The 58,558-nt window shown below is 43.9% G+C and overlaps 2 protein-coding genes across 2 annotated transcripts; one reads left to right on the forward strand and one right to left on the reverse strand.

The window, feature by feature from the left end:
• The first annotated feature begins 7,533 nt into the window (after nucleotides 1-7,533).
• On the forward strand, nucleotides 7,534-25,213 carry SMIM3 (small integral membrane protein 3). Its single transcript, XM_087816929.1, has 2 exons — nucleotides 7,534-7,624; nucleotides 24,245-25,213. The coding sequence occupies exon 2, from the start codon at nucleotides 24,253-24,255 to the stop codon at nucleotides 24,433-24,435; it is 183 nt and encodes a 60-aa protein (XP_087673055.1). The 5' UTR covers nucleotides 7,534-7,624; nucleotides 24,245-24,252; the 3' UTR covers nucleotides 24,436-25,213.
• Nucleotides 25,214-32,633: 7,420 nt separating this feature from the next.
• On the reverse strand, nucleotides 32,634-56,338 carry ZNF300 (zinc finger protein 300). The gene is given in 11 exon segments (XM_016213966.2): nucleotides 32,634-34,942; nucleotides 36,081-36,176; nucleotides 36,416-36,542; nucleotides 41,245-41,288; nucleotides 42,674-42,724; nucleotides 42,904-43,066; nucleotides 51,029-51,078; nucleotides 51,152-51,493; nucleotides 51,496-51,656; nucleotides 51,658-51,838; nucleotides 56,317-56,338. Coding segments are annotated over 11 exon segments (2,832 nt in total). The 3' UTR covers nucleotides 32,634-33,347.
• Between the last annotated feature and the right edge of the window lie 2,220 nt (nucleotides 56,339-58,558).

Here is a 58,558-nt window from a genome sequence, read left to right on the forward strand (position 1 = left end):
ATCCTTTTGCATGTCTGCCCATTCGCCCCAGGGATTCACAGCCGACTCAAGAGACCCCAGCTCTCAGTGAAATGCGGGTAAAATCATGAAACAGTAGAGCCAGAAGTAACCTTAGAGATTTACTAGTCCACTCCGTTTATTTTAAAGATGGACAACTGCCGCTCAGAAAAGGGAAGGGAGTCTCCCAAGGCCACTGAGAACTGAGGTGAAGCTAGGGTTAAAACGCAGGCCTTCGTTTCACGTTTACTGTCTTCACTAACTTGGCTGGATCTCCATCTTGACACAATTCACCACCCAACCCAAAGGCTTGCTCCTAGGAGACCACCAGGGTAATGCTTGTTGAATTGTATAAAATAGAACTGAAGATTGAATTTCTGCCTAACTCAGTGCCTGACACAGAGCAGGCACTCAGTAAGTATCTGTTGAATGGATGAATGCCATCTTCAACTATCTGAAACTTGCTGGAAGATGGAAGATGGTAACTAATTTTTTTTTCTTTTGATTTTTAAAGAAAATATGTTTTTCTTGATTTCAGAGAGAGGAAGGGAGAGGGAGAGAGAGATAGAAACATCAACGATGAGAGAGAATCATCCATTGGCTGCCTCCTGCACGCCCCCTACTGGGGATCGAGCCCACAACTAGGGCATGTGCCCTGACCGGGAATCAAACCCTGATCTCCTGGTTCATTGGTAGACACTCAACCACTGAGCCACACCGGCCGGTCTTTTCTTTTGATTTTTAAGCAGTACCTTCTTTTAGAAGGTAAAGGAAGAAATAAGGGAAGGGAGGTAAATCACAATTTTAAATAGGGTGGTCAGGGTAGGCCCTGTGAGAAGGTAAGATTTGAGTAAAGGTTTGAAGGAGGTAGAGAGTGGGCCTAGTGGATATGTGGGGGCAGAGGCTGAGAAAAGTCTCTAAGGCCTAAGTGAGGAACAGCAAGGAGTCGGTGGGGCCATGAACCAGGAATTCTGACTATATTTTGAAGGTAAAGCCTGATGCCCAATTCTGGGAGGTCATGTATAAAGAATAAACTGCCATGTGAAGGGTAGTTTGGAGTCACAGAGACCCTTTTTAGGTCAGGGAATAATCCATTTCATGGTTTGGCCAAATTCAGCTACTGGGAGTTTATTTGCTCAGAAATTATCAAGGCTATCTGTTTCTTCTCCCTGGGGTCAAAATAAAAACATCATGGAAAGAAGGACATCAAGCTAACTTGCTGAGTCTCTAGTTTACTTTGTTCCAAATCACAAAGCCTTGATTACCACACAGGAAAGCATATTTCACAAGAGGCTCAGAGAAAAAGCCAGTCCATTGCTGAACACATTAATCGCATGGTTAGAGCTTCAGCATGGTCTGAGAAGGAGGAACTGATGTGGGGCAGAGCCCAGCCCATGCGGAATGGAGCCAAGGCCTCTTACAAATAAGCTTGACCCGTTGCTGTGAAGGCAAATGAGTTAATAAAAGTTAAAGTGGGTAGAGCATGGAACATCATAAACCGCTATGTAAGTATTTTTTAGGCCACAGAGTTTAGTCCGATCTCCTCATTTACAAGTGGGGAAAACAGGCTCACAGAGAGGAAGTTACACGCTGGATCTCCAGCTTACTTCATGAGCACTAAATTGTTTTCTTTTATTATGTTTGGATGATCGGGATTTCCAGTCTTTCCCACGTTCCCATCATGGGTGCATGCCCCTCACAGTTCATTTCTGGGACGCTCCTTTAGACTTAGAACTGTGGGTGCTCATCTGAGAATCTGTCTGCCCTCCCAGGGAAGGGAGTGCAGCGGGATGTTTTGTTACTCTAGGGCACCTGTGGAAGGAAGCCAGCCTCCAGCTTGGCCCTCCGTGGTATTCATACCCTTGTGTACTCTCCCACATTGCACCAGGGCTGTGGCCGACAGCGTACAACAGAAGTCGTGGTATGACACTTCTGAGACGAGACTATAAAAGTCTGTGGTTTCTGGGTCGGGTGCTTTCTTGGATCGCTTATTTGGGAAAAGCAAGCTGCCAGTTTGTGAGCAGCCCTATGGTCACGTGGCAGGGAACTAAAGCCTCCAGCCAACAGCCGGTGAGGACTGAGGTCTGCCAACAACTAGCACATGAGCTTGGAAGTGGATTCTCCAGCTCCAAGCTCAAATATTGAGATGACCCACAGCCCCAGCCGGCAGCCTGACTGCAATCTCATGAGAGACCCTGAGCCAGGACCACCTAGCTAAGCAGCTCCTAGACTCCTGATCCCTGGAAACTGTGAGACGGATAATATTTGTCTTAAACTGTTAAATTTTAAGATACTTTGCTGCATAGCAATAGCTGTGTAATATCCTCACCTTCCCTTACCAATGAGCCTCTGTTGCACTGAGCTCTTGTCTCTCCATCTCTGCTCCTTCCACCACTCTCGCCATTGCCTTGTTCATTCCCCATGTGCCCTCATCTCCAACTCTCGGAGGCCAAATCCAGAAGTCACCAAATCTGCTGAATCACTGGTGATACCAGTGGGAGCAGATGGGGGCTAACATCAGAATTTGAAAAAGGCTTAATAAAGAGATTATTTGCAAAATTGTAAGTGGGGTGGCAGGTAATCACAAGGACGCTGCAGTGCCCCAGGGCTAGTGAAGGTGGGGTGCTGTTTATGGCCTGAAAGGGTAGAGGGAGGGAGCACTTCCTGGAACCAGGAGACAGAGCTGTGTGAAGAGGGCCCCCTGACAGGAGCTGGACCTTTGGGTCCAGGACAGAGCCAGGCATTGGCAGCCCCTGGGGTGGAAGGTAGAAATGCAGCATGTCTCAGCTCTTTCTGGCACTTCCCTCTTAGCTTAACCCAACAGGAAGCCAGACATCAGAGAAGCCTACTTTAGTTCAGGTTCCCTCAGAGCAGACTATGGGATAAGGGTTTAAGTGAAAGTCTATTTAAGTGAAAAATTATTTGAGAGGTTCAGGGTGCACCCATAGAGTGAGGGAATGAGCGATAAAGGGAAGGGAAGGCGGCCAAGAAGATTGTGTTACTAAGCCAACTATAATAGGGGTTTAGTTTCACAGAGAAACTCTGGGAAACAATGTAAACACATGCCCCAGAATTATTCCACCAAAGGGGAGGTGGGCGGAGTTGGGGCATTTATGCCCCTAGAGCCTGGTTGAGGGCTGCTCCCGGGATTGGAGTATTTCTTGGGTACTTTTGGATAGCCAGACTGGCAGACTGGCCTTCTTGTGGGTCTGGGGACAGCCCTCAGACACAAAGATGCAGATCCTGGCAGTTGGAAGTCTGGGGAGAGCTGAAGTGGGTGAGGTCCGAGGAATGTGGGCAGGGCATTGACAGTGCCCGCTACAGGGCTCATTGGTGGCGGCTAGATGTGGTACCACCCCCTGCACAAAGCGGGATGGAGAAGTGTGTGGAAGGTGAATCTGGAAGGACAAATCAAATTTACATACATATTTAAAGTAAATAAGTAATATTTACTAACACTAAAATTTAATATCACTGTTTAGGTGTCAAAACAATTTTTCCTCTTGATTCTCACAGTCATTGTCCTCTACCATCTGTCACAGCCATACATCTAATAGTCGGCTTGTGCTTCTGTATTTTGCATTGTGCACTAGCTAGGGCCGGAATCACTCCATTTCACAGAGTAGAAGACAGAGGCACAGAGAGGACTTGGTTCAGCAAGAGTCAGCTAGGTGTAGAACATTCAGAATCGTTCTGCCACTTAGTGGCGAGCTAATCTCAGACAAGTGAACTGATCTTCGTTGGGCCTCTGTGTTCTCTTGTGTAAAATTGTTGCAAGGACTAAATGGTATGATGTATGTAAAATACTTGCTATAATGTAAGAGCTCAAGAAGTGTTCTTAAAATAAATAATCTCTTTTTCTAAAAAAAAGGCAAAGGCTTTTATTATACAGGGTGGGGTAAAGTAAGTTTACCATTGTGAGTACATGAAACACGGTTTATTCTTGTATTATTATTTATTAATTATTATTTTTCTGTAAGAACAACTGTAAACCTACTTTCCCCCCACCCTGTATATATTTTTTTGAGACCACATTTACTTCAAAAATTAGACTGGCTGGACTGAAGGTGTCTGCCAGTAATAGGCATTCTTTTGTCTCTCAGCTACATGACTGTGTAATAATTGAACACTTTGGAATTAAGCCATGAGAATTGATTCAAATAATTATAACTATACCAACGAGACCACATGACTATCGCTCCACTTTAAAGCTACAAAATGCAACCCTTCCATTTCCTTTTCTTTCTTCCTGTCTGCTCAGTTTGTTTTATCTCAAATTCCACAGGTTTGGAAAATTCCATCACTATACCTCCTTGCCTAATCATTAGCTCAATGAGGACTTTCAGCTATAATTTTAAAAGTTGTAATTAAAATTAAAACTGCTGCATTCATTTTCAGGCTAAAAGCATATTTCTTTTGAGAATTAACAAGCAAGTGGGGCTTCCCCAAAGAATAGAGGCATGTTGCCCAAGGATCTGTAGAGCAAAAGGAACCTTGGGCATTTTTCCAGGGGCAAAGAGGAAGGGGGGGAAAGAGAAAGGGGGAGGCTCAGGAGTCCTGGTACCCAGTGCCCGACTTCTTGGGAAGGACTGAGCTGTCTAGGGAGGGAGCTGACATCTCAGCCAGGGAAGGTCCATCAGTGGAACAAGATGGATCACCCCACACAGATATGATTTTAACTCAAAACTGTAATAATCGTAAGGTCTTTGATCCTTAGCTTTGAAAAGTGCAAATGACTTCAGAGAATAGCTAATTCAACTCCCTTCTTTTCACTTTTGGGGTCAAAAGACCTAGGGAGGGGAATGTCACATCATGACAAACTAGTGATAGAGCCAGGACAAGAAGCCACAGCTTAGTGCCAGCTTAGGGCCCTTTACATTGTCCTGTGGTGCACCCACTTCCCTCTGTCTCCGCAGACCTCCACCTTCCCCAAAGAATCACATGCTTGTATACCTCCAGTGTCAGGGAGCTCATGACATCCAAGCCCATTCTCTTCCATTTCAGGCAGCTCTCTTAACAAATTTTTAGAGTGAGCTAAGATCTGCCTCTTCTCAACTAGCACTCTTTGGTTCTAGGTTGGCCTTCAGCTAGGCTCCCTCTGCCCCAGGACATACCTCAGAGGTTTGAGTAGAGTCCCCACAGCTACTACTAGTCCCCCCATCTCTAAACCAAACAACTTGGTTTCTTGCAATTCTGTCTTTTTCAGTCTGTTTTAGAAGCTGAGAGGATTTTTATTATCTAGACAAGCAGTTACCTAGTTAAGGTTTCCTTCAGACTGTGGTGGCCAAGAAGGAACACAAATATGATGGTTAATCTTATATGTGAACTTGGCTGGGCCGTGGTACCCAGATACTTGGTCAAACATATCTTGGTGTTGCCGTGAAGGTGTTTTTCTGTTTTTTTTAGATAAGGTTGACATTTTAATAAGTAGACTTTGAGTAAAGCAGATTACTCTCTATAAAGTCGGTAGGCCTCATCCCATCAGTTGAAGGCCTTAAGAAAAAAGACTCCCCCTGAGGAAAAGGGAATCCTGCCAGCAGATGGCCTTTGGACTCAAGCTGCAACATCAGCTCTTCCCAGATCTTCTGCCTGCTGGCCTGTTTTGCAGATTTTGGAGTTGTCATTCCTCTACAACCATGTGAGCCAATTCCTTAAAATCAATCGATCTCTCTCTCAATCTCTCTTTACACACACACACACACACACACACACACACACACACACACAGTTGGTTCTGTTTCTTTGAGAACAATGACTAATACAATAAGTTTTCAAGCATGCAACTGTCTTTAGGCACAATCCAAGAACTAGAAAGAAAAGCTTTGGCTGACTTTTCATCTTCCCTTGAGCATTCATTCATTCAACAAATGCAGCATTTGTTCTGCACCAGATGCCAGTGATAGAAAGGAACGTATTGCAACCAGAGTTCTGAACTTAGGGCCTTGAGAAAACCAGGCCCTGTCCCAAATTGTTAGTGCAGAGAGGCACAGAATTTAGGCCCTGTAATCAGACAGTCCTATTCTGGCTTTGATAATTGCCAGCTGGTGACCTTGGAAAGTCAACCTTCCTGAGCCTCAGTTTAGTTTTTCCATCTATAAAAGGAGGCATTTGGATGAGATGATCTTTAATCTTCCCTTGTATTTTGAACATGCTCAAGGCCTGAGCTCCTGCTTTTCAGAAGAGTAAGAATGAAGAACTCTGGACTACTGAATTATAATTTGTGGCTACCTAGATAGGACCTGCAGCCCTGGTCACTGGGTGGATCACGGAAGTGGGCGGAAGATCACAGAGTTGGCTTTGTCCTGTGTGGAAGCTGGGCGGGGACTGGTAGGGCATGGCAGGCTTCTCTGAGGCTAGACTCTAATGGGCCGTTGATCACCTTGGATTGGGCTGTTTCACTGTTATCAGAAAATAAACAGGGTGCTTGAAGATATGTTACAGCAGACAACCAACCAGCTTCACACCAGTCCTCTAAGTCAGCAATTTTCAACAGGTGTGCAGCAAGAAATTTTTTTAAATCGTCACCCAAGGATATTTTTTCCATTGCTTTTCAGAGAGAGTGGAAGGAGGAGAGAGAGATCAAAGTGAGAGAGACTCATCTATTGGTTGCCTCCCCAACGCACCCAGACCCCAGCCCGGGATTGAGTCTACAATTGAGGTACATGCCCTTGGCTGGAATCGAACCCGGGACCCTTCAGTCCACCGGCCTACACTCTAACCGCTGAGCCAAACTGTCTAGGGCCATAGCAAGAATTTTTAAAACGTGCAACACCTGACTATTTATTCAGGGTCACCGACCTCTTTTCCCTTAGATTGTCAAATTTAAAAAATGATAACAGCGGACATCGCAACAGCCGTCCGGTGTGAAGGAGTCCAAATTATACTTATTTATTTTGTCAGGTCGACAGAAACCATAACATATTTTCCAGTGTGCCGCCGAATTTTAGTAACGAGTGTAGGTGTGCCCTGAGATGCACAAGGCTGAAAACCGCTGCTCTAAGTCCGTGCCCGCAGCGGGGCTGGGCGCAGGTGTCCGCGGCCTCGCTTTGCAGAGAACGCACGTCCGCGGGCGCGTTCCGCGGGAGGATCCTGCGCTCCGGTGGTGAGGCCTCGCCCTGCGCGGACCGGGGAGGCTCTCGGCCGACACGTTCGGGGTGAGCCCTCTGGGCTCAGGGTGCAGAGCGCGGAGCCCCGACGGCCGAAGTGCCTGTCCGGGGACCGTTGAGGGCTTTCCGGCGAGGGCGTGGCGAGGCTGCGAGGGGAGCCCGAGACGCCGGGGTCCCTCGCCTCCCTCGCCGGCCCCTTTCGCAGCCGCAGCCCGCGGGGAGCCGGGGGAGGAGCCGAGCGGGGGGGGGGGGGCTGGGGCCCAGGCTTTCCGGGGGCGGTCCCTGGCGGCGCCGATTCCCGAGCCGCGCGGCCGGAGCCCGGTGCCCAGCCGCGCGCCCCGCCGCCGCCGCGCGCTCCCCGCGGGGCTCGCAGGAGCCGGGCAGGGTCTGGGCCGGGAGATCCCGGGGCCGGGCCGCCTCCCGCTGCGGGCCCGGGGAAGAGCCGACGCCGTCTGTGTCCCGGGACCTGGCCGCAGACCTGGCGCGACCGGGCGTTTTGAAAGCAGCTGCGCGGCTCCGCGGTGAGTGGGGCCGTCGGGTGTCGCGCGTGGGGCCGCGGTCCTCGTGCTGGCCCCTACCCCCCTGCCCTCCCAACTCTCCCCTTTTACCCCCGCTTCTCCCGCGCCCCCTCCCCCCCATCACTTTTGCATTTCCTCTTTTCCCTTCCCGCAGCCCTTCAAGTTCCAGCCGCCTCTGTACGCGGTCTTGGGCCTCGGGGGAGGCCGGGGCTCGGGTGGGTGAGCCCCATTCGCACAAGAGAGGCTTCTGTCCGGTTTGTCTCGGAGCCTCAAAGCCGGCGAGGAAGGCGCCAGGAGTTTGCAGTCAGGGGCGGTGGGTGGCAGCCCTGGTCTGTCCCTGCCCCCCCCCCACCCCCCCATGCAGTGAGCCTTCTTTGTTCATCTGTGACATGGAGAAAATCGCCTTTGCATACAGAAGTCAGATGAGAAAGGGTGCGCAAAGTATCTGGGAGGGAACCCTTCCTTCCAGGCTCCCTCCTCTGCCTCTTCGGAGCGAGGACTTGGTTGTTTCCGTTGCCTGTTCTCTTGCACACCAGTCGCTTCCACAAATTCCTTGAGGGCAGGGACTGTCTCTCTAGGCTCATCTCTGAGGCATCCTCAGCACCCGGCCTGGGGCCTGGCACCTGGCACATAGGTGCTCAGTACTGTTTACTGAGTGAAAGAGTGAGAGCCGAGACCCATGCAAACCTGTACCACACTCAGAGGCTCTTACTTTGAGTGGCCAGGCTGGGCTCTCACTCCTGTAGCTCCACTTGTTTCTTCCTGACAGCCCTGGTCCTGTTGGCCCCTGGGGCTCACGCACCCCCCCCCCCTTTGTCTATAGATCCCCCAAAACTCTAGGCTCTAGTTCTGAAAAGTTGCTCAGTCATTCAAGAAGCAAAGATTATGTGCACACCTGCTGTGATCTGTGCCACCACCGGCAATGTGTAAGTAGTGGAGAAGGGTTGTGAATGCCAGAATGGGGTCAAGGGCGGGGGTGGAGGTGGAAAGAGCAGTTCCCTGGGAACCAGCAGACACTGAGTTACCTTGATGGGGCATTTCCACTATCTGCACCTCGCCTTCCCATCTGTAAAATGAGCAAGTGGGGGGTTAAACAGATGGGCGGCTGTGGTTGAGCCCCATGTGCTCTGTGGGCTATGTAGGCCATCCAACAATCCTCTGAGCACATTCGAGACAGCCCAGCTGAGCTCAGGACATGGCGCATGCTGGCAGTAACAACTGAAAAAGCGAAGGAGAAGCGCTTCTCTGCTCTAGCAGGGACCTCCTGTTTCCAGCTGTCCCAGGGTTATGAGTCATGCTGTGGAGGTTTCAAGTCATGCTCCATCAAATCTTCCAAACACTGACCTGACCTCTCAGGACGTCAGGACTGTGGGCTCCGTTGTATAAAAGGTCTGGGGAATTCCCCCTTTCTGGCATAGCCTGAGAATCACTGAGCTGTGTGTTTGAGACATAAAACAAATTAGAGACTGGGGTTGGCAGGGGGAATGGGTCTGATGTGGTCGGTTGCATCCTGAGCCCAAGGGTGACAGACCCAGGGGTAAAGTGGCGGTCACAGCCTCAGAGGTTTTCCCAGCCATGTTCTGATCCTTCTTTAAAAGATGCACTTCTGTTTCTTCTCCATGGATTAAACATACACAGGAAACATCTCCAAGGAAAGAGGGTCTTTATCTGAGCAGATCTTACACTGCCACTATTGGCTGTGGTATCGAAGATAGACACATGTATTCATGCTTACAGTTTATAGGAGTAAATGTTGGTATTACCACACCCCGCAGACCCCTTCCCTGATTGGCTAGGTAAGATGAATGATGTAAACATAATCATACTTGACATATATTGAGCGCTATGAGCCAGACATTACTCTAAGCATTTTACATGTATTAATTAATTTAGTCTACCTCAATCCTATGAGGTAGGGACTATCAGCACATCCATTTTATAGATAGGAAACTGAGGTCCAGAGAGAAAGTGACTCACCCATGGGCACTCAGGAAGTAAATGGTGGAGCTGTACTTTGAACCCAGGCAGTGTGGCTCCAGGGCCTATGTTCTGAATTTCATTGGAATTGGAGGTTCAGGGTCCAGATCTTGCCTCTCTCACTCACTTGCAGGGTTACCTAGGGGGAGTTAAATGAGAATTTGACAGCCACTGTCAAATTACTAGTGAATTACTAAGGACCCTAGTACCCTTCCAGCTCACTGGGGAAACAGGCAATGAACCTCAAGCGAGAATAGTATATTTCCAGAAGTTAGGTGGCCAGGAAGGGGAACTGCTTGACACATTAAACAACAGCAAGCCAGATTTAGAATGAAACTGTCTAAATTGCTTAATTGTGTATAGATACAGCCTCCTTATTTTACTGATTTAGACTTTGGTTGACTGGGCATGTGAATTGCTGGTGACCCGCTACCTAGGAATAGGGGAAATGAAACGGAAGAGAGAGGAGGAAAGACAGAGAAAATTAAACTGTGTTTCAATTAATGATGACACATATCTGACACACATGGCCCTACTCCCACATCCCATGCCCCAGGCAGACACCGATAATCAGGACCTTGCACGGAACCTCCGCAAGGCCAGGAAATCCTTCTCAGCTCAGGGCTCTGACAGCCTCCACCAGCTGACTGTGAAGCTTTTATCTTCTCTCCCAGACTTCCCACTCCATCCCCTTGGAGTACGGTCAAGGAAATGCCCAGTGACAAAACAGGAGACCTTTCTTTCTGAGTGCCTTGGTGGCATCTTAGGAGACACCTTGGAGTTTTTTATTTAATTTATTTATTTTGCTAGTCCTCCCCCGAGGGTATTTTGTCCACTGATTTTTAGACAGAGGAAAAGGGGGGGGGAGGAGAGAAACATCTATGTGAGAGAGACACATAGCTTGGTTGCCTCCCACACGCCCCAACTGGGGCCCCCATGAACCTGAAACCCAGATACGTGCCCTTGACCGGGAGTGGAACCCAAAACCCTTTGGTGCATGGGCTGAAACTCTAACCACTGTGCACACTGGCCAGGGCCTTGGGGCTTTTTAAAGATTATTCTTCTCTCCCCCTCACTCCTTTCTATTTTTTCTTTAATGGTTTTCAAAGGAAGACCGTCCTGGCCCCGGGGCAGGGTTCAAGGGGAGGTGGGATGTCAGGAGAGCAGAGGCTGTCTTTAAGAGCCGGCCATACCCTTCGAGATAGATAGCTCTGTCCATCCTTTCCAACTGACTGACAGGAACCTGAGGCCCAGTTTGAAAGAAGGAATTATTCAGGATCACACAGTGTATTGGTTTTCTAATGCTGTCACAAATTACCACAAATTCAACGCTCTAAAAAAATCAAGTGTAGTAATATATTACAGTTCTGTAGCTCATTAGGCTGTGTTTCTTTCCGGGCTCTTTAAGGGAGAATTGGTTCCCTACTCATCTGAGCTGTTGACAGAATTCAGTTTCTGTGGTTGTACGACCAAGGTCACTGTTTTCCTGCTGGCTGTAAGCTGAAGGCCATTCTCTGCTTCCAGAGGCCACTGCATTCCTTGGCTCCCAAGCGCCTGCCAGCATCTTCCAGGCAAGCAGGGGAGAGGCACATCTTTCTCGTGGTGAATCGTCCGCCTTCCTCTTCACTCGTGAGGCCTCGTGATTAGATCGGGCTCACCTGAATAATCCACAGCCCTCTTCCCATGCCATAGTCCTCAACTTCAGTCACATCCCCAGAGTCCCCTTGCCTCCGTCCTCATGGCTCCGCCCTCCGAGTCACGTTTCCTTTTTCATAGTCAGGGTTCTGGGGGACCAGGCATGGACACCTTTGAGGGCCATTATTCCGCCTGCCATACACAGTGAGGCGGGGAATTGGCGCCACCCCAGCCCCCCGGCAGCCCACCTCATGGACAGTCTCCTCTGTCAGGCCAGCACGCAGCAGGCACTTAGTCAGGGACTAGTCACAATGATGGATGGTAGAGCTGAAACAGGATGCTGTGGATTTGGCCTGGGTTTCTCCCCTGCTGGCTCCCGGTTGTTTTCTAAGACGCCGTGATTGGCTGGGTCGGATGTACGTGCAGTCTTGAGCAGCTCTGGCTGCTTTCTGGTCTCTTTGAAGTATCCTGGTGTTTTTCCATTTTCCAGCCACAGAGGAACAGATAGAAACTCAGAGAATTAGTCTTTAGACTGTTAAGAATTTTGGAGGAGACAGAAGCCAAATGGGATAAAATGAGAACAAACAGAGTGCTCCTCAGGGATGTCGGGTCACTGGAGAAATGCCTCTGATTTGATTCATTTCACATTTTGATAGTTGTGTGTCCTGCCCATCTCTTCCTCTGGCCCCTTTCTATGGAACAAAAGTCCCTGGTGAAATGGACTCTGCTGGGTTGGCACATGCTTGAGACTAACTCTTACATGCTGGGAGGGGAACTATTTCCAAGAGTAAATGTGAGCTAGGATGGCCTTTTCACACTGAGCTTGGCATGGGAAATCTCCTCCCCTTCTATCAGCCTCCCTGATCTCTACTTTTTTTTTTTTAAAAAAAAAAAAAGGTTTTTATTGATTTTCAGAGAGAGAGGAGGGGGGGGCAGAGAGAAAAAACCATCAGTGAGAGAAACATCGATCCGATTGGCAGCCTCCTGAACGCCGCCTACCAGGGATCAAGCCTGTAACCTGGGCATGTGCCCTGACCAGGAATCGAACCTGCGGCCTCTTGGTGCATGAGACAATGCTCAGCCAACTGACCCACACCAGCCAGGGCTCCCTGTCCTCTTCTAAGAACAGAGAAAGAAAGGTTTAGGCCCTGGGCAGCAACTCCTACACCCCTACACCCACCTCAATGCCCAGCTCCTGAGCACAGGGAATCAAAACTCAGATATGAACTCACCAGCCCCAGCAAATCAGCAAGAGCGGATCCTAGAGGATGTTATTCTGAAAGTCCAGTCCTCCTCTGCCTGGTATGTACAGGGTGGGCTGGGAAAGAGAAGTCCTCGTAATCCTTCCTGGATGTACAGAGAGCGCATTAAATGACCAAATCAGAGGATGTCATTTATTTTAGAGATAGAGTTCTGACCTTTAGGGCCACTGGACTTTCTGCAAGGGTGAGGATCCTCTCTGGACCTCCACCAGAAGTCCAGAGAATTGAACTCAAATCTGAAATTAGCTCAGATTCATTCCTTCACCAGTCTCGAATTTATTGGGCACTTACTGTGCCAGGGCCAGCCATAGGTGCCGAGGGTACAGCAGTGAACAGGAGCTGAGGCTTCTGCTCTCCTTGGACTTACATTGGAGCAGGCAGAGATGGCCGTAAGAACAAATAAACAAACAAGCTAATTTTAGATTGTGAAAAGTATATGAAGAAAACAAAACAAGGTCTGAGACAGAGAATGGCTGGTGGATGAGGGTGGGTCTGGAAAGATTTTTTTTTCTAAAGAGGTGACATTTAAGTTGAGATCATGGACATTGAGACACTGGATGTTGCAAAGGAAGATATGGGGGGAAAAGCATTCTAAGAAGAGGGAACAGTAAGAACAAAGGTCTCAAAGTGGGACCAGCATTTGGAACACGGGTCATTAGGTTACTCAGGGTACTAGGTGGCCTGTGGGGCCCCTTCTTGGGACTTGAGTTGTCTTCTCTGTCTGGTCTCAGTGCTCCATTCTTCTCTGACAACCTCACCAGCTCCTGCGTGTAGACCTTTGCAGGGGTCCCATAACCTGTGTGATGCTGGTAAACTCCCAGGTCTACTGCCCTGGGACCCATCGGCCTCCTTGTTCACATTCTGCAAGGTGCTTGAAGAGATGTCCCAGCATCAGTGACTCAGAGCTGCTTCCAGCGGCCTCCTCTCTGGCCCCTGTGTCTGGTGTGAATGAAGCAGCAGCGGCACTGTCTGTGAGTTCTGGCGGTGACACCTGCAGGAAGCCACCTCCCTCTATCTGCCTTTTCTCCCACTTTGGGATAATTAAGCTTGCCTGCCAGCAGGAAGTCATTTCTTTTATTGCCTTCTTCCTCAGTGAGCTCCTTGCTGATAAAACTGGTCGGATAACCATTCGCAATCTCTCAAAAGTTAACTGTTAGCAGCAGTTTGAGGTGGAGGGTGTGCATTTCTGGTGGAAGGTCAAAGCTAGGACAGGCTATCAAAGGCTATTTGCTTATAAACTATCACTGTGGTTTCTTAGACCAGATTCAGAGCAGTCACGGCGCCCAGACGAAGGGTGGAGCCCCTGAACGCTTTGCATTTAGGAGCTATGCTGTGTTCACTAGCTCAGCTGAACGAATCTGAAGCTTACTGTGTACCAGGCATTGTCCTGAGTGCTTTATGTGCATTAGCTTGTTCCACTTCCCTGGCATCCCATTGAAGTAGTTACTACCAATAGTTATTATACCATTTACACGTGAAACTGAAGCTTAGAGGGGTAAGCCCCTTGCCAAAGCCACAAGGACTGCGTATGCTCCCAACTCGCCACGTAGCTCATCACCTCTGGGCTTTGTTGCTGTTGCCTCGTCTGCTTATCCTGCCTTTCCTTTTATTTCTTCCTTCTGAACTCCTACTTATCTTCAGAGCCCATAGCCAAAGGCCCCCTTCTTTGTAAGGCCTTCCGTTTTACTTAGACCAAAGCAAAGCACTGAGGATTAATATTTTTTGAGTATCTGTTATGTTCCAGGACTCTACATATTTTGCCTCGCTTTATCCTCACGATGGGATGGCGCAATGTAGCGCTTTTAGTGTTCCTAGTTCACAGATCAGAAGATTGAGGTTTGGAGATTTTAAATAGCTCGTCCAAAGTCACATCTCCAATAAGGGTAGAAAGCAGGATTCAAATTAAGAGCCTCTTAATCCGGAGTCCATGCTCTTTCTGCTTCTTTCCTCTTCTCAGTGGCACGTGGTTTGTGCCTTCAGGGTAGCGCTTCTTTGCCTTGTATTGCAATTAGCGATCGATCGCAATGAATGTCTTTTTTCCTCCCTAGGAAAGTGTACTTCTTAAGGACAAACACTATTTTATTTATCTCTGTCTCTGTGCCACTCCTTGATCCCCAGTGTTAATCACAGTGCTGTGAATGTTTCTTGAATTAGATTGAATCCTTACTCCGCCAATTTCATACTTGAACTGGGGGGATAGGTCAGGTAAATCAAGCATGCTGCTGGCTGATTAAAAAAACCATTAATATAGATTAATCGTCTATCATCTTTGTGGATATAGACATGGTCCAAGTTAAGGATTCTAGCAAACTAGCTGAAGGGAAGGGGAATATTTGCCTAGGTCGGTGAGTCCCTATGTAAGGCCAGGAATTATTCGTCACAGAACGAACATTCGTAGGGCGCTTAATGTAAGTGTCGCAACACTGCTAAGTGCTATGTGTGATTATCCCACGGAATTCTCCGAACTCTATGCCACAGATACTGTTATTTCCCCACCTTTGTTTTTGTTTTCAGCTGAGGAAATGAAAGCATTAGGAAGTTTAAGTAAGCCGTTGAAGGTTGGTCCGCTAGGAAGTGGTGGAACCAGATTTAAGCCACCGGGCCTCCAAGCGGCCGCTTACCGCTGCTCTGTAGTGTGAGCTGCTCTGTAGTGTGAGCGTCAGTGTAAAGGGAAGGCTTCCTGCCGCTTCCCAGGGTCCCTTCCACCCAGGAGAGCATCCACCGCCCTCCCAGAACCCAGGAGCTTGGGGATCTGTGCATGTCGGAGTTGTCTGTTCAGTACCTACCTATACCACTGAGAAGAGAGGGAAGGCATTCGGGGAGGAGAAGGGGGCTGGGTTGGGTGAAGTCAGCGGGGGGGCAGAGTGGAACCCAGACAAAGTTATCCGTTTCTTCCCCAGTCCTTCATTCCATGTGCATGTGAGCTTTTCTTACTGTTTGGTGGAATCTCCCGCTACAAGTAGGATTCCAGTGTCTCTCCCTCTCTTCTCTGATGTTCTTATCCAGAGTGAGGAACAAAGAAGTTATAAGGCTTGGCCATTACCTTCCTCAGTAGATATAATTGCATTTAGGCCTTAAGTCAAAGGGATGGAAGGCAAAGGGTGAGACTGATTCTGATAGGACATGTATTTTTTTTACATGTGTGTGTGTGCATGTGTGTGTGTGTGTGTTTTCTTGGAAAACCATCTCACCTGCTTCACCAGTGGGGAAGCTACTTAGGGCTCTGGGCCTCAGGTTTTCTCCATAACCTCTTACAAGTAAAAAGGTATAATCAAGAGGCCTGACCGGCTCTCACTGTTTACATCAGTGTATTTTCTGCCCCTGTTTTCTCCAACCTGACTCCCTACTTTCTTCTCCCACCTCCTGTCTCAACCAGGATAGTGATGGAATTGAAAAGAGCATGCACATTAGGAGGCCTGAGTTCTCGCCTGCCATTAACTTGCTACATGACCTTGGGCAAGCTGTTGCCTTCAATCTGTAAAGTGGAGGGTGGGTTATGTGGTTTAAACTAGGTAGTGTCTAAATTCTGTGTCGATTTCTAGAATTCCATTAGTTTGTGGAAGTTTCATCAGCACAGGACAAACCCAGCAGGATATTTTCATTTGCACGGAACAAACCCAGTATTGCAATATTTGTTTTCTGCTGTTGCCATTACAAATTAACACAAACTTAGTGGCTTAAAACACACATTCATGATCTCACAGTTTCCATTGTTTCTATTACTATATTTTCCAGTTCTAGAATTTCTGTTTGGTTCTTTTAAAAATATCTGTTGTATTCTTTCTTGTAGTTTTCAGTTCTCTGTTAAAATTCTCAGTCTTAGATTTTTATTTTATTTTTTCTCCTTGAACATGGTAGGCAAGGCTATTTAAAGCCTGACGATCTTTTTCTATGATCTGTTGTTTCTGATGGTTCTGTTCATGTCATCTTGCCTTTTTTCATTCCTGCTTATTTTTGGTTATGTATTGAACATTATGTTTGAATTAAAAAAACTGAAGCCTACTGTGATGTTATCTCCTCAAGAGAGGGTAAAGGTTGACTGCTGCTGGGCACCTGGCAATCTGGAACAGCCTTAATTCAATTCCAGGGACGGTGGTGATTCAAAGCTGCTTGTAGTCTCTGGGATTAGTATACTTCTAGCTCACTCTGAGCACTAAAAGTTCTCATTGAAGTCATCCTCAAAATGCAAGGGTTTGCCTGGCCGGTGTGGCTCAGCAGTTGAGCATCGACCTAGGATCCAGGAGATCACGGCTCGATTCCCGATCAGGGCACATCACGAGGTTGCGGGCTCCATCCCCAGTCAGGGGCGTGCAGGAGGCAGCCGATCAATGACTCTCTCATCATTGATGTTTCTATCCCTCTCTCCCTCTCCCTCTCTCTGAAATCAATAAAGATATATATATTTTTTTAATGCAAGGGTTTAATTCTCCCTGTCTCAGCAGGCTTGAACTCCTGTCTGTCAGAAACACTGTTAATCTCCATCCGCTTCAAATGCCACTAGTGGAAATGCCGCTTCAAATGCCAGGCTCATTGCCCTGGATTTGTCTTCTCCCCAGTCGTAGCCTGGTAATTCATTATTTTGTGATTTCTTAGTGCCTTCAAGCATATTCTTTTGGTTCAGTTTTGCAGCTTGGTCAAAATGGTTTAGTTTTGGCATTTGGTCTAGTACTGGAAATAAAAGTCCTAAACTTTGTAGATTGCATGTCTCTCCTTAAGTCTCTAAATCTAGAATGGCTTTTAGCCAGAAGCAGTAAGAATCTGACCTGGACTTAGAAGGGAGCTGTGGATCGGCCATACCCCATGCCCACACGCCTGGGTCTGTGTGACTGCTTTGGGGTAGCTGGAGGTGGTGGTGAAGACAGGGTCAGGAGACCTGCATGTGAATCCCATTCACTTAGCTCTATGCTCACTGGCCAGTTAACCTCTCAGCTTTAGTTTCCACATCTGTAAAATAATATATCCTGCACAGGATTATTGCGAAGGTTAAATAAGTTAATGTATGGGACAAGGCCGGGCACAGGGCTTAGCACTTGGTATTTGTAAAAGAAATGCTGGCTTGTGGGATTCTGTGTTTGAGGAAATAAGGAGAGGGGTACTTCACTTCTCTGTGCTTCTTCGAAGTAAAAGAGCTGTGTCTTCTGAGTAAATAATGGTAATTCCTAAAAGAGTATTTTGTATATAACAAGTACATGATGAATGAATGAACGAATGTTCTGGGCAGAGTTACTTGCTCTGATAGTGCCCAACCAAAAACAATACTGCTCTGTCAGAGGTCAAAGTTGCTGCTGGGGAATGAGCCTCATAATTGAAAGGTGGGTAGATAGCACAGATTAGTCACCTTGAGTTCAGTTATTAGAAAATTCAGATGTGTAGGAAACTTTAATTTAGGAAATTTATATATTTTTTTGTTAGAACTAGAAAATTTGCTGTATGATGGAATTGGCTGGAACAGTGGCTTTTTTTTTTTTTTTGCTAAAGGATGTTTAGTTCCTTAGAAAAATTGTCTCAGAATAAAACTTGATTTATCTCCAAGCAGGAGGCAGGGCACCCCCTGCCCCTTTTCTTCCTAGATTGGACTAAGTACAGTACTTGACAGATGAGATGAATTTTCCGTCTTTGGAGAAGGTACAATATTTTCTTTCTTTGGAGGAACTATAGTTTTTTATACTTAGTCTTGTTAATGGACACAAAAACAGTCATTTTGGGATTATTAACTTTTCCATTGAATTGTCTGTACTGCTTAACCCAGGACTGCTGGTGCAGGGACCTGGTGGTGTCAGTGGTTGAAGATACCATCGGCTTCCTTGCTTGTCAGCTCAGGGTGGTGTTAATGCAGTTTATTAAACAAACTTCCATTGAACACATGTCAAAGTTTATTATCCATGAACGAGGTCAACAGATAAAGCCTGCCAGTTTAAAATGATAGGAGTTTGGGACTGACTGCTGTTTTACCTCCCCTGGTCATAAAAACAAGCACCTTTTTATCAGTTATAAGGTAAATTTGTGACGTGAATGGTCTGGGCCATGTTCTGACACGACCCATTCGTTAATCAGAAATAACAAGGAATATATCTGCAGAGCAAACGATAAGCAGATCGATCTTTGGTTATTAATTAAATGTGCCAAGAAGCAGGGTTTTGTGCATTCACAAGGAGCCAGTGCACCCGGATGCCAAGCAGAGGTCAAACAGAAGTCAGCTAGCAGCAGCTTAGAGCCCTGCTTTTTCTCAAGCAGATTTTCCAGCACGCCATTAGAGGCTGGACATGCGGTTCTCGGAGCTTTTATTTTGGGGACAGAGTTATTCTTTCACGGTGGGGGGCGGGAGGGAGTGGTGAAAGCGACTGGAATGGAATCCCTATTGCCTGGACGGAACAGCCCACCAGAGGACACATCCTCAAGGATTGAGAAGGTTGAAAGAGGGAGATGGGGCTCCCTGTGCCCTGTCGCCTGGCCACGCGGATGGCCAGCCTCACAGCCCTGGAACCCAGGGGTCGAGGGGAAGCTGAACAGCTGTGCTGCACCAGGAGTGCAGGTTGTGCTTGGGAGACACCAACAAAACAACTGGGAAAATGGATTTTCTCTGATGTTCTCAGTTACAAGGAAATGACTTAAATTTCATTGTAACTTGTACATTTTTGTGTTGTGGCTCAGCATTACTTTTAGTTTGAATTGTATATGTGAAGAGGGTGAGCACCCCAATTTCTAGTGGTTAGGGCCTGCAAGGATATTTATCCAGCCCTGTGACTGAGTAGGACCCCAAACTCCCCCTCCCTTGCCCCTCCCTGTCACTCGAGAGCAGCTGCGCTTTTATTTGTTTTTTAAACAATTTTATGTGTGAAAGAGTAATATTAGTACAGTGAAGAATATGCTTTACAGAAAAAGTTCATTCATCTACTTGTTTGCTCTGTTTTTTTAGATGAGGCAGTGACTTGATCAGATTTCTGTATCTTTGATTATTCAGGATGGGGGTGGGTTGGCCGTGGGGGCCGCCTCCGGACCTCAGTGTTGCCGTCTGTGAAACGAGGCTGGTTCTGGCGTCAGTGTTCTGTGATGCTTGCTTGTGGAGGAGCCCCGAAGCCTGATTCCTGTAAGTGACAGGTTTTGCTTACAAAAACCAGCCAGGGAGATGATGCGTTCCTGGCATTTGGAGTCACTGGGACTCATGTTAATGGGTTTACCAGAAAGAGCTTTTGTGGGGTTCCTTTGGCCCAAAGCAAGCTAGCTGTTGATGTAATCAGGAGACCACAGAGAATAAATTCTCCCGCCCCCGTACCTCCTGAGCGGCGTGTGTGAGTCCCCTGTGACTCACGCTTCCATGCCTCAGACCTCGGAGAAAGGCCCCAGCGTGACACTCCTGCGGCCTTAGGCTTGCCAGAGGCTTCTCCTTAACCCCAGACTTGCCCAGATCTGATCAGACTGGCAACAGAGCACCTAGGAATCAATTCTCAAATCACAGTGCTAGAAAGAGTTGTAGACACCTTAGAGGTCGTTGAGTCCAGGGGTTCCCAACCCTGGCTGCACATTTAAATCACCTGGGAAATGGGGGCAAAAGGCCTTCTTCCATTTCCTCCTGAGTCTAATTCAGGAAATCTGGAATAGGACCCAGAAGTCAGTGTTTTTTATACTGTCTGAAGATGGTTCTAACTTAGCACGCTATATAACACTTGGTGACCACTGATCTAGTCTCATAGCTGAATCTTATTTGATTTAAAAATTATATATATTTATATTTACTCTTTTTAATACAGAGAATTATGAAGAACCTCCCCCCCCCCACACACAATCCTATTTCCCCCACCATCCAGTTGACATAAAAAAATTAAAAGTAAAGAAGACATACAGCCCTGGCCGGTGTGTCTCAGTGGTGGGACACATTGGCCTGTGAATCGAAGGGTTACTGGTTCGATTCCCGGTCAAGGCCACAGACCTGGGCTACAGGTTCGATCCTGGGCCCCAGTCAGGGCACGTGTGGAAAGCAACCCATTGATGTGTCTCTCTCACATCAATGTTTCTCTCTCTCTCCTTCCCTCCCTTCCACTCTCTCTAAAAAAAAAAAAAAAATCAATGTAAAAAATATCCTTGGATGACAATTAACAACAACAAAAAAACACATGCAGATGGCCGGCATTTACATGAGGAATGTTAAATATCGCTAAGCATCAGGGAGGTGCAAGTGAAAACCACAATAAGCTAATCGCGTCGCCCCTGTTAGAATGGCTACTGTCCAAAAGAAATAAGTGTTGGTGAGGATACGGGGAAAGGGAACTCTCGGGCACTGCTGGGAATGTAAATGGGCGCAGCCTCAGTGGAAAACAGCATGGAGGGTCCTCAGGTATTAAAAACAGAACTGCCTTATGACCCAGCCATTCCACTTTTTGGTATTTATTCAAAGAAAGTGAAAACGCTGATTTGGAAAGATCCGTGCACTCTCGTGTTCGTTGCTGCGTTACTTACAATAGTCAAGACGGCACGGCGTCCATCGGTGGGGAACGGGTAAAGAAGGTGTGGTACATAAATAGTAGAATATTATTCAACAGTAAAAAATAACGAAATCCTGCCATTTGTGACAACATGGATGGACCTTTAGGACATTATGCTAAGTGAAATTAGGCAGAGAAAGAGAAGTACCATAGAATCTCACTTATATGTGGAGTATAAAGAAAACAAAAAATCAAACTCTTAGATACAGAGAACACTGGTGGTTGCAGAGACTAGAGGTGGGGGGAGGCAAAATGGGTGAAGGGGTCAAAAGGTGCAGACTTCCAGTTATGAAATAAAGAAGTCATAGGGATATAATGTGCAGCATGGTGACGACAGCTTATAATGTATTACATGTTCAAAAGTTGCTAAGAGAGTAGTTCTTAAAAGTTCCCATCACAAGAAAAAAATTTTGTAACTATGTGGTGATGCTAACTGGACTTATTGTGCAGATCATTTTGCAATATATACGAATATCAAATCATTACATTGTACACTCAAAAGTAATATCATATTATATGTCAATTGTACCTCAAATTTTTTAAAAAGAACCAAAAATCCAGAAAAGAAGAAAAAAAGAAAGTGGGGTTGCTTCTTTGACAATATCAAATTCTTAGGCTCTGGGGAGTCCTCACCTGTGCTCCTTCCAGTGAATAGAAACCCTGTGCCCATCCCCCTGAATCTTAGGCTATCAGAAATAATTAGCAGATGTCTTGTAATTACCAATGACAATGACAGTAGCAGTAAATTTTCATGTATGTACAGTAACTCAAGAAAAAAGTAATATGTGCTCATGTGTAGAAAATTCAAATACTATAAAGACATAGAGAATGAAAAGCAAAAACTTGCACTCCCAGTCTAACACTCAGAGGCAATCACTATGAACACTGACGTGGGATCCCACTCATAAAAGATTTTCCATTTTATACCCTTAGCTATCTATCATCCATCTATCTATCTATCTATCTATCTATCTATCTATCTATCTATCTATCTATCTATCTATCATCTATCTATCATCTATCCATCTATCATCTTCTATCTATCATCTATCTAATCTATATCTATCTATCTATCTATCTATCTATCTATCTATCTATCTATCTATCTATCTATCATCTATCTATCCATCTTTCTATCATCTTCTATCTATCTAATCTATATCTATCTATCTATCTATCTATCTATCTATCTATCTATCATCTATCTACTTAACTCTCCAAAATCTGAACCAAAAGGAGTATCCTATCCATATTATCTTGCACTTACTTTCCCCCCCACAGATCATCATTCTTTTTAATAGCTGCTAAATAAGTTAATATTTGTAACACACTGGAGCAATGCTTGGTGTGTAACAAGCACTCCATATTTGTTAAACGAATGAAAATTGCTGTTTGGTACTCCGTTACATGGATATATCCTACTTTATTTTACTATTTATGGGCGCCCCTGTTACATCAGTTGCTATAACAAACAACGCAGAAACAAACATCCTTATATGGACATCCTGGGGACTCGACTCTGGTCATCAGTACCAAAGCATGGTAATCCGTACTGGACTTAGAGTGATGACAGTGGGCATGGGGCCAAAGGGACTAGAAGGGGAAAGTTACTGATTAGGTAAAAGCAGGAAACAGGACTGGGACTGGGAATTTTGCCTGGGACCTAGAGTCACAGGATTAAAGATCTTAGATCTAGAAGGAACCTTAGGAGGTCGTTTGTTCCAGTCTCTGGGCAAGGAACGTATCACATCTGTGGTTCCCAAGTTGTGCCCTGAGCCCTAGGGAGCCACAGTGAACTCACTGGAAAGGTGTATGTATGGGGCTGCAAGATCTTTAACATTTTTGACAAGAATAGTGATATCTGACATGTCTCGGACTCTGTGTAAACGACTGGCTCGAGCTAGCTTACAGTTTAACATTAATCTTACTACATTCCTTTTGATGATGATATAATCTGTGGAGCCGAGCTTTTGGCGGTTGCCATGATACAGCAAGTTCTGCGCACCATGAACGTGGGCTGGGAGTGAGCACGGCCCTGTCCAGTCTCACTCCGACGTTTCAGAAGTTGTGCGGTGCCCAGCCAGCCGTTGCACACATCCCATTAGTCAGTAACTGGTTAAGAATGAAAAACATATTTTTTCTTTCAGTGTGTGTGTTATTTTTTTTCAAACAGCTACTAATGAGGACATAAATGCTTATTAAGTTGTTTGAACCTGGCTATGTAATTAACAGAACTGCTAGGGTATTTCTTTTGGCCTGGAGTGCTGTCAGGGAATTACTAAAACACTAAGGGTGCCATGAGTTGAAAAAGCTTGGGAACAACCGATTTATATACTTTATCCATCAGCTGCAAGTGAGAGAAACCAAACTGACCCTGCTCGAGCAAAACCAGAAATCACTGGCTTATAATTTGGGATGCCCTGGTTTGCAGACAGTGTCAGTCTGGGCTGGGTTCAAGTGCCCAAATGAAGTAACAAGGCTCCAGTTCTCGATTCATCACTAGCACAGGCGCTCCACATGTGGGTGACATAGCCCCACCCCCGTCCTTTCCACACTCACACCCTTCAGGTTAGCATCCCAGCAGAAAGAGTCATCTTTCCCCATAGCTTGTGCACAGAAGCCCTGGGAGGACTTTGGTCCATCTAACCCGGGTTGCTGTGGAGATTTGCAATGACCAAGCCTCAGCCCCACATCCATCTCTGTGCTCAGGCGAGCGCCCTAACTAAGGCGCGGAATATGTAGGTTCTTCGCAGGAAAGGGGGGGTTCTGTGACCAGGAGAATGGGAGAAGGGGTACAGGACCAAAAGCAACGAATCTCCCGTTTTACAGGAGAGGGAACAGACTGGGAATATGACAGTTTAAGTCAAACATGGAGGCTCCAGAGTCCCACCCATCTGGCTTCATTCACTTCCTTGGGCAAATTAACTACATCTACGACCGTTTAAGGCGATAGAGTCCTCATCTCGAAAATGGGAATAACTGAAGATAAAGCCCAAGAAAGAAAAAAGCCCCAACAATAGTCCCCACCCCCTAGGGTTGGTGGTTGAAGTGAAGACTAAATGAGGTAGCACCTGTAAGTGCCTGGCACCGTGCCTGGCACATAGGGAGCCCTCGGTACACGAGGCCACTGTTATTACTGACCGAGCAGCCTTAAAGGTCTCACAGCTGGCAGGTGGCCCAAGTTTCTGACCCCTGGAGCAGGTTTCCTTGCGACTAGGGAGGCAGGGAGAGGGTACAAAACAGTGACTGCCTCTTCCTGTCTGTTGCAGAGTGAAGCATGGATGCCGTCAGCCAGGTCCCCATGCAAGTCGTGCTCCCCAAGCACATCCTGGACGTCTGGGTCATTGTCCTCATCATCCTGGCCACCATTGTCATCATGACCTCCTTGTTGCTGTGCCCGGCCACTGCGGTCATCATCTACCGCATGCGGACTCACCCTGTCCTCAACGGGGCTGTCTGAGAACCTGCCGGGGGGGGGGGGGGGGGGGGGGGCCGCGTCCCCTCCCGCGGACTCCTTCCCTTTCTCGGAGACGCAGCAGGAGGCCTGGGGAGTGTAGACTCTGGAGCTTGATATGGGAGGGGACACCTGAGTTCCGATTTTGATTCTGCCACTGGCCGGCTGTGTGGGTTCCATCAGGGGGACCTCATTCTATGAGTTCCAGGTCCCTCGTCTTTCAAGTGGGGACTGTGATCCCTGCCCTTCCTACCTCATAGGCTTGTGAGAACCAAGGACTTGGTGGAGGTTTAAGCTGTTTGTGAGCAGTGAAGCCACCACGGATGAGCAGGTGTTGGGCTGAGTGCCGCGAAGCTCTGCAGAACCAAAGAACCTAACTGCTCCTGAAGGCCTTCAAGGTGGCGAGGGGGACGCTGAGGCAGAGCGGCCTTGGTCAGTGCCCCGCAGCTTGAGCCAAGCAAAGGCACCCTGTCCTCATTCCAAGGGGCCATTAGCACATTGGCCCAAAGTTATACCCTTTGAGGTGCCACTCCCTCCAGTTTTCTAATTTGGGAGAGAATTGATCATGGCAGGGGGAGGGAGATGGGTGGAACTTTCTAGGACCTTCTCGGTGCCAGAATCTCTGCCCCCTCTGCAAGCTGGATGAGGGCTCTGCCACTTCTTGGCAATGCCAAGGGAGCTGGGCAACTCTTTCCTTCTGCTCTGAAGTCTCATAGCTTTGACATCCTAGCAATGTTGGAAAATGCGGTGTGGCTGAGACCCCCAGCCAGCTTTCAGGATCTCCAGCCCCTTGTGTGCCCCCACCAGGGGAGCTCTGTCCCTCTGCCCCAGCTCCCGCTATAATTAGCTCTGTGGTATAATGTGTACCCCTTCACTCCCTCCCACCAGCACTGCAAACAATCCAAGGTACAGACTAATATTTTAAGAGATGTTCCCAGGAGTTTTGAAAAACCAACTCAAAACAATGATGGTTATTTTAGATGCTATGATTTATATTTATATAAAGAGATTTCTGGACCATTCAAGCTCTTTGACCCAAATCAGGAGCATCCTTGGATTTATTAAATTATGCAAAAAGATAGCACAGCTATTAGGACATTATTGTGTGAAAATGATGCTTTTACTTTGATCTCATTGATGTACACAACCAGTTTCCAATAAAGTGCTAGAAAGAGCGTGCCTGAGTCTTTCTTTAAAGAGTGCACATCAAACTCAGGTCAGAGGACTCCACTGAATTTATGGGTCATAGAGACACAGTTTGAATGTAGAACAGAAAGGGAGAGAGAAGAAACAAATCGACTTTGGGGTTCTAGCTTCGGCAAGGGGGTGAACAGTTGTGCAATGTACACAGACGCAGAATGCAGGGAGAATAGACTTGGAAGTAAGACGTGAGTTTAGTATGGGGCATGTTGAGCTCGAGGTGCCTGTGATACTCAGGTGGACACTTTCAGGATGCAGTTGGAAACCTGAGTCTGTTTGTTGGGAGAGAGCTTATGGCTGGAGTTAGGTTTGGGGGGCTCATCTGCATGTGGTAGATAAGCCACAAAAGTGGACAGGGTCATCCAGGCAGGGTGTAAGACTGAGAGGAGTGAGATGCTAAATGTAGGATTTGGAGAACACGAAATAGGCGTGGAAGGGGACCGGAGAGAAAAAAGGCAAGGCAAGGAGATTGAGGTCATGCAGTGAGTGGTGATACGAGAGGGATGCGACCATCCTTGGAGAGTCAAGGAACAAGTGGGAGCCCAGGAAGTGGACACAGTGGGAACGGACAACTCTTCCCAGGAACTGGACTGTAGTATAGAGGCAGGAATTAGAAGAGGCATCGGGAACAGTGGTCAAGGGTAAGCACAAAATATTTGGGGCTGCGGCTGGCATCACATAGCATGCTGACTTACAGCAAGCTCTTTGTTATGAGTAGACGGTACACTCTAAAGGATCCCGCCATGGACGCACCAATTCAACAACGCACAGACCAAGGCCGTTTCTGAGAAACCCTAAGATCAATTTTGAGGCTCCTGTACCCAGGGTGAGCGCAAAGCCAGCTGTACTGGAGCTGGTTGGAACATCTGTGGCTCCCTCTTGCCATAATCCCGCCCCCCGGCACCGCGGCACAGGATCACAGGGAACCCTCAGCTCCCAGCTTCTCCCTGGGGGGAAAGGAGAGGACTGGACTCAACACCCAACGTTCTGACCTCTTCGGGGGGCTTCCTGAGGGACTGGTTTGTGTTGCCTGAATCTAAGCACTGACAGGAAAGGACTCCAGGTTGGGAGCTAATACACACTCATTTTTTTGGCTAGCAATACATTTAGGCCTTGCTTTAATTTTGTTTAATTAAAGATCTGAAGGCACTAATAATCTAGAAGCCAGAATGTCTGTGCCAGGGAAATGGGCATTCACATAGTCCAGTGTCTGGCTAATAGGATGGATATAGCTAAAGAACTCCACGGTGTTACCGTTCTTTGGATGGTTTAACCTTGACTTCTTTTTTTCACACAATAACAATATAAAAGAACTTAAAGCACCAGAACCAGTAACGGAGATCAGCCAGTTTAGACCTTGAGTTACATTACTGGTGATACACAGCAGAGGCACCTGTCCAGTACATTCAGAAGATATGACAGTCTCTGGGAAATAACATAACGTTACTATATGGGTTTTAAAAATATAATACTTGCATGCAATTGCTACAATGTGCATTTTTAAGCCAATTGTGAAACTGGTCTGTGACTGTTGGTGTTCTCTGTTATTAAATTCAAAACGAGATTGTTGAAGTTTTTTCTTTTTAAAACATTCAGAGTGGCTATTATGAATTAATATTTTTATGCCACTGTAAAAAAAATTAAGTTCTGGAGGGGAGAGCAGACATGCTCAGAGCTGACTAGGGTCACAGGGTACATTTCACTTAAAGAAGAACTTTGAAGTACACAGTTCCCTAGCATCTCCATGGGCCGCGTCGGTAGGAGGTGTAATGTGCGGGGGGTTAACTTTAGTGTATGAGGCTATAAAGGACACTCCTGCAAGTCAGGCATGGAAAGGACGTGAAGTAAGTTCTGAATCCCTTACAGCTCTCAATTTTGATTCCAGGACTCTCATAATACAAGTCTTGATTTACTAAGTTGTAAACTTCTGGGGGAATAACCTGGAATAAATGAAGTGCTCCATTTGAAAAAAAGAGCTATATCGCCATCTGGCGAGCATAACAATTATTCTTTTGTATTCATTGGTTTTTTTGATTATTGGGAGAAAACTCATTAGTAATTAAGATATAAAAGTTTCCTTGGCTTGTTGACTTTTTTTCCCCCTCCATGACATTTTCTTTGTAACACTCACTCCTGAAAACGACCTACTTTATTTCTACTTCTTTATTTCAATAAGTAACAAATTTTTGTATCTACATTCCCATTCAGTTGTCTGGTAATTTATTTGTAATAATTTCCTAAGATAGAGTACGGTCACTGTCTTTTTGTTAACCAAATATGATTTTTAAAAATCTCGACATGGACAGAGCTGATAAACCAATGGAAACTTTACAGAGCTCTCTACAGCTCATCTGGCGGGCGAGACTGGTCAGGGCTGGTTGAAGTTAGCTTTAGAGATCCAGGGTTTAGTGTCGTCATCAGTGTCATGTGCAGGGCTTTGGCTGAGCAATGCTGTTTACACTTGAGATTGGGCTCCTCTCCCTGGCCCCTCCATGTCTTCCAAACTCACCCTTTTGTGTTCCCTCTGTTTTCCTTCTGCTCCCTTCTCTCCCCCTTTCCCACTTTTGTATCACTGTCTCTTCTTCACCTCTGCCACTAAGTTTAGGTCAACTTTTAAGGGGGTCTGCAGGGAGGCCTGGGAATGCGGGCACAGCCAGGAGTTCAGGTCTTGTTTTACCCAGTCTGCCCTGCTTCTCGCAGAGCCCTGAATGGGAGGCCCTGAGAGCTTTGCATCAGGGTGGTGGGCTCCAGCCCTGGCTCTGCCATTCACTGGCTGTTTGAATATCACATCGAGAAGCCTCATTTCCCCATGTATGGAACCATGAGAAACCTAGACTAGCCAAAGCAATCTTGAAAGAACAAAGCTGAAGGTGTCCTCTATGATTGCAAGCCATACTACAATACCATCAAAACAGTACGGTATTGGCATAAAAACAAACACAGAGACCAATGGAACAGAGTAGAGAGCCCAGAAAAAAAAACTGGACCACCATCTTACACCATGGGGACTTTGTATAATACAGCATCCCCATTCCTTGTACACAGCTGTGTTCCAAGATACAGAGCCATCAAAACCTTTGCACACAACCGATATTCATCATCAGTTTGTGTACAACCATAATACCAGCACCAAAGTTGAGCAAAAAGGCGATGTAGGGGCAACCATCCCTTTTACAAGCAGCATTACTTCAATCTGCTGAGATAGGCATTGGCCTTACCTAAGATTGCCCCAAACCCTGGGAGATAAACCCCCCAGTGAGAGAATCCACTTTCACTTGTCGGTGCCAGGCCCTGCCCCTTCACTGGCCTGGGCTGACTCTGGGGTGACAGTAACAGATAGAAAAGGCATTGAATGAAGAATATAGAAAGATCACTGTTTTCATAATTTCAGAGTCAGTCAGGGGTCCATAAAATAAATAGTTTAAACTTTGATGGGGAAATGGGGAGGCATGAGAACTGCTATGGCTGAGCACCTGAGAGAATAGAGAATGTTTGACTGTGAGCCATTTAAATAAATGAAGCTGACATCTGTCAGCTGCTGTGTGATATCCGCCTAGGTCACAGCAATATTGGCATTGCTCGAACTGAGCCATTTATTCAACTTGTGTATAATTGGGAACTTTCTTGCTGTGTTTGGTATCACTTAAAAAAAAAAGTTTTACTGATTTTTTTTTTTTCTTTAGAGAGAGGAAGGGACTGGGATAGAGCGATAGAAACATCAATGAGAGAGAAAAATCATCAATCAGCTGCCTCCTGCACGTCCCCACCTGGGATCAAACCCACAACCTGAACACGCGCCCTGAACAGGAATTGAACTGCGACCGCTTGCTTCCTGGGCTGACATTCAGCCACTGAGCCACACCCGGCCGGGCATGATCACTTCTTCCTACTAGAAACTCCTTCTTGGCACCAATGACAACACACTCTCCTGGTTTCCTTATTTCCTTGACTGCTCTGTTTCCCTCCTGAGTTCCGTTTCTTCTCCCGTCCCTGGTGAACTCATCTAACTCCTGGTTTCACCTATTTCTGTGCTGAGGACTCCCCCATCTCTACCACCAGCCCAACTTCTCCACAGAGCTTCAGAATCATAACCAAACACCTGCAGCTGGCCTCCTCCTCATGAAGTCAAGCTCTGCCCCGGCTGCTCTTTTTACCTTCAGCTGTGTCTCCCTTCGGATGTAAGAGAACATCTCCCTTTGCTGTAAAAACCTCACTTACCTCCTGGAACCACCAGTGGAGCATTACAACAGTACTTGGGCCATTTCACTGAGGGCACAATGTACATACCTGTCTTTGAGGTAAAAGACATGCAGAGCCCAGAGGTTAAGAGTTAGCAGAAGCTCTAGAAGATGGGGCCAGAGTCCTTTGGGAAGGGAATCAAAGGCTGGTCCTGGAAAGTCTTTGTGCTCTCTGAGACTCATCTGGAAAACATCACATTTGGAAGGGCCCACGGCCAAATGAGCCACATTTGAGAGGTTTCCCCAAGGCTGAATTTCAGAGATTCCTTTGATGTCAGCTTCTCTCTCTCATACCAAATGTTGTAATGTCCTCTACAGAATCCTGACCGCTAAATCTGTTCTTGAAAACTTATTACTCCAACCCAGGCAGTCTAATCTGATGTGGGTCATTCTTAACTATGAGAAGGCACTATGTTTTTAACCATGTCTGTCTCCCCGTGAAGGCTGATTTTGTATGTCAGGGGAAGATCAACATGGTTGTGCACACATGAACAATTAGTTAGTAGCTACCAAAATTTAAAATGTGCATACTCCTTGGCCAGCAGTCTTACTTCTAGGAATGTGCTCTGCGGATATATGAACAAAAGTGTACAAAGGTGTATGAGGACGTTCACTGGTGAATTGTAGTAGTTTTTCCCCCTCATTGGCTCATGAGGGTCACAAATGCTAAATCATGGGTCATGCAAGGTAGATTGGTAAGTACCACGGGAAAGCCATCACGTAGTATTAAAAGGCCCTGGCTGTTTTCCTTTCTGGATTATATCTCCATAGGGCACAAGGTCAGCTCTACTGGTTGTAGTGAACTGATGTCTCCTGTGGGAAGAAAAACATCTTGCTGCTTACCTACTCCATGCCAGGTGTAGCACTTGGCACTTTACACTCATATCTAATGCTCATAATAATATTTTGATTAAGGCGCTGTCATCTCAGTTTTACAGATGAAGAAAATGGAGGCTCAGAGGACCGAGGTGAGCTGTAAACATCCTGTGAGCTAAGATTTCAAGCTATGCCTGACCATATAACTTGTGCTCTTTGCCAGATATTGGGAATAAATTATTTTAATTACTAGTAAGCCAAAATGGATATTAATCTAAAAAAAAACCCATTTTAGACTTATAGAAAAGTTGCAAATGTAATAGTGTCCTGATATCCCTCACCCACCTTCCCCTCACATTAACATCTTATTAACATAGTACAATTATGCGAACCAGGAAATTAACATTGGTACAATATTATTAACTAATATAAAACTCATATTTAAATTTCATCAGTTTTCCAGTATTTTTTAAACGTTTTTAAAAAGCCCTTTTTCTGTCCCGAGATCCTATCCAGGACCTCAGGCTGCATTTGGCTATTTCTATGTAGAGGTCCTACACTTCATGATTAGATTTATTTTAGGTGTTTTATATTTTTTATGCAAATATAAATGGTATCTTTAAATTTTCACTGTAACAGGCTGGTTTGTTGAATTAGTTTATTTAATATTAAAATCATATAAAGCAACTAAATGTCCTTAGTTCTAATACTTAATCAGTATGTTTGTTTTCCTTATTCACAATTATATCACCTGCAAATAATGAACAGTTTACTTTTCCTTTCCAGTCCTCACGTCCATTACTTCTTTTTCTTGCCCCGCTGCACTGGGTAGCTCCTCTAGCAAAAAGCTGAAGAAAAGTGAAGTGTGAAACCAGTAGATGCTAATTCCGAAGTGGGATTTTTATAGAAGCCCTTTATCAGATTGGCTGGGGGCTGACAGTGAACAAATCAAATGAAAGGCCTGTAAGGTAGGGATTGTGAATTTCTTATTCTGTGTAAGTTCCTCTCCATTAAGTTTGTGTGTCCCCAGCATGATCTCTTGTCCTTCTCATGCCTTTATAAGGGCCAGCTGGGACATCTTCCATGAGGAAACCTCTGAGTACTCAACCCCTGAATTGTGCCTCTAGGCCTTTTTCCCCAGGTCTGAAAGGTCAGTTTTATCTGATGTTAGTGTCCTCGGCTTACTTTTCATAATGAGACAGGTACTGGTCCACACAAGTTCCCACATCCCTGACAGGTGTTCTCACCTAGAGGAGCTCTGTCTTTTCACAGTAGACAGTTCTCCCCTGCAGACGTTCTCAACTAGAGGAGCCCTGTCTTTTCACTTGGTTCCCTTCATCCATGCAAGAAGGGAACCAAGTGAGCAGAAAATGTGAAGGAACCAAGTGGGAACAAGGGGAACATGGGTCAACTATGCTTATCCATACAGACACTCTCATCCTTTCCAGGTATGCTTTCCTGCAGGGAACCTCCAGCACAAGTCCTCCTCTAAAGCTGCTCATGAACAAACAGGTAAAGCCACAGGAAGAAGGGCAGGAAATCATTTAGGGATACCAAATTCTCAGATCTACAGCAGACATGATCTCTCACCCCAACAGTTTTCCTCTGTAAGTACCCTTGGTTCTCAAGGAGAATGGCTGAGGCTGCAGGGCAGGGGCCCAATAGGAACTGAAGAGACGTTAGACAGGGTCCTTATGTGCGATCACCACAGCTTATGTAAGTGTATATAAAACATAATAAACGTATAATAAAATGTCACTTTAACATACCAATAATCAAGGTCACCAGGACCAAAGACAGCAAAATGAACCAGTCACAGGAACAAGATATCACAAGTGAGAGTGTCTGGAGTGCAAGTTCAGATGTGTCTTTTAACCATTAATTAGTCTTAGCTCCCTGTTGCAGCAGATAGAGAGTAAAGTTTAAAAAGGACTAATAGTAACTAAAAAATGTACTCCATGTTGCACTTTTATTTATCAGTAAGAAAAAATATTCAGATGGGTGATGCAGGCTTGCCTGAAGTCACACAATCTGTGAATAGTTGAGCCAGGATTTAAACCCAAGACCTTCTGGTTCTGTACCAAAGTTTTCCCACCATTCCAAATTCCCACTGAGGGAAAGAAAAAGGGAAGCCCTGGTCAAGAAGCATCAATGTCAAGGTCCAGGACACTCACAGAGATACAGGTCAACCTATATGCTTGAAACGGGAAAACACATAAACATCACTTTTATTGAACTTGATTAACCCATCTTTCCATCTTTGTACAAGAATTTTACATGTATCTTTAGGGGTCATGCTAAGCCCCTCCTTATAATGCAATTTCTAAGGCTGCTTTTTTTTTTTACTCAAGCTTTCTTCATGTCCTTCATAGGGTTTGGCTGTATGGACAAAATTATGATAGGCTAAAATTAGCAATTTCACAGTGTCTGGTTATTGTTATGTGGTGTAATAAGGAAAATGTAATTTGACATTCTGTATACATAATTTCTTCTACTGACCATTTAGTTCATAAGTTTAAAAACTTTACATGCCATGTTGATTGAATTTCCCATCATCTTTACTGAAAGAATTAGGTATCATCACAATAAAGACATGAATTCTCTTGTAAAATTTTATGTATGTCTTCCACAAACTGAACAAATTACTCAGGGTTCTAGTGTCTATTAAGGCTTGAAATAATACAGAAGGCTTTTCTGTGTTCACTTCATTATGGTTTTACCACTGTTATGAATTCTCTGGTGCACAGTGAGTTGTGACTTCTGGATGAAGGCTTTTCCACATGTAGCACACCGATAGGGTCTTTCCCCAGTATGAATTCTCTGATGTAAAACAAGGTCTGACTTCTGGGAAAAGGCCTTTCCACATTCAGCACATATGTAAGGTTTCTCTCCTGTATGAATTCGCTGATGTCCTGGGAGGTGGGACTTCTGAGAGAAAGCTTTCCCACATTCAGTACATATATAAGGTTTTTCTCCTGTGTGAATTCTCTGATGTCCAATGAGATGTGATTTCTGACAGAAGGCCTTTCCACATTCACTGCATTTATAGGGTTTCTCTCCAGTGTGTGTTCTCTGATGTATGATGAGCTGTGACTTCCGGGAGAAGGTCTTCCCACATTCAGTACATTCATAAGGTTTCTCCCCAGTATGAATTAACTGATGTGTGTTGAGTTCTGTCTTCCTGCTGAAGGCTTCCACACATTGAGCACATTTATAGGGTTTCTCTCCAGTGTGAATTCTTTTATGTATAATGAGGTGGGACTTCTCACAGAAGGCTTTCCCACATTCAGTACACTCATATGGCTTCTCTCCAGTATGAGTTCTATGATGTATAATCAGTTGTGACTTTTGGGAGAAGGCCTTACCACACTCTCTACATTCATAAGGTTTTTCTCCAGTGTGAATTCTCTGATGTATAATGAGGGGTGATTTCTGGGAGAAGGCTTTCCCACAGTCACTACATTCATATGGTTTTTCCCCAGTATGAACTCTCTGATGTATAATGAGAGATGACTTTTGAGAGAAGGCTTTTCCACATTCAGAACACTCATAAGGTTTCTCCCCAGTATGAGTTCTCTGATGTACAATGAGATGAAACTTCTCACTGAAGGCTTTCCCACATGCACCACAATCATATGGTTTCTTTCCAGTATGAATTCGTTGGTGTACAATAAGCTGTAACTTCTTAGCAAAGTCTTTTCCACATGTAATACATACACAGGTTTTCTCTTTAGTTTCAACATTCTTATAATGAATAAGGGGTTGTTTATTGCTGAAAATGTTTCTACACTGATTATCATCACCAGGTATTACTCCATTTTGAATTTTCTCAAGATTAGAATTAAACATATCATGACTAGATGATTTTCCACATCCAAAACTTTCATCAGGGTTTTTTCTTAAACTAGTCTTATTATCACTAGGTAGGTCAATATTAGATTTCATGTACTTTTTAACTGCATCATAGTTAGGGGGTGTTTGTCTTAAAGTATCTGGCTCTATAAACTCTCGAAACATTTTCCCCAGTGCACTATACTTATGGCCTGACTCCACAGTCACTGTTTTGTTATTGATAACTGTTACTTGACTGAAAAGTCTGTCTTGGTTTTCTGGACATCTCTGCAGTTGGCCATCACCTTGACATACTTTTAAAATAGAGTACAATGAACCATCCTTTGTGACTCCTTTCAGTGTCTTATTATGGAAGGAAAAAGACCCAAAAATGTATGATTGGGGATTGTCAAGGTTACTCTTCCTGTCTAAAGAAAAGAAAGATAAATAAAACAATAATAACAGAACACAGAGTAGTGAAACAAATAATTGATCTAACATAGTTGATGAGCTCTGAAAACAGGGATGGAGACAGGCCATCCTGTAAGACAGTACAGCATATAGTATGATCAGGTGAATAAACAGACAAGGATGTCAAAGAGAAATATTCATGGAAAAGCTAGACTTGAAGGAGACAGAAAAGTGTCTGGGTTATCACTCTAATCTTGGATTACTATTCTAGAATCTTCCCATTTACCCTGCTTTCTAAAAGAAAACACTTTTCACCTTTTTAATTCATTTATTTTATAAACCATTTGCTATATACATACTTAACTACTATTGTCCTGCAACTACCATCCAAAGAAAGAAGGTCTCTCTGGTACTCCAACTACTTTAACTCTCCTCTGTCTACGTTCCTAATTAACAACTAACACAAACAATAGAAAAATCCAAGATCCTGTTATAAATTCAATATCAGATTCACATCAAGAACCCAAGCTTGAATTCCCCATAAATATCTTTCCCACATTCAGTACATTTACCTTCTATATGTACCAAATAAAACTAGCAAAGTTCACCCAGAAGAGCCAGATTTCCCTAACTCATCTGCTCCCTCGCCACCACCACCACCACCACCCTCCAACAGTTTGCCTTCACTCTCCTCCTTTGACATCATCGATACTTACCATCTTTCAAAGCAGCTACTGCTGCATACTCTGAAAAATGCCTTCTCAAATTGTTGCATCTCTTTAGACTCTACTTTTCTGTGAACTTTTAAAAACAGTACCTATATTTGATATTTAATTTTGTACAGCCATGCACCTGCAAGTCTTACCTTCTGAAGCATAACCTATGTGCCTTCTATTGCGTAGTAAGCCTTTTCATAAAAGGCATTTATAATGTATATGTAAGAGTGGGGATCATAAGAAATAGCTCCCCCTATAAAGACTCACAATTATTTAATTGATTATTAGTTGAATGCCTACTAAATTCTCAGCACAGAAGCAAAGAATAAGAGATTTCACTAAGGATAGAAGCATAAGCCTCAGGCCCAATCAGTTAAACAAAGCAAAACAAACTAACTGAAATTTTACTTCCTTTGTCTCCCATCTGCCTGATTTTTACCTGGATAAATCCAATTTGATATATCTCTCTTAATGATCCATGGATCTTCTCCTTGTTCCAACTTGGAGATGACATCTGGTTTGGAAAATGGGTGCCCTATTAAATTGAAATTACAGAGAAATTGGGATACAGTACACTGAAGGAAAAAGAGCAGGTACAGTTCAAGTCTAAAATGAAGCAGTCCAGTTAGCCCTCAGCAGAGTAATGACCTCCATTTGGGAAGGTATGATGATCATAAAAGTCATTATAAATGTCAGGAACCACCTAACCACAGCAACTGATAAGGAAAGGTATTTGATTGTATAGTTCTGAGTTACACAGAAAGCCATCCTTACCCATTGAGACCAGGTGGCTGTAGTTCTCCAGCATCACATCCCTGTACAGGGTCCTCTGAGCAGGGTCCAGGTGCTGCCACTCCTCCTGAGTGAAATCCACAGCCACATCCTTGAATGATACTAACCCCTGTAACAGTATATTCCTGTTCAATCTGAAGTGATCATTCTTATATCTACTATAGCATGCACTAGTGTACCTATACTTGGTTTTGTATCATGACATTTGGGAGAAACAATGTACTATCCTGTCATTAGCAGGAAGGGCCAGACAGATCAGGGAAACAGAAGAGGTAAATCATAAAATGTCTACCTAATACAAATGGTAATTTAAGACACGATAAGGGCAGCATTCAAATAACTGGGAGGAAAATGGATTATTTAATGAATAGTACTAAAAAAACTGGATAGTCAACAGGAAAGAATGCTGACTCCATGTGTTATAGGTAAAATTGTATCCCCTGAAAACTCATATGTTGAAATCCTAACCTCCCCAGTGCCTCAGGATATTACCTTATTTGGAAATAGGTCATTGCAGATGTAATTATATGAGATCATTAGGGAGGATACTAATCTGACTGATGTACATATCAACAGGAGAAATTTGGAGAAAGACAGACAGACATAGAGAGAAGATGATATGAAGAGACATGGGGAAAAGCTGGTCGTCAATAATCTAAGGACAGAGCCCTGGAGCAGATCTTCCTTCATTGCCCTTTGAAGGAGCCAATCCTCCTGACACCTTGAGTTTTGACTTCTAGCCTCCAGAACTGAGAGATAATAAATTTCTGTTGTTTAATCCACCCAGTTTGTGGTACTTGGTTATGGCAGCCCTAGCAAACTAATACACCATATCTTATGTCTTAGAAAACAGAAAAAACATATCCTAGGTGGAGTCAAAATTTAAACTATAAAAATACCCAAGGCCATAAAAGTAACAAAACAAAACATGAGAGAATTTTTATTAATAATATGGAGGAGAAAAGGCCTTTTTAGAGAATCAAAGAATGTCAGAGTTCCTGAAGATCATAATCTAATCCCCTCATTTTACAGAAAAATAATCTTAGCTTCTCAGAAATCTAACAGTTCTACTATATGCACTCAATAGCTAAAAGCATAATGAAATAGATCAATTGAAATAATAATACTGAAGAACAAACTTAAGAAATGTGCAGGAAATATTCATGAAAAACAAAAACCCCCACCAAATTATTGACATGGCATTAAAATAAGGGACTTGAGTAAGTGCAGAGTCAAAAGATGTTTCTGGAGGGAGAATTAACTATTTTAATTCTGTCATCATGTTCACAATAGTTGTCAACTAATAGAATCTGAAAGATCTGTATTATTGTAAAGCTATTTTTCAAGATGAAAACAAATTAAATAGCGTTTCAAATATCACAGTCCCCTGCTTTAAAAGCCTCCTTTGGATCCATCCTTGAATATACAAATAGTGTCATCTCAATCTTACAGTTTCTCTCATCCCACAGCAAGTCCCATATTCAGACTATCCAGCAGCCAAGTATTTAGTTTATCCTCATAACAACTCTATTACTTTTCCCATTTTATGTGTGAGAATACTGAGGATTGCAGTGCTTAACTAAGTCCCTGCCAGAGGTTACACACTGACTGTATGATGGATTAACTGAGATTTAAAAGCCACTGTTCTGATGCGACAGTTTGGGTTCTTGACCACTGCATCCTTGATACTGTAAACAAGACCATTTCTATTTTATGACTTTAATACCATCCTTAGTCAAAGTTTCCATGAAACACCCTCCACTTTAGTTTTCCTCAAATTCTCAGCCTTCCTAAAATCACTGTGCTCTTTCTGCCTTTGCAAATGCTGTTCCCCATCCTCACCCTACCTTCCCTCACAGGCCCAGTTCGATACTCTTTTAATCCTATGCCCGATTTCCTCATAAAGCTAGACACCCCCTCTCCTGCACGGCTCCTGCCCTCCCGTCCCTATGTCAGCGCTGGGTCCACACTGTTCACCTCACTCTTCTCCCTGCCAGGGAAGAACCGCGCCTAAACGTTCTTGAGGATTCCACAGTGCACACGGCATATACTGGGTACTCAAGGGATGCATGCTGCCCTGGCCGGGCGGCTCAGTTGATTGGAGCGACATCTTGTACACCAAAAGGTTGCGGTTCCATTCCCCGTCAGGGCACATACCTCGGTTGTGAGTTCGATCCCCAGTCAGGCACATGGGGGAGGCAACCGATCAATGTTTCTCTCTCACATCGATGTTTCTCTCTCTCCCCCCCTTCCCTCTCCCTCCCCCTAAAATGAATAAGCATGCCCTCAGGTGAGGATTAAAAAAAACCACAAACAAAAAACCATAAGGATTAAAAATAATGTTTGCTACAAAGGAATGAGTGAAGGTTATATAGAATAAAATAAAGTTCATGTTAAGTTAAAAATATTTTTTGTGCCTTGGTCAATTATATTCTTTTGATCTGAAGAACAGCAACATGAAAAAGATGGTAAATATGGAATGTACAGGAAATCTATTCTGATGGGAAAATTAATAGATGTAATTCTAACATTCTGGTTTTGCCTTATTAATGATATTTGAAAACTTCAGTTAACTAAATATATATAAATCTTACTACTTTTGAGAAAAATATCACACTTAATCAGCGGGAAATAGTACTTTTGTCATCTGTAGAGAATTTTTACAGCGTGGATGACTGGGAGAATGGGAGAGGTGGGGAGGTAAAAGCAAAATGTTAGAATTGCCAAGTTCAAAAAATGGTTTTCAGTAACACATTTACCTCAATATATGCAAAACATGATTTTAACATACAATCAATCCTTAAAAATTATTAGTGAGTTAAAATTGCATCTTCAAAATCCAGCATGATCCCAAGGTCAATACTCTTTTAATCCCACTCCCAACTTGGCTCTTATAGCGCATCTCAATTCAGACCAGCCAATTTCAAGTGCTCAGCAAGCACATGTGGCAGATGCCTCTGTATTGGGCACACGGCTCTAAAGTTACTGACGTCCAAGAAGAAAAAAAACATGGTGTTTTTTTAACTCAGTTGTTAAAACTCTATTATAAAATATACATAAGGACTCCTAACACAAAAGCTGATTTCAGTCTTGACAATAATAATGATGATATAATAATAACAGCTAACACTTATGTATAAAACAAACCATCACCAGTTACCAGTTCTAAGCATAAGTTTTTTTTACTCAATTCTCACAACAACCCAATGAGGATTATAATCTCCATTTTACAGATGAGGAAACAATCCCAGTCAACCAGGCCACAAGGAAATAATATGCATCTGCTAAAATAAGAAAGGAAGACTCTATGTACTGGCATGGGAAGCTACTAAGAATGTACACATGCCTGGCCAGGCGTGGCTCAGCGGCTGAACATCGGCCTAGAATCCAGGAACCCGCAGTTCGATTCCCGGTCAGGGCACATGTAGGAGGCAGCCGATCAATGACTCTCTCATCATTCATGTTTCTATCTCTCTCCCACTCCCTTCCTCTCTCTGAAATCAATAAAGATATATATATATAAAAAGAATGTACACAAAAATCTTAGTTAAAAATCAAGTTGCAGAACAGAATGTTTCCTGTAACATTATTTTTCCAAAAGAAAGGCGGAAGAAAATAAGGGACATCCTCACATATTTGTACTTTCACATACACACACTTGCAGTTGTGTCATAAAAGTTTTGGAAGGTTAAAAACAAATGATTAACGCTGATAATCTCAGGAGGAGGGTAGTTTAAAGGGTAAAGGTCTCTTGGCTTTTAATTTTTATCTTTTTATACAGTTTAAAATTCCTGTACCATGTACACAGCAAATGTTGACAAGGGGGAAAATATAATAGAGACTGTTGAAAATGGAAGAGCAGAGAAGGAGCTGGCCTTGAGTTGGACATTAATCCTACAAATTCACAAAGCCACAGGAAAGGATATGAAGCACTGGGGGCCCTTGCTCTCCACAGTTTTGACAGATAATTATAATTCAAGAACTGCCTTTTGAGAGGAACATTGTTTTTGGCAGATCGCTCAAAATGTTCCCATCCTATGTTATCTACATTTTACTGGCGGTTAAATTTGGACGGCAGGAAGCCTCTGCAATTGATTTGGTCCTTTAAAGCAGAGGCTGACAAACTTTTCAGTAAAGTACATATTTCAGCGTTGTAGGCCATGTGGTCTCTTGTACTTACCCAGCTCTGCCATTGTAGCACGAACACAGACCTAGACAATACGTAAACAAAAGGCATGGCTATGCTGCCAACAAAACTCTGCTTATAAAAAGTTGGATTTGAAGAAAAAAAAAAGTTGGATTTGGCGCACAGGCAATAGTTTGATGACCCTAGCTCAGAAAGATAAAGTTCAAGGAGTATGGCTCTGACACCGATACCTTCCTTCTAGAAGAGATCACTTTGTGATACAGCTACAAGAAGTCTACCATTGTATTTACCATAGCAGTGTTGGTGAGAACACCACACCTAGACAAAGCCCATCACCTAGACAAAGCCCTAAAAAGGAAGTTTTAGTCTTATATGGCAAGAAAACATTTCTTCCCATGGGAAATTCATCTGCTTTCTCTTTAGAGACTTGCAAATCATGTAACTGATGATGTCTGCAAGAAAGATCAGAAAAATTGGTACATCCATTTTTTTAAAATGCTTTCAGGCCAGGTTACCTACATATTACCTAGCACCTCTTTCAGGTTTTGATCTTTATTTTGGCTACCTTTTCCCTAATCCAAAGTTTAGCTCTTTTTACTTTTCTATTTAATTGCATGGGAAACCAAGGAGGAAATGTAAAAAATTAAAAAGAAAGGCAACTCACCTGGGACTTCATCATTTTCTGCTCTCTTCTAAAAGAACAGATACCTGAAAATGGAAAACTGGTGATCAGAAGGATGTTTTCACAGACCAGACCCAACCTGAAGCTTCCATATTCACCAGTCTAGAAACAACTACCACCAGAAGTCGCGTGGATGACAGGCCAACCTGTGGGAGAAGACTGTTTGGTCTTTACGGAATGCTCAGCAAGCACCGTGTGAAGGAAGTCCTCTTCTGACTATATACTATGACCACATAGAACTCAAAAGTTTTTTAACTGTATAGATGTAAAGATGTTACATGTTGATTTACTAACTTACTTTCCCCCTATGAACCAGCAATTATTTTTGTAAAATATTTTCTTAAGGGAATAAACATGGATAGATCTCCATAAAGATTTAGCTGTAGATGGAGTTCCCTGGCAATAAGAATGGTAATGACCAAATGCAAAACTAAAGAATGTATTCCTTTATTCCTCAGAAAAACTGGCAACTGAATTCCAGTACTCTATTATATCTTCCCTCAACTCAGCAAAGTCTCCTGCCAATTAATATTCATGGACTTAAATGTTCATGTCAACATGTTTTCTGTCTAATATTTTCTTGCCTCAATACAGTCCCGTCCTGGTAAAGTTTCCTCAGTCCCAGGAGGAATCATGCCCACAGGGCTGAACTGGTTCAGGGGAAGTGGGCACCCCCACGACAGGGAGACTTTATCAAAACAGATCTGGTAGGAAAACCAGGAGAAATAATCATACTCATCTCCGGGCATCCAGCAGGTGCTCAATAAATGTTTCTTGAATAAAATATAGAATGATTTCCATAAGCTTAGAAAGAAGTAGGTCGAAAACCACACTTTTTATAGTAATCCTGTCCTTTACAATGGTCATTTCTGTGGGGAGCGCCAGATGGAGGCACAGTGATGGATTGAGAAGGGGGGTGACCTTGAAGAACTCAACAGTGGTCCACAACCTGTGCAAGTTTTAAAGGAGGTAAAACCTTTCCCAGTAAATCAGGGCTGATGACCACGGCGCCCTGATACCACCCCTACTCCCCCCGAGTCGCTGAACCCCTGGGCCTGCAATCGCTCGCCGCAGACTCCCCTCTGCCCATCACGTCACCGACCGCCACAGGGGCGCCCCGTCATTTGGTCCGCAGCCCCCCGACCCACCACCGACTCCCCAGAGTCCCCTAAACCCCCGGCCCCAGGCATCCCCACCCGTGTGTGCCCCTCGACGCACCATTTCTGATCCCACAGACAACCCCACCGCCGGCACATCACTCCCCAACTGCTAACCTCACAGCTCACACCACCCTGGCTCCCAAACAAACCCAGCACCCGTCCCCCTCCTCCTGCGCTGTGACTTCTCACGCCTCCAACCGCCGACCCTCAGGACCCCTCCCTTATCACTGTCAACCCAAGACACGCCTCACCCCACGCATCTGCCGTCTGACCCGCGGCTCGGTTATCCGGTCCCCAGGACGCCGGTCATCGCGGCTTAACCCGGGACGGCTGTCACAGCCACACTGACGAACTCTCTCTTCCTGCCCGAGCGAGAGGAGCGCGGGGCTTCCGAGCCTGCGCTGAGCGGTACGGGGCAGCTTTGCCCACTGAGCATCCTCGGCGGCTTTGTTCAGGAGGCAACGTGGCCGCCCCCACGCACTGTGCGTGATGGGAGCCGCCATGTTGAAGGCTCGCAGTTCCGTACGGGCAGGAATCCTCCTTCCGGCGGGGACTGGGCAGCGCCGCCGCCGCGGGGGGCGGGGCCGGAAGGAGGACTCTGCAGACCCGTGAGGCGCGGAGTTTGCACGAGGTTTTCCCAGAGCCTGGGGGAAGAAGGTTGGGTTTACGGCTTCTAGTAGAGGGCTTGCATTTAGTGAAGGAGGAAGGATTTGGAAAAGTATTTATTAGCACAAGTTGGTAAATGGTACAGCCCTAGACCAGGAGATTCTGCGTGCCGAGAGGGGTGAAAAGGTGGAATGGTACAGTCCCCTCCTGGGAGGTTCCACTGTGGGAAAGAGGGTGAAAGTGATGGAAGAGGGACGGGATGGGGGGGGGATGGGGGGGGAGATGGGGTGGAAGGGTGGGGATGGAGATGGGGGGGTGGGGATGGAGGGGTGGGGTGGGGTGGGGTGGGGATGGAGGTGGGGGGTGGGGTGGGGTGGGGATGGAGGGGGGATGGGGGTGGGGTGGGGATGGAGGGGGGATGGGGGTGGGGTGGGGATGGAGGGGGGATGGGGGTGGGGGGAGACGGAGAACCGGGATATGCGGTAATGGCAAACTTTGTGGTAAGAACGACTGTAAGGAATTCCCTAGGGAACACTACTGCAGTAGCAAGTTGCAGAGGCCGACTTAAGGAAAACAGACAAGGCAGAAGGAGAAAGAGGGATAAGTAGAGAATCAGGCACTAGGAAACAGCAGGGATAATGGCTGCAACACAGAGACAGAGACGAGGGCAAAAACGGGAGGCAGAGGACAGCAGTGGGAAGCCGAGGGAGGGCTGAGGAGGGTTAGAAGGAACTTTGCAGAGGTGGGAGTGTGCACGTGGCAAGATGGGGCACTGCAACAAGAAATGTTGCTGGCTGCTCAGATTCTGAGACTAGCCTGCTGGGGAGACTGTTCACAGGTACATATGCTTCAGTGTGTGTTTCAACCTGGGCACAAGCCAGAGTTTAGGGGCCTGTGGGGAGGAGAGAGGCCTGACTCATGTTTGGTCAAGACAAAGAAGAGGGTAAGAAATGGGCAGTTGTGATCACTCGCTCTAATTTAAACTTCCAGTTACATCAGGATTTATTGCATGTCCTTTACTTAAGACAGTAAAGCCAGGGCATTAGGCGCTAAGGGTACAGTAATGATTAATTCAGAATCCTCAAGGAGTGATGCCAGTCAAAAATACAGATATGGGAAGGGGTCAGACTGTAGAGAGCCTTATAGGAATTGTGAAAACTTTAGCTCTTAATTCTAAGGGTGATGAGAAGCTATCCTTATATAGTATCTCATTTAAAAAACAGTTGAAGCCCTAGCTGGTTTTGCTCAGTGGTTTTGCTTTGACCTGCAGACTGAAGGGTCCCAGGTTCGATTCTGGACAAGGGCATGTACCCGGGTTGCAGGTTGATCCCAGGCCTCCATGGGGGCACGTTGGGGGCGACAACCAATCCATGTGTCTCTTTCACATTGATGTTTCTCTCTCTTCCTCCCTCCCTCCCTTCTACTCTCTCAAAAAATCAATGGAAAAATATCCTCAGGTGAGGATTAACAAAATATAGAGTCAAGGTTAAACACTGCAGTACTATTTTTAATACCAAACATCTAACAGAGGTGTGGTTGTAATAAATTATGGTATACACACAAAACAGTACTGTTTAGCTGCAAGAGATACAGAAAGAAATACCTCTATAATACTATATAAACTTCAGAATATAATGTTATGTGAAAAAAGCAAAGTGGGAAAAAAGAAAATAGTTTATTACTTTTTTTTTGAAATTTGAAAATGAATGAATATATACAGTCAGTTCTCATTATTCGTGGTAGTTATTATCTATAGAGCTGCTGCTAACACAGAATTAGTAAATACTGAAGCATTGCTTCTAGGGGAAAGGTGCAAACACACACTCATGTATACAAATATACACATACATACACATATATATGCATAATACATATATGTTGCAGATTATAATCTTAAATTACAACTTCATGAATTTTACTTTGTGTAATTAAGATTATAATCTTAAAATCAACCCATCCTGGTAGATTCTATTTTCTTTATTTTACAAAAGAGACAATGAGGTTCGCAAGTATTACGTGACTTTCCTGAAGTCACTCCGCTAGCAGGTGCCAGAGTTGGAGTCAAACTCCACCCACTGTTCCCACAGCTGGAGTTTCTTGCACTACACTGCACTGCCCCTGCTGTCTCCATCCTCTGGCCATCTCTGTTTGAGAGCTGGGATAGAGGGAGAACATCCCTTTGTTCATCCTCAGCTGGGAACGTGTGCATGGGGCAACTCAAATATTTCACTGCTCTGTGCATGTCTGCTAATGACTGCAAAAGCACTGTGAGTATTGATTTTGGGGGATTACAAATAAATTTTAGCAAGTAAGTAATTTTGCAAATACAAAATCTGTGAATAATGAAGATCAGATGTATATTTACCTTAAAAATAAAACTCAAATAATGGAAGACCAAACCATCAAGTAAAATATCTATAAAGGGTGTGATTAATCATTTACATATTGAAATGTAACAACTTGCTCCCAAATTTAGTGGCTTAAAATAACACATTTATTGTCTAAGTTTCTGTGGGTCAGAAAGTCAGGACATGAATTATGTGGGTCCTCTGCTTCAGGGTCTCCCACAAATCTACCATCAAAGTATTGGCCCATGCTGGGATTTCACTGAAGGCTCCATTGGGGAAAGACCCAATTTCGAGCTCAATTACGTAACTGTTGGCATAGTTCAATGCCTCTAGGATTGTTGGACTAAGGCATTCGTGTCCTTCCTGGCTGTTGGACAGGAGCTACCCACAGGACCTTTCCATGCAGGACTGTCAAACTTGCAACTTGCTTATTTAATGAGGCAAGAAAAGAGTCTGTAAGCAAGATGGAAATCACAATCTTTTATAATGTAATCACAGAAGTTACATTCCCTCAGTGTTGCCATATTCTAGTGGTTAGAAACTACTTACTCATGTGGAGCTTATTACCAAGAGGTAAGAATCATTGGTGGCCATTTTATTTATTTATTTATTTATTTATTTATTTATTTATTTATTTATTATTTATTTATTTATTTATTTATTTATTTATAAAATATATCTTTCTTGATTTCAGAGAGAGGAAGGGAGAGGGAGAGAGAGAAAGAGAGAAACATCAATGATGAGAGAGTCGTCATTGATCGGCCGCCCCCTGCACACTCCCAAATGGGGATGGAGCCCGCAACCCGGGCATGTGCCCTGACCGGGAATCGAACCCGGATCGCCTGGATCCCAGGTTGATGCTCAACCATTGAGCCAGGCCCAGCCGGGCAGTGGCCATTTTAGACACCTTCTACCACAGCTAAATATTCCTGCCCCAGTCATACTGAAATGTTACCAAAGTGGATAAACAATAAAAACAAACAAAGTAAATTACAATATGACAAGAGTGCCATTAAAATATTGAAATAAAGCAAGGTGATTAGTAACACGGAGGAGTATTGTGTTACACATGGAGATCTGCTAGTCTTAAAAGAGTCTGATCTAAACAGCCATCTAAGTACACAGAGTCATAATACAGTGATATTCTGCAGTGATAAGATATTATTTAATGACAAAGAAGAATATCTCCTCAAGGCTACCAGAAGAAAGAGAATAATAAAGATTAGAGCAGAGATAAACAAAACTGACAATAGAAATCAATAGAGTAAATTAATGAAACAAAGAGTTGGTTCTTTGAAAACATCAGCAAAATTGGCACACCTTTAGCTAGTTGACTACGAAAAAAGAGAAACGTTTCAAGTAACTAAAATCAGAAATGACAGAGGAGATATTACAATTGGTTTTACAGAAAAAACACACACAAAAACAAGAGAGTACTGTGAACAACTGTACACCAACAAATTGGATAATCTAGATGAAATGAACAAATTCCTACAAACCCAAAACTGAGTCATGAAGAAATAGAAAATCTGAATAGACCTAGAACTCATGAGGAGATTGAATATGTAATTACAAACCTTCCAACAAATAACCATGACTACAACTGCCTCTGGCAGTGTCTCTTCCACAACAGAGGTCAAGGAGAGACACAGATCATACTTCATTCCTGTTAGAGATGAAGAGGTTGAATTCCAAAGAAAAGCAAGTTCTAGATAAATAAGAGTCTAGAAGATCGAACGGGGTGCCACTGACTATCTTCAGGGAGCCCAAAAACAACAACCCAAAAACAAAAAACAGGAGGAAGAACTCATTCTATCTGAACTAAAGAACTAGAAAATGAAGAAAAAGAGAAGAAAAGGAGTCAGAAACATCTAGAGATGAATAGAAACAAAAGTGCTCCAGAACATATGATGAGACTGATCGATGTACAGTCCAGACTCAACCTCGAGATCAACCACTCCACCATCCTCTTGAATTTCTACCGTGAGCGGTTCACTCTATGCTTCAAGTCAACTAAACAGCCAAACAGTCTTGTAGGTATAACTTCTGTTTACTCCAGAGTGTTAACAAAACAAGAAAAGAGGCAGAAAAAAAGAGAATAGGAAAAAGCAGAAGATAATCACAACCTAAAACAATCAAAGAATGATGGTGACCAAGAGAGCAAAGATCTACAGAAGTTTCATACTGGGAACGAGACAGTGATGAAAATGAACAAGAGCAACTATCATATAGGAGAGGAATCAAATCAGAAGGAAACTTAGACAGATTCCACGTCTAGGTGGGAAAACAGTTCCACATCAGCTAGTGATCAGTATGATGCCTTGCTGGGTCCCTCTGGATCACACGGTTACTTAGAATGAAGAAAACCATATAGTCACAGTCTAGAAAAAAGTGATTAAGCTGACTTTATAAAGCTTTATGAATAAATTCTAGCTGAAAATGAAAAACTGAAAATACAGGACATGATACAAATATGGAACTGACATTATAAAGCTTTATGAATGAATTGTAGCTGAAAATGAAAAACTGGAAACACAGCACTATACAAATACGGAACTGAGAGATCATAAATTACCATTGGAAATGGCCACCCAGAGATAAGAGATTTGCTGAGGGGTCACTACTGGAAATGGTAAAAAAAAAGAATGAAGAGCTTTAGAAAGAAGAATACCTGAAGTGGAGGAGCTCAAATGTTACCGGACCTAAAAGGAGACAACCGGAAGCTAACAGATGAAAATGCAGCTTTCATCAGTGTTATAAGTAAACTTTCCAAATTAAGAAAAGCAGCAAATAATAAAATTGCACATATTAGTAACCCAGCAGACCATCATTGACAGTCACTGGAAGCCTAGGTAGAATCCTTGGAGACTGCCATTTTCAGACATCCTGCCAAATGCCCACTTATCTAGGATTTTTGTTTCTTTTTTTTTCTTCTTCTTTAATCAATACCATTGTTTCATGTTAATGCAGCTGCTGAGAAGTTTTTGTTTTTTAATGACTGAGAAAACTTTTATAGCTCCAGTTTATGAAGGTGTTCAAAGCCAGATATACCTCAGGTATTTAACCAGTAAGCCATAGTTGTACATAAATATTTTTTGTTGACTTTAGAGAGAGAGGGAGAGACATCGATTTGTTGTTCCACTTATTTATGCATTCATTGGTTGATTTTTGTATGTGCCTTGATCAAGGATCAACCTGCAACCTTGGCATTTTAGGACAATACTTTAACCAACTGAGCTACTGGGTCAAGGCCTGTACATAAATATTTTTGCACCAACAAAAACTTTCAGCTCTCAAAGAAGAGTTATTCCACATTTTTTGATGTGCCATGGTTTCCAGTTTTTTATACTTAATTTTTTTGCTTTACATCTAAGTTTGGGCTAGTATTTTTTTCTTCTAACTCTTCATGTGTCAGGCTCTCTTCAGTTTTCACAGCTGTCTCATTTACAGAAGAACAATTGCTCCTCTGAGATCAGTCATGTACTAGGCTAATGTATTGTCTCCCACCTGGAATTAAATTGCTTGGTGGAAATTAGCTTTCACTGCTCTATTTCTTATATGTATGGTTTAAAGTCCATTGAAATTAGATTATTTTTCATCCTATTTTCTGCCTTCATTAGTCACTTTTTTGGTTCTGTTTTTTATTACTGTAGTTTAAAATGTTAGATTCTGTAATCCTCACATTCATTTTAGCAGGTACTGAGAGATGCTGTAACATAATGTGTTGTTTTGATTTTTAGTTCACCACATAGCATGTTTTGCTATTTTCTTATTTCAGTATCTGTTCATGAAAAGTAGGCTACTCCAAAATTCTGTTAAAATCAAAACTTGTTAGCTAAAGATTTTAAAAGGTATACATTATGTGGAGCCATATCTTTACAAAAAGTTGTCTACTGTAAAGTGCTTTTACTTTTCAGTTTTCATTTGAAAGCATTCAACCATAATTAAAGTTGCATAATTGCATCATATATGTATATGTGCCTGAGTGCTAAAACTGTTATGCAGACACCATATTTAGCCACACAGGTCACTGCATATGACCTCTTCCTATCAGGGTGCTTATCTGAAGATTTTCATGGGAGAAGAGTTGGGTCCACAGCAAAGAACACAGTAGCATTTTGGAGATAGTAGGTGGTACTTTTACATCCGGACATCATATTTGCCTGTAAGATATCTCAGGTATGTCTTCCCCACTCCCTAAGGGTTTTATGAAGGCCACTTAATTCTCAGGGAAAAGTTGGTGCTTCAGGGAGAGGGTAAAGCAGAAGCTGTGAAGGTAGAACACAGGGTCTTTATGTGTAGACACAATAATTTATGTGTTTGCAAAATTAAATAAAATTAATTGAATTCTCCCTAACATCACTTGATTTGGGCCACCAGATACATAGGCAATGAAATGGACAGAGGCCACGATAGGAAATCTGGGAAATCAGAAGCAAAGTGTCTGGAATGCAAATCAGTTTTACATGTGTACACATTGGTGTTAGCAATCTACTGCAGGAGAATAGAAAGACAATAAGGGGGACAAATATTAGGCAAGAATATGCTCTGTGCTAGGATTTCACATACAGATGAGAGAGCAGACACTGAGGGTTAAAAAGGTTTCCCTAAAATCACATAATCTGTGAGTAACACAATAAGGATTAAAATCCATGACCAGCCCTAGCTGGTTTTGCTCAGTGGTTAGAGTGTCAGTCCACTGACTGAAGGGTCCCGGGTTCAATTCTGGCAAAGGGCACGTACCTCAGTAGCAGGCTTGATCTCTGGCCCTGGTCGGGGCACGTGCAGAAGGCAACCAATTGATGTGTCTCTCTCACATTGATGTCCCTCTCTCTCCCTTCCACTCTCTCTGAAAAGCAATGGAAAAAATATCTTCAGTTGAGGATTTAAAAAACAAACAAACAAAAAACCATGACCATCTGACCTTAAAACCAGTATCTTTCCACCACAACATGGTCCTAGAGGTGCAAGGTAAAAGGGAGAAATGAGCAAAAACTGTCAAGTCCAAGATCCTGGGCCCTCCACAGACACAGATCAACTTATATTCTTGAAAGAGAAAAACACAAAGACCATATTTATTGAACTTTATCAACCCATATTTCCTTCCTTCTACAAGAAGAATTTTACATATACACTTAGGAGTGACAGTCAAGTCCCCTCCCCCAAGAACAGTCTCTATATCTGGCATTCTTTTAAATTCAATCTTTCTTCATATCCTCCATGGGGAATTACTGCCTGGCCATAATTATGCTAGGCTAACATTAACAATATTACCACGTCTGATTATTGTTGTATAGTATAATCAGGAACATGTAACTTCAAAATAGACTAGATATGTAATTTGTTCTGTTATACTATTCAGTTAGCAATCTTAAAAGTTTTACATGCCGTAGTGAAAATGCCCAATATTTATATAGTTAAGTTTTTTGTATTATCTTTGGTAAAATAAATAAATAAATAAATAAATAAATAAATAAATAAATAAATAAATAAATAAATATTAAATGCTGCATTAGGAACTTGCTATTACTTGTAAAATTTTATCAACAGAGATGTCCTCAAATTCATCAAACCTCTGGAGTTTGTGGTATTTATTAAGGTTGAGCTAACACTAAAGGCTCTTCTGTGCTCAGTCCATTCTTATGATTTTACCACTGTATGAATTCTCTGGTGCACAGTGAGTTGTGACTTCTGGATGAAGGCTTTCCCCCACACACAACACAATGACAGAATTTCTTCCCAGTATCAATTCTCTAATGTACAACAAGGTTTAACCTCTGAAAAAGGCCTTTCCACATTCAGCACATATGTCAGGTTTCTCTCCTGTATGAATTCGCTGATGTCCTGGGAGGTGGGACTTCTGAGAGAAGGCTTTCCCACATTCAGTACATATATAAGGTTTTTCTCCTGTGTGAATTCCCTGATGTCCAAAGAGATGCAATTTCCGACAGAAGGCCTTTCCACATTCACTGCATTTATAGGGTTTCTCTCCAGTATGTGCTCTCTGGTACATGATGAACTGTGACTTCCAGGAGAAAGTCTTCCCACATTCAGCACACTCATAAGGTTTCTCCCCAGTATGAATTATCTCATGTATAATGAGTTCCGACTTTTGCTGAAGGCTTTCACACATTGAGCATGTTTGTAGGTTTTCTCTCCAGTGTAAACTCTTTTATGTATAATGAGGTAGGACTTCTCATAGAAAGCTTTCCCACATTCAGTATACTCGTATGGCTTCTCTCCATTATGAGTTCTATCATATATATTCAGTTGACTTTTGGGAGAAGGCCTTACCACACTCTCTACATTCATAAGGTTTTTCTCCAGTGTGAGTTCTCTGATGTATAATGAGAGTTGATTTCTGGGAGAAGGCTTTCCCACAGTCACTACATTCATATGGTTTTTTCCCCAATGTGAGCTCTCCAATGTATAATGAGGGGCTACTTTTGATAGAAGGTTTTTCTATATTCAGAACATTCACAAGGTTTCTCCCCAGTATGAGTTCCCTGATGTACAATGAGATGAAACTTCTCACTGAAGGCTATCCCACAGGTACTGCAACCATAAGGTTCTCTCCAGTATGCATTCTTTAATGTATAATGAGCTGTGACTTTTTAAGAGAAGATTTTCCACATTCAGTACATGCACAGGTCTTCTCCCTAGTTCCAACATTCACATATTGAATAAGAGATTGTTTGTTGCTGATAATCATTTCACACTGACCATCTTCGCAGCGTGTCACTTCGTTATGAATTTTTTTAAGCTTAGAATAGGAAGAACTAGGTGTTCTCCCACACCCAAGATTCTCATTAGTGTTTTTCTTGCATAGCCCCTACTACAACAGAATAGGTTTATATTAGGTTTCAAGCTCTTTTCAAATGAATCACATTTTACAGTCTCTGTCTTGAAGTATCTGGGTCTGTACAGTCATAAAACATTTTTTCAAATGCGTTATATGTACGGCCCAACTCTTCAATAACTGTTTTGTTGTTGACTGTGACTTCCCTAATAAGTCTCTCTTGATTTTACTGCTCTCTCTCTAGTTGATCATTGCCTTGCCAGACCTTTAAAATGGAGTACAATGAATGATCCCTCATGACACTTTCCAGTGTCTCCTTATGGAAGGAAACATCTCCAAGTATATCCAATTGAGGGGTGTCAAGTCTAATCTCCCTGTCTGAAAAAAACAGAGATAAAATAAAACAGATATAAAGATTTAGTTAAGGATAAGTGGATGATTCAGGGTGGTCCATGAAGAAAGAGAACTGAGAGGTCAACAGGCCATTTTAAACACAATAAAACATGTAAGTTTACCAGGTTTGTAATTAAAGATGGACTTTACTTCTGATAGTGGTGACATGAGATAGTCATAAAATTCCCCTCCTCAGAAAACAGGTATAAAATTTTGTAAAATGATTTTTTTAAACTACCAATTTAGGGCATTGGAAAACTACCAAAGGCAGTTCACGAGCTGAAAATTATTCACCAAAAACTTCTACTTCATTAGTTAGGAATGAGGAGCTGTGGCATTCTTTCCTAGGGTTTTCCTGTCTGCCATCCCTAGTTTATGGGGCATTGATAGATAATGCAAATCCACAGCATAGAGTTTAATACCAGTAGTAACACAGCTGAAATTTTAACAAGGAGAATTTGAAAGCAAAATAATTATAGAAAGGTTGAGATAATAAACTCTCCATAATCTCTACCTAACTGCTAAAATACAAAGAGCCCAGCAATGACTGAATGTCTAGAGACTTGCAAATTTGCTATACTTTGAAAGCATTCTGACAGATGCATAACTCAGGTGGCAAAGAGTAGAAGCCATACTAGCTTCAGATGACTGATATAACTTCTGTCCAAATCCCTAACTCAGTTTTATTTTGTGCAGGTGCAGGGGAGTCCCTTAGAGAGCTTGGATTTAAAAAACACACACAAAAAACTAAGCAGTGACCTCAGTAATAGCACTCTATTGGAGAAATAGATGTCACAATTTGAGTCTAAGCAAGTTAAGTGTTTTATACCAAAAACAAAAATCCTCAGAAGGACCAGAAGAATTCAGAGACACTATATTATACATTACAGTGTCTACAATGCAGTTTTCAACCAAAAATTATAGACATATAAAGAAACAGGAAAATATAGCCCAAGGAACAAAGTCAATAGAAACTGACTTTAAGTGGGTATAAATGTTGAATTTAGCAAACAAAGTTCTCAAAGAAGGTATTATAAACATTACAAAATTAAGGGAAAAGATGATAAAAGTGAATGAACAAATAGGCAATTTCAAAAGAAAAAAAGTATGTGAAAGAATGAGTTGGACTATAAAGAGGCAGCAAGAGGAAATTTTGAGAGTGATGGAGCTTTTTTATATCATGATTGGGAGGTAATTAACCTACTTTATGTCTTTGTCAAAATTTAAAGAAAGAATAACATTTATTTTATATAAATTAAAAAAACAAAAGAACCGAATGAAAATTCTAAGGCTGAAATAAAAATTTGACCAGATGGGCTCATTAGTAGATTTGACAGAGAACAAAAAAATTAGAATAGTAAACTGGTAGCTATATCACTAGAAATTATCCAACCCAAAGAACAATACCAACAAAAAGGTTATTTAAAAAAATAAAGAGAACCTCAGTGACCTGTGGAGCATTATTAGGCATTCCAGCATACGAGTAATAGGTGCGACAGAAAGAGGGGAAAGAAAGGGGCAAACAAATATTTGGAGAAATGCCTTTAAAATTACCAAATTTCATGAAAAACAATAATTTATTGTCATTAATTTACTGAACTCAGTAAACCTCAGGCAGGATGCCTAGACAGCTAGCCACATTACCTTGGGCATATTTCTTTTTTTCTTTTTTTTTAAAATATATCTTTATTGCTTTCAGAGAGAGGAAAGGAGAAGGAGAGAGAGAGACAGAAACATCAATGATGAGAGAGTCATTGATCGGCCGCTGCCCGCAACCCGGGCATGTGCCCTGACCGGGAATCGAACCCTGATCGCCTGGATCCTAGGTCGATGCTTAACCGCTGAGCCACGCCCGGCCCGGCCCCTTGGCATATTTCACAACACTGAAAGCACAAAGGATACAACGTTGGAAGCCAATCCAACCGTAGAAAAGAGTCCAGCAATTCACTAGGGCATAGGAAACAGGCTCACTCAGTATCATAAGTTATACAGTGATAAGAAGGTGATTACTGTTCAAGCTACTCAACACAGGGTTTTCAAAAAAGAAATAAAATACATTTCAGTGTTTAAAATTGCAGGGCAGTAAATCATTTTACTATATTTTCATTTCTCTATACAGCTATAACCAGCAGTTAGATGGTGTTTAATGTTTTGACAAAAAAGGTTAAAGGTCACAATACAATTAGGGGTTAAGAGGCTACTTCCCAGGAACCTAGAAGAAAAGCCTGCCAAATCCTTTATTACACAATAGCAAATGCTGAATAGGGATTTCCTTTTGTTGTGACCCTTAAGCCACATGAAAACTATAACACCAGGAAAGGGGATTATCCAGTATTATTTTTCCCAAATAACCAGTTTCTCTAGAAGTATGGATACCTATCAGATAGGCGCTGATTAATGTGGCACTAGATCAGTTTGGAGGACTCACACCTTCATAATACTGAACTGTCCTGTGGAGGAAAGCTTTTTCAAATTTTTCTTTTTAAATATTACTCAGACGAGCTATTGGTCTTCATATTTGCGTACTCTGTGTAAATTTGTGTGTGTGCTTAGGGAATACCTCACTTGGTCACAGAATACTAATTTAAAGCACTGTTAGCCTCATTTTGCGGGCATTTAAAATAAATCTCTAAGGTGTAGTTCCCCTTTTGTCAGAACGTGATCCTCGCGGGTCCACCCAGGGAAGTGGAAATGCCGACCCCAAGAAGTACGAAAGGCCTTGGGCTCAAACTCACATTCAACAGTGCAGTCCTCACGGCTTTAGTGAAACGTGATGCCACCGGCAGCAGGTCTGGTCGCTATCACTAGCCTTGTCGCCAAGTGCCTCTCTACAGCTGCGTCTTTTTTAAGGAGAGTTTTGGGAACTGTGGTGGGGAACACAGTGCTGGAACCTGCTGGAACTTGCCCGAGCAGCTCGTGTGCACCTGACCTCTGTCTGTGCCCCTGACCTCTGTCTGTGCCCCTGACCTCTGTCTGTGCCCCTGACCTCTCTGTGCCCCTGACCTCTGTCTGTGCCCCTGACCTCTCTGTGCACCTGACCTCTGTCTGTGCCCCTGACCTCTCTGTGCCCCTGACCTTTCTCTGTGCCCCTGACCTTTCTCTGTGCCCCTGACCTTTCTCTGTGCCCCTGACCTCGGTCTGTGCCCCTGACCTTTCTCTGTGTCCCTGACCTCGGTCTGTGCCCCTGACCTTTCTCTGTGCCCCTGACCTTTCTCTGTGCCCCTGACCTCTGTCTGTGCCCCTGACCTTTCTCTGTGCCCCTGACCTTTCTCTGTGCCCCTGACCTCGGTCTGTGCCCCTGACCTTTCTCTGTGCCCCTGACCTCTGTCTGTGCCCCTGACCTCGGTCTGTGCCCCTGACCTTTCTCTGTGTCCCTGACCTCGGTCTGTGCCCCTGACCTTTCTCTGTGCCCCTGACCTTTCTCTGTGCCCCTGACCTCGGTCTGTGCCCCTGACCTTTCTCTGTGCCCCTGACCTCGGTCTGTGCCCCTGACCTTTCTCTGTGCCCCTGACCTTTCTCTGTGCCCCTGACCTTTCTCTGTGCCCCTGACCTCGGTCTGTGCCCCTGACCTCGGTCTGTGCCCCTGACCTTTCTCTGTGCCCCTGACCTCTGCCTGTGCCCCTGACCTTTCTCTGTGCCCCTGACCTCGGTCTGTGCCCCTGACCTTTCTCTGTGCCCCTGACCTTTCTCTGTGCCCCTGACCTCGGTCTGTGCCCCTGACCTTTCTCTGTGCCCCTGACCTCTGCACCTGCGGCACTGCAGCGCAGCATCCTGCGAGATGTAGGCTGCAGCCGGAGGGACCGGGCACCCTCTTCTGCGCAGGTGCGCTCTTCTTGCCCTCACAGTCCCCCCCCCCCCAGGCAGGGGTGAGTCCCAAGGGGCTAAGTCCCTCACTCGGCTGGCCTTAGTCACAACTGGAGGTGTGCTGAGCCGAGGAAGGGGATGTGGGCAAACAACAGGGCTCAGCAGGCCTTTGGGGCAGGTGTGGCCCAGAGCGTGTCAAACGCTGCTGCGACCCTCGACCCTCCACAACCTGCCGTAGGCTGGGCGGACGGACAGGCGGCAGGGCCTAGGACTGGTTCCTGCCCCACACCCGCGCTGCAGGTGTCCGCCCCGCACCCCGCAGCGCACCCAATGGGGACACTGAGGTGAGGAGTGCCTCCGGGGTTTGGAAAGAGAACCGAGCTTTACTGAAGGTCTGAAATGTTCCAGGTGACGTGCCGTTTTCCATAGGTGACTGACTTTGACCCTTACAGCAACCTCATAAGTCAGTTTTTCAAACTATGGGCTGCAACCGGGTAGTGAGATGGATGGTGAAGTCTTTTCAGGGACTCAAGACGAGTATATTTATCTGCCGGTACTTTTCTTTAGTTGGTATACGATTTACATAGAATGATCTGCACATTCTTTAGAGAATAAAAGTCTAAAATTTGTTGTAACTACTACCCCCATCAAAATACAGAACATTTTAGCCCTGCCGGCGTGGCTCAGTGGTTGAGCGTCAACCTATGAACCAGGAGGTCACAGTTCAGTTCCATGGTCAGGGCACATGCCCAGGTTGGGGCTCAGTCCCCAGTGGGGGCATGCAGGAGGCAGCCGATCAATGATGACTCTCATCATTGATATTTCTATCTCTCTCCCCCTCTCCCTTCCTTTCTCTGAAATCAATAAAAGCATATTAAAATATATACAGAGAGAACATTTTAACCCTCTGGAAAGTTCTGCCTCTTTCCAATCAACCCCTCTCCACACCTGTCCCCAAATAACCAGTTTTCCAGTTTCTATCTCTATAGGTTAATTTTGCCATATCTGCAGTATCTCCTCTTGTATGCAAGCATTTCAAAACGTAAGTAAAATAGCATATTATATATCCCACGTGATAAGGATTCTTTATGAAAAATAGCATATTATATATCCCGTGTGATAAGGATTCTTTATGAAACTTATAGCAGCTATATGTATATTGAGCACCTATGAGCCAAACACTGTTCCTGGTGCTGGGGATACAACACTGAATCAAATAGACAAAAATCCCCACCTTCATGAAATTTTAGTCTTAGTAAGTAGAGATAATCAACAAACAATAAGCACAATAAATAATTATATAGTATATTAGAAGAAGATGTGCTATACACAAAGAAAACTAAATCAGGGTGAAGGAGAATAGGGGAAGATTACATTTAAATCAGGTAGACAGGGAGTCCTCCTTGATGATATTTGGGCAAAGACTTGAAGAAATAGTAGAAGAGTGTGCTAAACAGAGGAAACAGCCAGCGTGCACGCGCGCGCGCACACACACACACACTAGATTGTTTTGTAAAATACATTTGTTACGTTAATTAAAAATAAAACAAAACAACGAAGCCACTGGTACAACATAGGTATCACTTCCAGTTTTACTGAGGCTTAGAAAGGTGATGTGACTTGCCCCAAGTCAAATAGACAGCAGGTAAATTCAAGCCAAAATGTTTGCACCCAAATCTCCTCTTTACATGTCTCCTAACATAAAATACACCAATTAACTTGAACTTGGAAGTTGTCACGCCCATCTTTACAACAAGAAGAAAAAAAATCTGAACAAACTGGAAATCAACAACTCTTTTTGAATCCTGTGGAGAATTGAGATCACAGGGCAAATTACTGCCCTAAAAACTATAGGGAAAGGCAGATACGGAGAAGTTCCTGGGAGCAGAAGCCCACCAGTGCAGCCAGCATTGGAAGGAACACTTACATTGTGATTGATTAATTGCTGGAGGCTTAGTGTGCACTAGCATGGGTTAAAAACTCTAGGGTTCGGTCTTAGGAGGGCCCTCACATTTTAATGAGTTTTAACTCCAGGAGCCCCACCAGGTTCTCACAGTGAAGATCAAAGAAAAGGTCCCTCTGCTTCTGGCAGCGGAGGCAGGAAAGTAAATGTTTTGAAATACACACAGAGCATTCTGTTCTGTTAAAGAAAGGGCTTGCATCAAAAGAAACTATTTTACCAGAGC

Source organism: Miniopterus natalensis, chromosome 4 (assembly GCF_054644295.1).
Source record: "Miniopterus natalensis isolate mMinNat1 chromosome 4, mMinNat1.hap1, whole genome shotgun sequence".
NCBI classification, from domain to species: domain Eukaryota; kingdom Metazoa; phylum Chordata; class Mammalia; order Chiroptera; family Miniopteridae; genus Miniopterus; species Miniopterus natalensis.

Coding starts and splice junctions, on each gene's coding strand:
- SMIM3 (XM_087816929.1), top strand. CDS start 24,253: ATGGATGCCGTCAGCCAGGTCCCCATGCAAGTCGTGCTCCCCAAGCAC.